Genomic DNA, 72089 nt, shown 5'->3' on the forward strand with positions numbered 1-72089 from the left:
GAATTCAGTAAAACAGAGTGATGGAATTCGAAAGGTTGTTTCTTTACTCGTCTGGCTATTCGCGAACATATCGTCGTCAATATACGAGCTAGCTAGGGAGTTATTAAATGGAAAGATCTGTATGACGAGATATAGATTATACGTACTATCTAATTGGCAACATCATGAGAAAACAAATGGGAGTATGTATGGCATTAAAGGGCAACAACACCGCCCCACGTAATGTCTACCTGAATAATCCATATCGACTAAGAACAACCTTCCCATATCTCCAAACATAACTCGTCGAGTTCAAGGAGAAGAAGAACTCGATCTTCTGATGATCGCTAGATCGACTGAATAATTAGCAGCGAGGTTTTCTGGGGGAATTTTCTCCGTGAAGGAATGATAGTCTTGGAGAAGAACGGTCTTATATTGTCTACACACAGAAGTGAGAACTTCATATATAATTAGGCAACATGTATGCGCTTTGCCATGGATTAAAAAATTACCTTAAATGATTTGTTGCATATATGCTATATTAAGAAATTATTATTTATTATATCCACTTATTTTTAAATGATTATAATATTTTAAGATAATGAATTTGGAATATTCATGAGTCCGTGAAGAATAAACTCTTCCTTAAAAATAACTTTCATTATTATCTTTAATTAATCTTACCATATAAATTCAAATATTTGAAATATCAGATATAGAAAATGATCTATAGAACATATATGGTAGTATATTTTAGTGCAAGCGACCCGCACTTCGTTGTGAGTCGGTTTTTTTTTTTCCAGTTACAAAAATTTTACAAATTAGTTGACAATGCAATTCTTATTACGATCTAAACATCTATATATATCTATAAAAATCTCTTTTTTTATAATGTACTCATGTACAAAAGACACAAAATGATGTCTATATTTCTATACAATCTTTTAGCGAGTTCTTTTTACATAAACTCGTTTAAATTTATGAAACGTTTTAGATATTATGTTAATATCATATTATCATCATTTAATCATTGTTTTTATTAAATTTTTCATTGACACTAAATTTGAATTAAGATTTTTCTATTCATTAAAGTTTAGTATAATTTTTCATGTCAATTCACTTAGTGTATTCTATATTTTATTTTTCACATAAGAGTTTATAATGAGAGAGAACTCTTATTATAAGAGACATGTTCAATTTAAAATTTTTAAGTTGATGGTGGAACTCATTTCTCTTATACGTCCATATTTTCGTCGTAATTTTTATATGTGAGATTTTGCTTAACTCGAGCATATATAATGGCAACAGAGTGAAATGTAATTTAATTTTAACTCCAGTTCGATGCTTTAGGAATGGGACTAATGGGACAACAGTAATTTTACCGGTCATGCAAGCCATTCAACGGCCTTTTGAAAGTTGAGGCGAGCTTTTCAGATGGTTCCTCAGTACGCCTGAGGAAAAACGGTGCTTCTTCTCCAACCTCTTCATCTCCAAGTCGGCAAAAACTGCTGTGAGCAACCTCTGTTCGATTCCCTCCTCTTCACCCGACATACTCACTGTATATTGTTCTCTTCCCATTGTCGATGTCCTCAAACAGTTGGTCTAGTAGCAGCCCCACTAGCTCAGCCGCGCCATCGATCGATCAACTCGTCTGCCCTCCTCCCTCTCTTCCGAAGCAACAGTTGCATCCCGTGAACCTCTACGCTGTACAGAGCAACTTGCCTGTTGCCCTCTCTTGATAAGCTTGTACTATTAATGGAGAAGCAACTCAATTAAACCCCAATGTTGTCTGTGGTTGCAGGTTGAAGACGCTGGGTGCTGGCTAGGGCTTGTGAGGCACTCAACAGAAGCGGTACTGTGTTTTGCAATCCTGCAAGTGCACGGGCCGTAACAACTACTGTAAAGTGAATAGAGTATCGTTTCTACGAGGAATTAGACCTAGAATTCTACTAGCGTTCGAATTGTCACTACCTAATCGAAGTCGAGCTAATTGAAAATCTGTTTTTGAAGTATAAAGCAAATAAATAAGAACCGAAATTAAATTGGTGGGACGACTCAGATTTACAATTCTTCCCGCACTTCACTAATTCGATTTACTCTCTCTTTCCCTAATTCGATCAAGTCCCAATCTACTAACCTCAATTTCGTAAGTATCTTCCTAATTGTTTAGGAAAATAACCCCTGTATTCCTACGAGAATTGTAATTAAGCTAAACTCATTAAGTTTCAACTTGAATTGGTTACCTAAGGTGTGTAAGTATATTCCTATCTTACCCACTAATCAACTCGATTCCTCGAGATTGAACTTAGGCTAATCTACCCCCATTCTAAACCTAAAATCCGTTTTCCAAATTCATTCAGATTAACAGATCATAACAACTATTGGTTAGACAAATACAAGCATTAAGTACTAGATAGAATAAATAGATCAAGATCAAGAGAAAATAAACAAACTAACTACCTGTAGGTTCAATTATAATCCTGGAATAGAGAATTAGCCCATCGGAATTAAAGAACTTTTAAAAGAATTCAACATAAACATCAAATTTCAAGAAGAAATTAACAAAGGATCAAAAGATATAGATATTGCCGTCAATCTCCAATCCTTCAACTTCTTCCTCAAGTTTGATCTTTGCCTCCTAATCTTGTCCACACCTTCTACAGCTTCTTCTCTTCAAATTTATATTTAACCCTTTCAAATTCCAAAAATCTCTCTTACATATAATTTCCTAATTAGACATTCAATTGCCAATCTCCAAAGATTTAAAGAGTATCTTTCTATGCCTAAAAATAATCTCAAGAGTCACTCTAGAGGTTTCCTCAGATTTGAATCCTTCAAACCCATGTAAAATTCTGAAACAAAGGAAGGTCGGGTCGGTTTGAATAGATCTGAAGGGCTGCAGCCCTCTAGTATTGCGGCGGGGGCTGTTCGGTTCAGTATTTTTCTGCGCACTGAATTTCATCGGATCATATCTTCTTCATCCAGACTCTGATTGACGAACCCTTCAAATTGCTGCACTCCTAATTCGATAAGCTTTCTATCCATATGCGATGCTTAACCTGTCCAGAAACATCAAAAACTTAGAGGCTGAAAAAGTTCACTTAATTAACTCAAGTTCATTAAAATCAAACCAAAACTATTCAAAACTACTAAAACCTATCAAAATTCATTTATATGAAAACTAAACTAAAAACATACTAAAATTAACAAAAACTCAATAAACTAGCCTCAATTATACCCATAGAAAGTGTCGAATAACTCTATTTTACAAGTACCGGGTTCAATCTTGTGGGAATCGTCTGGGCATTTCATAGGAACCTCGATTGCTGATCGGATTCACAGTAAGCGAAGTTGGCCAAACTTCTAAAATGATTGCTCATATGAGACCAATTGGGTGGCCCGAAGTGAGACTTGTGGTATTGTGCATGCACTATTTGTTCCGTGGCATTATTATTGTGCCTATGATTGAGCTCTATCAATGTTGCCCTTCTGTGGCTCCAATTTGTTATGTGCTGTGAATTTCTTCCATAATATGCCTATCTCGCCCAATGCTTATAGAAGCTGGTTGTCTGTGGTCTTAATTTGGAAGATCAGTTACGTGTTCTGCTGTGTCCTGCTGTTTCTTAACGATGCATGCTGTCCATTTGTATCGGATAGTTTCGCTTCAGCCATGAATTGCTAGATCATCCAGCTCGTTTGTGGTCTGATTCTTTCTGTACTTGTTGTTTCTTCGATCCTATTGGTGTTTAAAGGCATTGCCATTTGTTAATAAAAGGATTCAAGGGGCAGTGGTAAGTCAGAAAGGTTGACTGGCCCCCCACCAGTGGAGAAATTCTTCCTAGAGCGTCCGCTTGCAGGGGTTAGGATGAACATACAGCTCAAGCAGCGTGACTGGGAGGAGATTGATGCGGAGGTCCAATAGAAATTTGATATGACATTTGGCGTGAACCGGCTGAAGAAGAAGTATAACAGATTGAAGAGCAAGTAATCGGCTTTCAACGTCCTCATTCAGCATACTGATGTTGGATGGGATTCTGAGATAAACACTGTCATGGCCGGGGATCATGTACGGGAGGAATTATATCAGGTATGAAGATGCAATGTGGTCTTTGTTTTGAAATATGTGTGTTACTGACCCTCAAAATGATGAGATACAATCATATGATGATTAGACTTTTATTTTTTGTAGATTAACAAATCGATGTGCTCCAACTTCAAGAGATATGGGTGCCAGCACTAGGACTATCTCGCGGAGATTTTCGGGAAAACTAGTGCGACAGGTGCTTTTCGGGGTGCATAAACCGATTTGCCACCCACATCCTCCGAGGAATGACATACTGAACAAGGCTTGCGTGATCGTCATGCCGGCACCAGCAAAGCACCGTTCACTTTAGAGGAGGGGACATACTCTAGTAGCAGCCCTGGTGGTTCGCCCATGCTTGTGGAGCCCCCACTTAGGCTTGGTAAACATCGCAAGGGCAAGCACACCTCTACAAAGGACAAGCTGGACAACATCAACGACTAGATCGATGCCAGCTTGCGATAAAAAATAGAGCAGTCCAAATCGAAGACTAACAAGAAAATGACCAAGTCAGTTAATAGCCCTGAGAAGCCCGATCCAGACAGTACTGAAGCATGCATGACAGTATTGAACGAGATGCAGTCGAAGGGGGTGTGGATTGCAGCAATGAAATCTTTCGAGAGTCTGCACCTTTGAAAGGGGTTTATCATGATGCCAGATAGCGTGAGGCGTCTTTGGTTGGCGGAGAAAGCCGAGAAATGAATCGGCACTTATGCGATATTTTACGCACGCAAGGTAGGCTTCGACCTGGAAGACAAGTATAAACCGAGGAGGCGGTGGGAATGTTCCTTATGATTGTTTGCCATAGTATTTGGTATTCGATTGTTTCAAACCGTTTCGGCCACTCAACGGAAACAATGCATTGTTATTTCCGAAAGGTTCTACGAGACTTAAACACCATATCAAGACAATATATAAGATCATGATGTCTTGAAGGTCCGCGGCTCGAAATTATGGCGAACACGGACTGATTTCCCTACTTTGAGGTAATATGATCGCTGTTTATTTGCTTTTGATAAATCAATATATATTATCTATAGATATTTATAAAATTTCTTTAAACATTTTTTACTATGTAAACCGATTTTGCAACATTTGCCAGGATTGTATTGGAGCTATAGATGGAACCCACGTGGCGGTGGCACCCGTGGGGGATTTACAGGGACCAAATTGAGGACAAAAGAATATACCTACTCAAAATGTGATGGCCGTGTGTTCTCATGATCGATGTTCCCGTATTTGATGACTGGCTGGGAGGGATCCACTCATGACCTATTCATGGAGACAATCAACCTGCCGGAATTTGCTGCACCCCGAATGGTAGTTTCAATAATTCACTTTAATAGGTGAAATGAGCAGCTCAGTGGGTAAAGAAAACGAATTTCACCATTGAGTTATAGGCAAATATTATGTCGTCGATGCCGATTATCCGAATATTACGGGGTATTTAGCACCGTACAAGGTGGAGAACTATCATCGAAGTCATTTTCAGGGCCGTACCATTAGGTCTCGTAAAGAGCTTTTCCACAAGCGTCACTCTTAGGTTCGGAATATGATCGAGCAATGTTTTGGCGTCTTGAAGAACCTTTTTTTTTTTTTGGTAAAGTTGAAGAACATATTTGTCATATTAAAATTGATGCCTAATTACCCGGTGTATAAGCAAGAGGACAATATGCTATCATGTTTGTCCTTCACAATTTTATCAAGTCCGGGGATCAGTTAGACCGTTTTTTGAAGAGTATGAAGATGTTTGCTGTGACATCGAAGACGGATCGTCCGAAGAGCGACAAGTAATAGAAGTGGATGTAAATAGTCGCGAGATGGATTGACAATGTGATCACAAATTGAGAATGCGATGGCTTAGGACGGCAATGACTAATGTATGTAATCTATGTTCAACGTCTTATAAATGAATGCCCGTTTTATTTTTATCAAGGAATGGGTTTGCAATCCTGCAAACGAAACAAACGGGCTATGTAAATGTTTGTCTTAATCTTTTTCAAATTCTCTCACATACTTTTCTTAACTATTTTTGTCTTCATCTCTTCAAATCAAACTAAATCAAATTAAATCAAACTTAATTTCATTACCAAACGCTACATAAATATTTATTCTTGTTATCATATATGTTTCATTATTTTTATTTCATAGAGTGAGTTTTGAATGTGATTGATGAATTGACTATTATGTATAAAATTTAAACCTTTATTATGTAAATAATATTAAGTAAATGAGAACATGATGTACTTTAAGAAAATAAACATATGATCATTTTATAAATTTACGAAAAATAAATTAACAGCGAAATTAATTTTCATCATGAATCATCTTGTATGGGTGTATGGGTAAAAGAGAGAGAAAGTATTACATTTAACTAAAAAAACTATTGTATAATTAAAACTCATCCGGGAGCTCATTCCTTGGGGGACCCAAGGGAATGTTTGATTCCCGATTTCGAGAGAATCGTTTCCGGAGTTTAGGGGAATCGGATTATGCTTCCATTAAAACAAACATCCATAATCAGGATGAGTCATTTCGACTCTGGTTGCAACTCATTTTTTTTAATAACAAACATTACAATTAAATAAAAATCCCTAAATTTAGGAATTTTTTGGAAATTGAATCGGGAAGGATCCCGTCCGTGGTTGGCGATTTTAGGGTTATCTGATTCACGGTCTAGAGGAAATGTTATATGTACATATAGGACCCCCTGCCATTGGGTGGGGGGCGATCAAACAGAGTGGGGGAGAGAGGGAGCCATCTCGACACAGTGAGAGCTAAGGTTGTCCATTCGGTTCGAAAGAATCGAACCGAACTGAGCAAATTGAATTTTCTTTTTTGCTCAAAAATTCCAAATTGAAATCAAATCGAACATATCTCTAAGCTAAACCAAACGAACCTAATATGTCGGTTAGGTGCGGTTCGATTTCTGTTAAAATCTAAAAGACTCCCAGCCAGAGGGAAAGATATAGACAGTTGGCCAAAGGAAAACGAGAGATAAACCTACAGAAAGAAGATTGAGAGAGACAGACTCACATACAGGGTTAAGAGAAAAAGATGGAGACAGACAAAGACGAACCAGCCCACAAGGTCAGAAGTAGGGGTGTTCGGGTCCGAGTGTCTTGTTTTTTTCACGATACTCGGTCCCAGATTTGGAACCGGATCCTAGAATTGGAACCTATTCGAAACTTATATTATACCACAGGTTCCGGGTACCCTATTGGAATCTGTAAATTTTTTTCAAGCTAAGTAAAATTGAAAATTTCTCATCCATAATCAGTAATAATACAAAATAGAATGTCGACATAGATTTATATTAATCCACAATACATCTACAACAAAGAATAATATGTCTCATCAATCCATCCACAAAACTAAACATCCGTAATACGATTAGGCATCAACGACGACACACTGAGGTCGTCAAATCAAAGCTACCGACAATAAGGAAAACGAGACTTCCACCGAGAGAGAGAAACAAAGAGAGGAAGAGGGTAAAGTAAAAGAGAGAAATTATCACCGAAAAAAAAAAAGAAAGTAAAAGAGAGAAATATATTTGAATGTAACTGGGAGAAATTATTATCGGATCCGAGTATTGGTTCCGGTTCTGGGTACCCTATATGCAGGAACCGAAATCGGAACCTGTTTTCACCGGTTTCTTATTTTAATCTTCGGACATTACCCTACCTGGACTCTACCCTAACTGGTAGGTTCCGACTGGTTCCAAGTATACCCGGTATCCGTGTACGCCCTTAGTCACAAGAGTGAGAGAGAGAGAGACAGAGTTGGAGAGAGCTCGTAGCCAACGATGAGGCATGGGTTGGGAGGACACCGCGACCGGTGACAGCTGGGTCCGATGATTTAGCATCCTAAAGCGTCAAAAACAAGACAAGAGACATTGGGGTTAGCTAGGAGAAGGGAAGTGTGACAAGATCGAGAGGGACTGAGGGCTAGCAACGATCGACAACGACAGTAGTGCGGCCAGCGAATGGAAGGTGAGGCTCTGTTATATGTGAATTTCTTGGGGTTGACAGTGGGTTGGTCAAGAGCGAAGGTAGCAACAAAAAAGAGGATGAGGAGCTGAGGTGACTAAAGAAGAAGGGGTCTTGAAGGAAGCGGAGAGCAATAAGGATCAGAGGATGTATTGAACTAAAGAAGAGGGGGTCTTTAAGGAATGGAAACCCTAAGCCCCTTTTCTTTTTCTCTTTTTTTTAATGTGATCATTTTCGATTTTCGGTTCGGTTAGGTTTCCAAATCCTAACCAAAGTCGAACTGCATTTTTTATTTCGGTTTCAATTCGGTTTGTAATCAAACTGGATGGACTATTTCGGTTCGGTTTTTCGAGTCGAAACCGTTTGAACATAATAGTGGACATCCCCAATAAGAGCAGGAGAGAGAGAGAGAGAGAAGAGTTAGGAGGCCATCGTATGGCATTGAGTTCCAAAGTGTTCCCTAGCAAGGCGTGGATCATCTCGATCGGTCTCATCATTTTAATCGATGAAAAATCATTTTAAAGAAATATACTTTCTTCACAGTAAATTTAATTAAGGAGTGCTGTTATATTATCTTAACAATCACTCATAATTGCATGATTTGTAATTTACACAATACTAAAGGATTATTAATTCAATATATGTGAATGAAATTTTGAAGTATGAGGATTTTTAACACTACTAGAAATCGCAAAAATAGGCAGCATGGCACCGTGCGCCCACCTGCCCAGCACAGGGCACAAGAGCGCTCGCCAATAATACCCAAAATTAAATGGCCCCTGCAAGGATCAAACCAGCAACTGCCCACATCGCTTATTTGCCGCAGTCCATCGCCTTAACGATTGAGTTATCGCCATCACAACCTATCATTTTCTCCCATTTATTTGTTTATATGTTATGTATACTATTTATAATTATTTATTAAAACACTAACTTTTATATATTTAATTAATTTTTTTTACCTTAACACATTATATAACACAATCAACATCATATTCACATCAGTAATTTTGTAACAATCTATCATCACAACAAAAATAGTACACCATGCAATGAAACATGTCGTAAGGGAGTTGAAAATAAATTCAACAATATTTTATATTAAATTGTCAATATCTCATTACAACACTTTAACTTGTTCACACATTATCTAACATTCATTTAAAATATCCAAAATCACACTTACAAAAGTTTAGCAAATTCAACATGCATAAGTTCAAGAAGATAAGGAATAACATCGAGAAAACATAAATCCAAACTCACAAATATGCCCAACAAACATACACATCACAAGCTAATCATCAAACGAGGATTGCTTGTCGGACTTGTCATGACTCTCTTTCTCATCCTCATCCTCGTCAGAGTCCTCATCCTCATGTCTCCTATTCTTGGACCGAGATATACCTTTTTTCTTAGATTGATCTTTCTTGTTGCCCTTCCAGTGAAAGAATTTTTTTCTCTCTCCAACTTCATGGTAAGTTTGAGTATCAGTCCCTACATTATTTCCATCTCATTCTTCATTTGGACCATAGGGTATGATCTGTAATGTGCCATCCTAGAGGACCCTGCTTCACTGTAATTCAAGCAAGGAAGCCAATTGAGCACATAAGTGCGTCCCTTCTTGTTTGTCCCGACGACCTTTCGACAAATCTCCTTTTGGGTAGGATCACTCTGCGATGAGGTATCCGTTCCTTGAGAGGCGTCTTGAGTCACATTTTGCTAACAAAATAATCAATACCAAACCATTACTCATGACGTTATATGCAAAACTCCCAAAGCAGTATAAATAAATAATTTTTTTATATGTTAACTTACATATGTCTTTGTCGCATAAGAACTAGCACATTGCTTATCTCCTTTCCGTCTATGGTATTTTTCAAACATGTTGGTCACTGAAGGTTCTGAACCTCGTGGATTTTTTTACTAAGAACAGATCGATGACTTATCATGATTATTTTCATCATGACAAAAAAGAATAACCAAATTGAGTATTTAGGAGATGCACCTCTCGACAAGCATGAGCATTGTAGGATACACTTCTACTGCAGTGGACTGAAGCTCCAACATTGGACATTTGATTGGCCTTGTTTTGTTCACCTTCTTGAGCATAAATGTTTTTCGTCCATTCCACCTCCAACTCCTCCAAATGTGCTTCCCCAATGAACTTGGCCCTCGACTTACTCTGTCGGAGGTCGTAATACATTTGTTGTAGTCGGTTGACACGCTTATGCATGAATGCCTGCTTCATGCAACGCTCATATCGCTGATCGCAGTAAACCAAATTCTGCATATGGACAACCAATTAGTTATGAAATTAACAACGAAATAATTACGATTTAATATTCGAAGCAATCATACCTCCTACTCTTAAAATAAGAACTCTTTCCCCTCTTATGGGACAACCCTATGAAATTTGAGTTTCAACTTCTCTGGTTTACAAAAGCGATCCATGTACATTCTTGGAATAGATGTAACTTGGTGCCTTGAACATAATCAATCCATCTGCAAACAAGTTGATGTTATTCAAATTAAGAAAGATAATTGTCGAGGATATGTACACTTAATCTTTCAACAAAGTAAACATAAGACGTACCATCCTCTAAAGTTCGGTATAAGAAAGGGAAACCCATTGATCGTGCAGGGCTCGATAGGGTAAATGATTGTATCGTCTGGAGCAACAAACAGCAGACAACCTATCTACTGAAAAGGGGGTACTTGAGGATAACTAGGTCCCACTTGATGGTGCTTTAAATCCTTATGTACATATCCGTCTGGATGAGTATGAGGAACCTATAAACACATTTTCTCGTTTTCAAATGATATACTTAAAAAAAGCACTTATAGAGTAGACAATCAAATTTCATTTACCTATGGTTGACCATATAAACCAATCGGAGATCCGTAAACAAGTAATGGTTTGTTCGGTGATTAACTGTAGATCATCGATGATGGTTTGTTCGGTGATTGACTGTGGGTCACCGGAGATGGTTGGTTTAGTGATTGACTGTGGATCACGGGGGATGGTTGATTTGGTGATTGGTTGATCATCCTCGAGAATATGTGGTTCCGAAAGGCTGTTTCACCATCAAGGTTCTGCGATCCAGTACCCCTGTTTGGTACTTTTCCTCTTGCCACATTTGTCAGTCATCTGCATTAATAGAACATTCAGATGTTTTGATTAATTCATAATAAAATGAAGAATAGTTGTATATATGAGTATTTGTGAAGGAATGTATAATTAAATTACCTAATGTTCAAAATAATATAAATGAAATCAAGTTTTCACATGAACACATTCCAAATCTCCATATCGAGGCAAGTCATCTTCATCATCATTACTATATGAATCCTCATCATCATCCTCATTCTCTTCAATTTCGTTGTGGCAATCTTCTACCATATCTTCTTGTTGAGCATATGCCATAGGATTATTAATATCGACTAAGGAGTAAATAGGGCCACTGTCGGTTAGTGATCCAACATGTGACAGCTCTTCGTTTTGATAAGCAAGTTCCAAGGACTCTTGAACTTCAACTTTTTCCTTCGGCTTTTTTCTTAAGGTTTATTGCACCATATAGTCTACCGTTGACATATATTCTTAGATCTATCCCAATGTCGATTTTTTGCCAGAGATATCCTAACGTTGTGATTTTTGTTTTGGTGACATCAAACTAACAACGTTGGGATACCTTAGGCAAAAAATCGACATTGGGATAGATTTAAGAATATATGTCAACCTTAGGTTATATGGTGTAATATACCCTTCTTCTTTTTGGGAAAAGTACAAAAACCCCCTTGTGATTTAAGGTTGGGACAAATAGCATTATGTGCTTTTTCTAGGGACATATAACACCATGTGCTTTAATCCGTCAGACATAGGTGATAACACCATTAAATTTCTTTTCAATAGACCATTTTGCCCTCAATACATTTTTAAGCCATTTTTCAATTAATTTTTTTCTTTTTTTTTCCTAATATGAGAACCAACTTTAGGGTAGACATCAGGGAAAAACATGTCACTGAAAGGATAAAGGCTTATCCTTTGTTTGACCTTTTCCTTTAGGGTACAAAATCAAATTTCCTAAAACTTCCATTGATGGTTTGAATTCTGAAAGAACAATAGCTTCTCCTTTGTCTGAGCTCGTTAGCAAGCAAGCAAGGAGCCTTGAAGGGAGGGAGACTACGAGTACAATCCGTCGCCGGTCGTGATTGGCCGTTAATGGAGTTTAGGTCGATTGTCATTATTAAGCTCCAAAAGTGACCAAGCAGGAGCAGCTAGCACTGTTGAGGTATTTTCGCTTGCTTTCTTGTTCATTATCACTGTGAAGTTTTTCGAGCTGTGGGTTTGATGCTCTGTCTTTCAACTAGAATTGAGGTTTGAGGTCGATGGTAGAACAAAGAAATGAATGAAACCCTCCAATTTTGTGAAGTATTAAGAATTTGTGTTTGCTTGAGGAAAGGGGGCAAACGAATGGTTGTAAGGAAAATGGAAGATGAGGGACATGTTTAGTAGCTTATCACAATTATTGCTTCAGCTTAAACGGGAAAAGAAAGGCATTTCTTGTCGATAGAAGTAGCGCTCTGATTCCCGAAATTGTTTGAATTCTGAAAGGGCAAAATTAGGCTTTCCATTGTTTGAGCTCATCGGCTAGCAAGCTATTTTTAATCTCACATGGCAGTGGGCTCACAGTCACATGCTTCAACTTCCCTTTCTCTAAGAGACACCCCAATTATGAAAGAATTAGTGATAAACCTTAATCTATTGTAGAAGCATGAAAGAACTATGAATGATTCATGTATTTGCAGCACCAATCCTGCCAACTTTATGTAAAGAGTTGGCAAGAGCTGATTTTTCAACATTTGGAACCCCAACCAACATCATTGTTATTGTAGAACTAGAGTAGTCTATCTTCTTCAATTGTCACATATGAGCTTGTAAGAAATTAAGGAACTACACCATGAGGAATCGATTAACTTACTGATATGGAAATTATATTGAAAAAAATAAATTGTTGATATGGGATTCACATGCATTGAGAAATTAAAGAGTCTCAAATCTTAATGATCATGAAAATTCCTCCTAATATAGTCAAAAGTTTTAAGAGTCGTGGATATGGATCAAATCTAAACATGTTAAGTTGTGTATTATATTTTTATAGTGGAGGGGAAAGGAAAGAAACTGCGAGTAAACTGATTTGCATATTAATTGATTTGATTGTATTGAATTATTAAATGATTTATTCATTCATGTTACAAAGACCAAAATGTCAACTTCATTGAAAGAGAATTCTATTAAGGAGGAGCCTTCCGTGATTACTCAAGAGGAACTACACCCTGGTGTGATTACACAAGAACCTAATTGTAGCTACACAACAGAAGTTTCTAGGCAGGTTCCTGCATATGATAAGGATGATGGTGATGGTGGATATGGGGATTCCACTGATGAATCACGTGAGGATGAGGGGGATAATGAAGACTCCGTATGGGTTAATGTAGGAAATGAAGCGAAGATGATGATGTATTCGGGTTTGGTTAGTTGCTCGAACAATTGGACCAATTTTATGTTAAGAGCAATGAAGATATTGAAAGTGAAGACAACACAAATGACTTTGATGAGAATATGGACGAATTTCTCGAAGAAAGGATTTGTGATGATTTGCATAACTTAAGGGGATCAAATGGTGAAAGGGAAATGGATGGGCACCTAGAGTTTGTTGCATGTGTAGGTATCAAAGACCACAATTATTAGTTGGAATGAAATTTGCAAATGTTAAGGAGTTTAGGGCTGCACTAGGGGAATGGTGCATGACGATGAATTATGATTTTAAGTGGCAACATGATGAAGGTACAAGGTGTACTTCCATTTGCAAACATAGGTTAATTTGCAAGTTCAAAGTTCATGCTGTGAAGTTTGCTGATGAAAGTACTTTCCAGATAAGGACTTTCATACCTGAACATACATGCGGATGTGAGAACATTAATCACTTGGTGTTAGCCTTATACCTAGCTAAAAGATACCAATATGACTTCAAGGAGAATTCAAAGCTAGATGTTCATACATTTCAAACCAAAATATAAAGGGAGTTGGGTTGTGAAGTTAGTTTAAAGAAGATCTACACGGCTAAAGCTAACACAATAAAGAATGTTGAGGGAGACCAATTAGAGCAGTATTGCATAATAAGAAATTCTGGAGCAATAATTCTGGAGGAAGACAAGAAGTGTTGTTAAAATTTATGTAGATTCTCAACCTCTAACCATAATAGATGGAGTTCCAAAAAACTGCCCCCACGGTTCCAAAGGTAATATGACTTTATTTATTTGTCGTTTACGATGAATTTCTGATAACATTGCCAAGTAATTTCAATGTTTCATTTTCTTTGGCAGAATCTTTGTTTCCTTTAACGCCATGAAGTACGGCTTCATACATCGGTGTAAACCCTTTATTGGTATAGATGGCTGCCATCTAAAATCACATAATAGAGGACATTTACTTTCTGCTATAGTTAAGGACGGCAATGAGAACATTTTTCAAGTAGCCATGGCTGTAGTTGAGCAAGAAAATAGTGAGAGTTGGGTTTGGTTTCTTACAAAGTTATTAGATGCCATTTCAAGTGAAACTCTCGAGTTCGCTTTCATGTCTGACATGTAAAAGGTAACTACAATCATGTATTTACTTATTTCACATACTTTATACGACTGTAATGTGCTAACTTTACGAGATATTTTGAATGTTAGGGGCTGGTGCAGGCATTTGAGGAGCATTTTCCAAGACTAAACCATAGGTACTGTTTGAAGCACCTATCGGACAATTTTAAGAAGCAGTGGAAAGGAAAGCAGGAAATGGACATTGTATGGGAGGCAGCATCTACAACAACTATCAAATGTTTTGAAGTTGCAATGAAGAAAAGCTACAACTTGAACAAATGCTAGTAGCAAATAGGAAATGTGAAGAGAGTAAATGACCCCATTCGTGGCTATGCAAACCGAATCCCTCTCTTTGGTCCAAGTCTCATTTCAAATCTACTTGTAAGTGTGATTTGTTGGTGAATAATCTAGCTGAATCATTCAATGCTTACATTGTTAGAGCTAGACACACCTATTTTATCTATGTTTGAATGGATAAGGAGAATGCTAATGAGGAGATTTTATGTGAAAAAAACTAGGATGGAGCAATACAAAGGCCTAATAACCCTTAATATCTAATAGAAACTTGAGGAAAATAAGATAGAGAGTTGGAACAGAATAGTAGTACCTGCTGAGGAGAAAAAAATTTGAGATTGATTGTTACATAAACATGTTTTCTGTGAATTTACATGTCAAGATTTGTACATGTACGATGTAAGACATTATTGGTGTTCCATGTGATCATGCTATTGCTTGCATTTACAAAAATAGAAAGACTCAATAACACTATGTGCATTCTTATTACTCTAAAGAGACATATTTAAAGGAATATAGTCAGATTATTGTCCCATTACCAGATAAGAGTACTTGGAAGGGGAAAAACCAATGAGTAGACCCTCCAATTGTGTAAAAACCACATGGTAGGCCTAAAAAGGTCCAGAAAAAGATAGATAGTAAAGTAAAAAACCCTTACAAGTGTCTAGAGCCAACAGACCTATCAAGTGCGGCAATTGTAGAAGAACTGGGCATAATGTGACGAGTTGCAGAGCAACTATCACAAGAAAGACACCCTGGCAAAGAAGAGCGAGGCTGAAAACGGAAAAAGAAGCAAATCGGGCTGCTGGTAGGGGTTCAAGAACTCAGATACAAGCAGATGGTGCAAATTCACCTACAAATAACTCAACTCAAACAACTCAAAGCACCCGAAATGAAACCATAAAAAAGGTAAAAAAAAGTTTGTTTTATTCGATTTCACAAACACCACACGCTTCAAATTTCATACATGCTCGTGTTCTTATTGTTATAGATTCCAGTGCAAAGGAAAAGAATTGCATCTACCCAAGAACAAAGAAGAACTTCAAGGAAGTCAGCTCTAGTCGGAGAAGATAACACTGCAAAAAAGAGACAGAAGGCAACCCATCCAGCTTCGATATAAGGAGGAGCATCTTAGAGGAGATTAGTGTTGATTACACCTGACCTTAGAGGAGATTGGTTTATATACTTTTGTAAAGACATGTCCGTCACTAAGACCTTACTTTAATGGGTAGTAGGAAGCTTTTGATATTTAATGTGGTTTAACTGGTCCCCAAACAATTCCCATGTGATGTTGTGAACTTAAATAGTATTGACAAGTGATCATGTAAATAAAATATTATTTTATCTTCAACCTTGTCTACTTACATAAGTCTCACTTTCTTTCGATAGGAGGCATGAGTCTCTTTTTAAAGTTTATCTGATGCTAGATTTGAGTGATTATGTATGTATGTATGTATTTATTTACTATTTATTTTGGGATAGACCACACCTTTGTGGTTTGGGATTGGGATAAATCGTAGCATTGTGGTTTGAGATTGGAACACATCACACCACTATGGTTTGTGTTAGGACAAATCGCACACTACAAGGGTAATTTTGGAATTTAGAAATATTTTATTTAAAAAAAAGTTTCTAATGGAAAAACTAACGGTGGTACCCCTATGTCTGATGGAGTAAAGCACAGAGTGTTATATGTCCTTGGGAAAAGCACATGATGCTATTTGTCCCAACCTCAAACCATAATGGAGTTTTTTGTACTTTCTCCCCTGTTTTTTTAATAGTTCGTCATTGAGATCCACTTCTGTCTCAGCTCGAATATGGTACATAATAAACATGTCTTGCATGATGTGCAATAATGAAGGGATCATAATCTTGAATCTTGTGTTTGTGCCTAACTTTGGTGATCCCAGTCTCATGATCCATTCACGTTCCCATACCAAAAGTAGGATCGCACCATTCACAAAATAATAGGACTACCGTCTTGATAGTTAATCTATGATATTCCGACTCTATCACCTCCTTTAATATATCGTAATAATCATGTCATCCATCCCTCCGCACCGATATTCCACAATTCGTGGTCGTTCTATATTAGTCGAGTTAATCAGTTTTGAATTTGTAACCATTAATGAAATGCATCTGATATGTCTTTAAGCGCCTGTTGTGACCCCCAAGAACGCGTAGTGTTTCATTCCATGAGTTAGGTATACATAGGCTTGGGAATATGCAACATTGAATGTGAGTTTGATTTATTAACCATGTATTTACCACTTGCTCGAACCATTTGACAAAGTCATCATTAGTTTTCTCTCATACTTGATATTGAGTAACATTCAAACTAGTAGTGAATATATTACATTATCAAATAGGGTCAAAGTAGTTAGATTAAATCTATACATCATATGGATTACATTCAGAAAGTTTTGTCCCTGTAGATAAGGTTTTAAGGGATATTTACTCATAGTATGGCTTAACCTCGAGGTAATCAAGTAACACCATAAAGCTTGCGACTTAAAACTCTGCATCGTTCAAGTATCTCTTATCACTAGTTCCCGCATGACGTCTCAGTTGATTGAAATCTCATACGTTAGAGGCGAAGTGCTGGATGCCCCACCATCATTATTACTAGGGACTCGTATTCTTAGACTATAAACATCAGCTTGTAAATACTATGAGCATAAATTTACTATCTCCATGCTCAAATATTTCATGCATATTGACTCTTCAACACGAGCTTTTTGCCTAATAATCTGCTTTAGTTTGCAAAGATACCTCTCGAATGGATACATCAACTTGAATTGAATGGGCCTTTCGTTCTGTGCTTCATCTATCAAATGTACTAGCAAATGCTCCATGCAATCGAAAAACGCGAGGGAAAGATCCTCTCCAACTTGCACAAGATCATGGGTATATTCCGCTCCATCACGTCCAAGTCTTCGTGCCTTAAAGTCATGAAATACAAATCTTTGAAAAATTTACCGAGCTCTGACAGGGGTTTCCATATGTGATTGAGCAAGTCTCTAAATGCGATAGGCAATAATTGTTCCATGAATATGTAACAATCATGACTCTTTTACCCTTGAAAGGTACATTGATCGAGACCAACTGATCTTGCTACATTGGATGAATATCCATTTGGCATCTCAAGGTTACTCACCCATTCACAAATCTTTCGTTTCTGATAGTGTGAGAACGTATATTGGGTCTTGGGCATTTGAAGGCCTTTGCCTCTTCCTTCCATCAGATGTAATTCGAGGACTGTTACACCCCATTTTCAAGTTCATTCGAGCATTGATGTTGTCTTTTTATCATACTCTTAATGTCCATGATGGTATTGAAAATATTGTTGAAGACATTCTTCTAAATGTGCATGACATCTAAGTTATGTCGGATGAGGTGACCCCTTCCAGTATGGCAACTCTCAAAAGATGTTGTGCTTGTTGAATTGTGATTCTTCCCATAATCATCATCATTGACATGCCTTCCTTCTTTCGTTACTTTCTTCACGTTATAGCTAACTCACCCGAATATTTGTCGATCATCTACCATCAGGGGCAATTCTTCTCCCTCAATACTTCATATATGGATGGTTTTTCGGCAAGAATGTTCTCTGACAATCGAATCAACTATTCTTACAGCCATGTTTAAGTGTGAATACTTTGTTGTAACTCATACAGTGAGGACTTGCCAATTTTCCAGCAATCACCCAACCCCATAACATACCATAAGCCAAGAAATTATTTATAGTTCACATCAAAATAGCCCTCACGTTAAAGTTTTGACTTGTCGAAGCATCATAAGTAGTAATCCTAATATGTTACAACTCATTTAGCTCATTAATAAGTGGCAACAAATTAAAATCTATCATTGACTTTAGATTTTTTGGCCCAAGTATGATACATGTCAGAAATATATACTCCGACCTTATACACAATTCTAAAGGCAAGTTTTACATAACAATAATGACATGCCAACACGAGCAAGACTTCTTCCCTCTTTTGAAAGGAGCGAACCGGTCTAAACATAATCTGAGCCAACCATTACGAGGGTTAGATTTGAAATCTGAGTAAACATCGTCGAATTGCTTTCAAGATCTCCAATCAGATGGATGACACATTACATTTTCAGCGCGAAGATTCTCGTAATGCCATCTCATGTTGCCTGCTGAGATCGGATATGCATAAAGCCTTTTCAATCTCGAGATGAGAGGCAAGTAGTGAAATTGTTTCCTTGCCACTACCTTAATTTTGCTTTTAGCATCATAATGACATTTGTATATCTTATCACCATAGAATTTGCACCTATTACAACTAGCATTGTCCTTATAATACAACATACACCCTTTTGGACAATAATAAAAAGTTACGGTGCTCAATCCAAGACTTGACACTAAATTATCCGCCATCATTCATAGGAAAGCAACTGTGTATCATGGCCAGAAGCTCATTGATCGCACTTAGGCCACATTGTAATCACTTTCGACTCTCAGTAATCTAGCAGCAAACCTTAATGCGGAGTGATAGGTCTCTAGATTTGGCTCATCAACAACAAACATTAATACTCCGTTTGGTTTTGTAATCAAGTTTTTAAAATTTTAACTCTAATTTTAACTCTACTCATTATACAACAAAAATCAACAACACAATTATTACTTTTTCCCTTTTTAATACTAAATTCTCTCAACTATCCATTACTTTTTCTACAATTTAACAACATAAGCATTACTTTCTTTTAACTATTCATTACTTTTTCACACTTTTTCTCATAATTCAATAATACAATCATTACAACCCAATTAAAATTAAAACTCAATTCTACTTAACTCTAAAACCAAACACACCATAAAGATCCTAAATGCATTTTATACCCATAATCCTGCCTCACCCCATCATAGACCATGTTCCCATACTTATCCAATGGATTCCCATAAATCCCAATTGCATTCGAATTTGCTACCACTCCAGCAAAACTAGAAGTTGCATAAGGATCGACTTCCCCATTATTACTCCAATACTAATAGTTAGGCTTGATACCTTTCCGATACAAATGTTCATGAACCTCAGTGAGTGGTAAAAAACACCATTTGGTCTAACACTTTAAGCATGGACACTGAATTTTCCCCCTTACTCAATTTGGTAAACTGGAAGCATGCTCCGATAATGTTTTCCCCCCATCAATGAACTCTTGCCTAATACCTCAACGATTCAGATTATTCTTATTGTACATCCATTCTCAATGTGGAGGGATATTCATATAAACACATTGCTTAAAAAATACAAACAGTAGACATCACATCAATTAATCAATCAATCACATAGGCACAAACAATAACTAATATTCAGATCTCCTTATTACACCGCAGCAAACAATACAAACATAACCAAATCCATAATGTGAAGGCTCAACCACTTCTCCAAACGTCATTCTCCTTCCCCACAATTCTAAAATGGCAACTAACTAGGTTCATATACAATTAATTTAACTAAACTTAATGTTTCAATTAAAACTACACGTTAATTATATATAAGTAAACGTAATATTATACCTTCAATGCAACTTAGCAACAAGTGTAAGGGGATTATGGACCGTGCAAGAACCTATATAACATAAAATATTATAATTAGGCAATTTCACGCCTTGGACATATTATTTTTCGTCAAATTAATTCAGCAATTAAATTAATTATTTCTAATTTTCATCATACATTATAGTTATATATTTTTTTAATTAATTAATTATATGCCAAATTTTCATCAAATTTTTAATTACATTATTCTAATTTTCACAAAAGTAACAACTCATTAATTTTCATCAATTACAGTATTCTAATTACAATTTCTTATGTAAAAATTTTATTTTCATCAAGTAGAATATATTTACATTCTAATTTTTGTCACACGTTCTAATTACAATATTTGTTATGTAAATAATTCATTAATTTATTTTTTAAAAAATTATAAGCTCAACAAAATATTTAAAAAATTCAAATTTAACTTATAAATTAAAAAAACACAAATTCTAATTTGTAATTAAAAAGAGTAATTTATATATACAAATTAGTGGAAGGGGTGACGAGCTAAATGCCGAGGCCCGAGGGAGGGGGAAGGTGTTGGATAACCGAGCACGTGCGCAGCGGAAAGTTTAATTACGATAAAAATCAAATTTTTATCGCGTGCTCGTTCAATCAAAAACTTCAAGATCACATCTTGACATAAGAATCACCTTCTAAACGAATAGATAACATCACACAATGAATCCATAAGAAAAGTTACGAACTTTTCACTAACCTTATTGATTCGAGTCGATCAAATTAGCCGTCCAAGTGTCCGGCCTCTAGCTCGTCCACATGAGCACGTCTCCACCGAGATTAGACTCCTCTTGACCTGTACGCTTCGATCTAGGTCACCGATCTCGAACGGAATCCTCACGGAATGAAAGGATCTTTTCAAGGACGCCAAGGACAACACCGAAACGCCGAATCAGATCCGAGAAGAACTCCGATCAGCCTCGGGAGTTCACGGCAACAATTGTTCAGCCGTCTCTCCTCTTCCTCTCTTTCTAATATTAGGGCTTTCGATCAATTAACCTCTTCCTCTCTTTCTAATATTAGGGCTTTCGATCAATTAACCTCTTCCTCTCTTTCTAATATTAGGGTTTTCGATCAATTAACCTCTTCCTCTCTTTCTAATATTAGGGTTTTCGATCAATTAACCTCTAGGGTTAACCGTAAGAACATATCTATATATATTCTTACCCTAGGGACTAAAATGCAATTATTAATTAATCCGAATTAATTAATAAATCACAAATGAGTCCTCACAATTTAAGTCATCCAATGACTTACCCTTATAGTTAGAAAGAAAGATTAAATAAGTCCTTGACACGAGTTTCTATCAATAGACAATCTATTTACAGAAACTTTCCAAATAAGGAAACTATCGTATTTCCTTAATATATTTATCCTTGATATTGAACTCGGCTTCAGGATGTGCTAGCACCCTTACAACCACATTGCAAGCTTCGTTCGATAATTAATTTCTAATTAACATCCTTAATTAGAATTAATTCTTTTTTCGGTTTAGACACGCTCAATGTGTGTGACTAACTAGGTTCATCATCAAATGGCAATGGTATTATAGTATCAACTCATTTGATACTACCAGAAACTCTTTCTGTTACCGAAAGCATAATTCCCAAAATGCCCTTGGTTCCCAAAGTTCACGAGTGACACCTAGCAGCATATCGTGACAATCCAAAAGATGACGAATGTATAATTGGAACATTCTGATGAACCTCTGATCGTATATACCATGCACTGAATCCTTTCACTACAAGATCCCAATCTAGCCAGAGTTACGGTAAATGCCAAACTCTAAAGCCGATCATATGGACTCTCTAATTTCATTCTTAGATCTGTAGCACTTGAACATAAACTCTTTTCTATTCAAGTCTATCTACCCGGCCGAGGATTTCTCGATCCAAAATAAAACTCATATCCATAGGACATTTTTCCTGTTTACTCAGGTTAGTGAATCCCGTCTTGATCAGACACCTAACTCCAAGTATAACTAATTAGGACCACTATCTGCCGAATACTCACGCTAAGCACAAATACATTAGCAGTAGCAAATCCTAATTACCTATACTTGAGATAGCGTTCCATCTCAGGTCTAAGGACTATATGCACTAATACGATCCAGATAACATTCATTGACATTAGTAAATTACCGTATGAATGTTATCTGCACGTCATTCGACTACTTATCATATAAGTATCCACATATCTGTCATGATAACAGTTATCAAATAGCATGAGACTCACTACTCCATCTTCATTAGTATCTGTATACTAATCATGGAAACAGACAGAGGTAACGATCTATCTGGAGAAATAATGTCCAATTAAGTCTCCTACGATCGTGAACAGTTTAAAGATATTCTTACCGAATTACTTCGTCACTCATATTCTTAACTCTTAAGAATGAAGCATTCAAAATATCTTAAGGACTTTATTCTAATAAACATAGACAATATACGAATAATAGAATAAACATTATTGCCATAAAAGGAATTATTCAAATACATAAATCAAGCTCTAGGGCATATCACTAACAATCTCCCACTTGCACTAGAGCCACTCAGTACCGTATCTAAGACCCATCTTCTCAAGATGTTTCTCTAGCTGCTGCTGCGTCATGGCCTTCGTGAGTGGATCAGCGACATTATCTGCTGAAGCTACTTTCTGCACAGCTATATCGCCTCTCCCGATAATCTCCCTGATAATATGATATCTCCTCTCAATGTGTTTGGACTTCTGATGTGACCTCGGTTCCTTTGCCTGAGCAATCGCTCCAGTATTATCACAGTACAGCTCTACTGGTGACGATATGGAGTGAACAATACCGAGTTCAGTCACAAACTTCCGAATCCAAACTGCCTCCTTCGCTGCATCAGATGCAGCAATATACTCAGCCTCTGTAGTGGAATCTGCAGTCGTCTCTTGCTTAGAACTCTTCCAGCTAACTGCACCTCCATTACAGGTGAATATATAACCGGAGATAGACTTTCTATCATCCACATCTGATTGAAAATCAGAATCTGTAAACCCGTCTAGTCTCAACTCACCTCCTCCATATACCAGAACCATATCCTTAGTTCTTCTCAAGTACTTAAGGATGTTCTTGACAGCAGTCCAATGATCAAGTCCTGGGTTGGATTGATACCTGCTAGTCATACTAACAGCATACGCAATATCCGGCCTTGTACACAGCATAGCATACATCAGGCTACCTATAACCGAAGCATAAGGCACCTGTGCCATCTTCTCTCTCTCCTCGGGAGTCTTGGGAGACATCGCTTTAGAGAGATGGATACCGTGTCTCACAGGGAGCAATCCTCTTCTAGAATCTTGCATGTTGAACCTCTTCAACACCTTATCCAGATATAGAGCTTGGGATAGACCTATCAATCTTTTCGGTCTATCTCTATAGATCCGAATACCTAGTATATAGTTCGCTTCGCCCAAATCCTTCATGGAGAAAGTATTAGACAACCAGACCTTTACAGAAGTGAGCATACCAATATCATTACCTATCAGCAGAATGTCATCCACGTATAATACAAGAAAGGCAATCATGCTCCCACTAGCCTTCTTATACACACATGGTTCATCTTCGTTCTTGATGAAGCCAAAAGACTTTACGGCCTCATCAAAACGCCGATTCCAGCTCCTCGAAACCTGCTTAAGACCATAAATGGATCTCTTAAGCTTGCACACCTTGGACTTATCCTTGGATTCAAAACCCTTGGGTTGGTCCATGAATATGTCTTCCTCAATGTATCCGTTGAGGAATGCGGTCTTGACATCCATTTGCCAAACCTCATAATCATAGTGCGCAGCAATTGCTAGCATTATTCTGATAGACTTTAGCATGGATACAGGCAAGAAAGTCTCCTCATAGTCGACTCCCAGCTTCTGGCGATAACCCTTCGCCACTAGCCTAGCTTTATAGGTCTCTACCTTTCCATCAGCACCAATCTTCCTCTTGAAAATCCATTTGTTCCTTATAGGTACTATACCTTCAAGAGGGTCAACAAGATCCCAGACTTGGTTCTTGCTCATGGAGTCCATCTCGGACTTCATGGCCTCTAGCCATTTAGAAGAATCTATATCTGATATAGCTTCCTCATAAGTGGTAGGATCATCCCTATGATCATTATCTCCATGAACGAATAACTCTTGTACGTTCTCATGGAGATTAAGGTATCTTGCGGGAGTATGAGTTACCCTACCAGACCTTCGAGATTCTGTGACATTCTCAATCTGAATAGATGTCTCAACTGGTTTATCAATGTCCATCGAAATGGGCATCTGATCGGTTTGTGGTACTGATGACGCCTCATCAAGTACTATCTGCCTTCCTATGCCACCTTCTTGGACAAACTGTTTCTCCAAAAAGATCGCATCTCTACTAATAACAACCCTTTGCTCAGTAGGGAAATAAAAATAGTATCCAAGGCTGTCACTTGGATAACCAACAAACCTGCTTTTCTCGGACCGGGTTTTCAACTTATCGGTCTTCTGTTTCTTAATGAATGCAGGACAACCCCAAATCTTAACGTGCTTAAGACTAGGTGTCCTACCATTCCATATCTCATATGGAGTGGTAGAGACCGACTTGCTTGGAATTCTGTTAAGCAAGTAACACGCGGTTTGCAACGCATATCCCCACATCGAAATGGGGAGATCTGTATAGCTCATCATCGACCGAACCATGTCCAACAGGGTACGGTTCCTCCTTTCAGAAACTCCATTCAATTGTGGTGTTCCTAGTGGAGTGAATTGAGAAACAATACTGTGTTCCTTTAGGAAATCACCAAACTCAGTACTCATGTACTCTCCTCCTCGATCTGATCGAAGAGTCTTGATGCTCTTCCCTTTCTGTTTTTCTACTTCAGCTTTGAATTCCTTGAACTTTTCAAAGGATTCGTGTTTATACTTCATAAGATAAACATACCCAAAACGAGAATAATCATCGGTAAAGGTAATGAAGTAGGAATAACCACCCCGAGCCATTTCACTAAATGGACCACACACATCGCTATGTATGAGTTCTAAAACTTCCTTAGCCCTCTCCATTTGTCCCACAAATGGAGTCCTAGTCATCTTGCCTTGAAGACAAGACTCGCAAGTTGAATTGGGTTCAGAACCCAATGGAACTATAAGTCCCATCTTTTCCAACTTACGTATCCTATCATCTGCAACATGCCCTAGTCTAAGGTGCCAAAGTTGCTTTAAACTTGGAATAGATTCGGATACGGTGTTAATTTCAATCGTGTTCGGAATCGTTTTATTTCTAGCTCTAAGATAATAAAGGCCATTGTGTAAATAACCAACGCCAATAACTTTATTACCATAATAAATGTTGCAAACATCATGTCTGAAATCAAACAAGTATCCACTCCTAGTCAAACTAGAAACAAAAATAATGTTCCGATAGGCATTTGGTAAAACTAAAACACGATCTAGAAATAAAACATGTCCATCCAAATGTAACGAAGTCGACCCCACAGCTTTGGCCGCAACACTTGCTCCATTGCCGATCTTTAGGCAGACCTCATTCCTTCCGAGGACCCTACTGCTTGCTAGCCCCTGCATAGAGGTACAAACGTGTGAGCTTGCACCAGTATCAAGAACCCCAGCTGTAGATGAGCTATATGAACCATTGGAACTAACATAACAAGAGATAGACATACTTCTAAAGGTTTCTTTCCCTTATTTGCCTTCAACGAGGCGAGGTACTGCTGACAGTTCCTCTTCCAATGTCCATTCTTGCCGCAGTGGAAACAAGTTCCCTTATCCGCAACAACCTTTGCCTTGCCCTTATTCTTGGACACCCCTGCTGACTGTTGAGGAACAGAGCCTTTCTTGGACTTCTTATTCTTCTTCCCAGTCTTACTGGAAGAAGTACCAGCCACAAGAACGACTTCCTTATCCTTCCTTTTATTGTTCATAGCATTATGTGCAGTGACCAACATGTTTAGCAGCTCAGACAACGAACATGATAACTTGTTCATGTGAAAGTTCACAATGAACCCTGAGAAAGAATCTGGGAGAGACTGAAGAACTAAATCCACATGGAGTTCTTTTTCCATCTGGAACTCAAGCTTCTCAAGCTGTTCAATCAGCCTGATCATCTTCTGCACATGAGCTGCGACTTCAGTTCCCTCCTGCATTCTCTCACGGAACAATTCCTTCGATATCTCATATCGTGCGGTCCTGCTATTCTCCCCATATAGCTCCTGAGATTCTTCAAGATCTCACGAGAACTCTTCATGTTCTCATGCTGCTTCTGCAACTCATTGCTCATGGAAGCAAGCATATAGCAGCGGACCTTCGTGTCATCAACAGACCACTGATCATATGCGTCCTGCTGATCACTCGTAGCATCCCCGCCAGGAGTTCAATTTCTTGAGTCTCCAAGATATATCCCAGAGCCTCCATGTTTAGGACACTGTTCAGGTTACGGAGCCAGTCCGAAAAATTAGGCCCAGTGAGCCTATTATCATTCAGTATGCACGAGAGAGGATTCATAGATTTCATACTTATCATGACTGCAGAAAATAACAAGATTAAATTAATCAATTTATGTATATATTTAACCATAATGATCATGGACTTTCAATCAAAATGGTCTCCCACTATCTTTTCGAATCCTACACTTCCAAAATAGGCAACGGAAATCCTAATCGGGAAAGATTCCTAGCGGGTGATTGAATTCTCATAGAATATTAATTCCCTCAGGTACCCGCCATTATTGGAAAACAAGCATTCTACAAGTGAACAACTCCTTGTTCAGTACATCTCTATGTACGGCTCAATCAATTCGGCTCCTAGTACTCTGGACCTCAGGTGCCTGCCGTTATTGGTCCATTATACATAGTTAAGTCTAACCCACCAAACCCTAGATATCAGCTACCTCATGTGCCTGCCGTTATTGGCAACTAACAATCTAAAACATTACATGTTTTAACATTCATGCAAAAAGATCTCTTAGTCTGTCTCATGCCCCCGTGTGTCCATGACCAACAACGAAACAAATTAAAACTCTCTGGAGAATGCTTTGGTGGAGAGCCATGACAGAGGTTCGCAACCTCATGCCATTCTCAACTTAATATTTTAATTTGGAAGATTTTATTTAAGGTGACCTAATTACTATTCGGTTTCACTTTGCACATTATCCGTATTCACACATCACATGCATAAATATGTACTCGGAATCGATAAAAACATGATCATGGATTTACTATTAGCCTAATCCTAGAGCCACAAGAATTAAGCAAAAATTTCCAAAAGTCCATAATCACACACCATGCTCGAAATTTATATAAGAAACTAATAGCAAAAAAAAGGAAATAAATTTCGTGCTAATTTTGTAACTCTTTACAAAATATCCAAATATCACATATTAGGAAATTTTCAATTTTTTTAAAATTATACAAGATATCATATATCCAGTGTATCTTCAAAATTCCTTTTTGATATCAAATATCAAATTTCTGATCTCATTAGAATAGGATATCAAATATCCAATTTCCATAAAATCAAATTTTACGAAAACAATTTTGGTAATTAATTGTTTCGGAAATCTAATTTCCAAAATTATCGAAAATTGCCCATTGTTCGACCGAGAAGAACAACCATCCTTGTCCAACAATTAGCAGCAAACCAAGAGAACAATTACAGCAAAAAATAAAAATAAAAATGTTCAACAGCCATCCAATTCACCCGAGAAGACCCTGAGAGTCCAGTAGCCACTAAGCAAGCAATAATTGCCAGGAATAGCCGCCAAAACCACTACTTTGCCCAGCTCTGACCGAGGACTTTCCTCAGCCATTGAGCAGTGGCTGTGATTCAAACAAAACAATTAATCCAATTGTATTGTCTAGGGCCGGTAACGAAAAACAATTTCTCGTTCCCAATTCGATATCGATTTATCAAACAATTCAATAAATCACAATCAACCACCAAAATTTGAGCACAAAATATGTATCTAAACGATTAGAAGGATGTCTCTGATACCACTTTTGGATTACCGAGCACGTCTCCACCGAGATTAGACTCCTCTCGACCTGTACACTCCGATCAATTAACCTCTTCCTCTCTTTCTAATATTAGGGTTTTCGATCAATTAGCCTCTAGGGTTAACCGTAAGAACATATCTATATATATTCTTACCCTAGAGACTAAAATGCAATTATTAATTAATCCGAATTAATTAATAAATCACAAATGAGTCCTCACAATTTAAGTCATCCAATGACTTACCCTTATAGTTAGAAAGAAAGATTAAGTAAGTACTTGACACGAGTTTCTATCAATAGCCAATCTATTTACAGAAACTTTCCAAATAAGGAAACTATCGTATTTCCTTAATATATTTATCCTTGATATTGAACTCGGCTTCAGGATGTGCTAGCACCCTTACAACCACATTGCAAGCCTTGTTCGATAATTAATTTCTAATTAACATCCTTAATTCGAATTAATTCTTTTCTCGGTTTAGACACGCTCAATGTGTGTGACTAACTAGGTTCATCATCAAATGGCAATGGTATTATAGTATCAACTCATTTGATACTACCAGAAACTCTTTCTGTTACCGAAAGCATAATTCCCAAAATGTCATTGGTTCCCAAAGTTCACGAGTGACACCTAGCAGCATATCGTGACAATCCAAAAGATGACGAATGTATAATTGGAACATTCTGATGAACCTCTGATCGTATATACCATGCACTGAATCCTTTCACTACAAGATCACAATCTAGCCAGAGTTACGGTAAATGCCAAACTCTAAAGCCGATCATATGGACTCTCTAATTTCATTCTTAGATCTGTAGCACTTGAACATAAACTCTTTTCTATTCAAGTCTATCTACCCGGCCGAGGATTTCTCGATCCAAAATAAAACTCATATCCATAGGACATTTTTCCTGTTTACTCAGGTTAGTGAATCCCGTCTTGATCAGACACCTAACTCCAAGTATAACTAACTAGGACCACTATCTGCCGAATACTCACGCTAAGCACAAATACATTAGCAGTAGCAAATCCTAATTACCTATACTTGAGATAGCGTTCCATCTCAGGTCTAAGGACTATATGCACTAATACGATCCAGATAACATTCATTGACATTAGTAAATTACCGTATGAATGTTATCTGCACGTCACGTTCGACTACTTATCATATAAGTATCTACATATCTGTCATGATAACAGTTATCAAATAGCATGAGACTCACTACTCCATCTTCATTAGTATCTGTATACTAATCATGGAAACAACAGAGGTAACGATCTATTTGGAGAAATAATGTCCAGTTAAGTCTCCTACGATCGTGAACAGTTTAAAGATATTCTTACCGAATTACTTCGTCACTCATATTCTTAACTCTTAAGAATGAAGCATTCAAAATATCTTAAGGACTTTATTCTAATAAACATAGACAATATACGAATAATAGAGTAAACATTATTGCCATAAAAGGAATTATTCAAATACATAAATCAAGCTCTAGGGCATATCACTAACAGAAGGTAGATCTGGGTGGCTGCGGGGGCACTCGCCGGCGAAGCTCTAAGGGAGTAGCCAGCTGTGGTGGGGCGAGTGGCCGAAGCTAGCTCAGGCAGATCTGCAGGGGGCATTGATAGGAGCTAGAGGCGCGGGTGAACGCACAGGGGGCCGGCGGGCTAAGCTCTCGGCATGATTGTGTAGGCAACTTGGGTGTTTCTTTTGGGGGGGGGGGGGGGGGGGGAGGGGGGGGGAGTAGGGAGAGGGGCGCCACTGTGCAAATCGATTCGTTGTGTGAAGGGCAGCCAGTGAGCTGCTGTCTGAGTCATCAATCGGGACATGTACCGCGGGTTCAAAACTAGCACCTGCTGGTTGGGATGCTAGGATGGACCCGCCGCCCGCGCGCGCCAATTGGTGGACGTCGTCTGGAACGCCGAAGTGTGTATAGAGAGCGAGAAAGAGATCACAGGGAGCTAGAGAGAAAGAGCACTTCCTGCTAATGATTGGTCAAACGGTCCATTTTTTTTAAAGTTAGCGATGGAATTCCGGCGGAACAGACCCCGTCGAAAAACGTGTTCGAGGGAAGTTTTCGTACTAATCCGTTCTGTCAAAAATACCCGTCGAAACAAGCATGGTCTTTAGTGGTGTAAGCAACAATAATTAGGAGGCTTTTTAGCATTTTTCATTGACAAACCATTAAATGTTTAGGATAAAATCGAACAAAAGAAAGCGGTAGTGAAAAAGCAGATACAAAATCATATATGTATAACATACTATCGTTAGTTGAAGCAATTTAACGTTTGTTTTTCTTATATCATGTTCGAGTCTTGAGAATTAAAAAAATTCTTGATTGGAAGAATTTTATTCCTTAGTAAGCTGACCGTACTTGAATTGAATTAATTAGGGTCTATTGAACTTTTGAATACGTATGTACACATCGAAAAAGAATTTTATCTATATATATATACATAAAAAACCATATATATATATATATGGAACTGTACTTTTGGATTTTCAGGCCCAAAATCATTAAATATATATATATATATATATTTAATCATCTTGACCATATCACGGTGTAATAGGAGTTTGCTTTTGAATTTTCAGGCCCAAAGAGAAGGGGCAAAAAAAAAAAAGGACTTGCTGAGGATATTATATATAACACAGAATCGAATATTTGATCCAAAATATTCCACAATTAGCTTTGATATCGCCTTTATGAATTACTAAAAAATAAATACCAAAAATTATTGTAATTTTTGGTTTGGATCTTTCTCCTCTTCTTCAACCCATTGTCCTTCCACTTAATTGAGGGAGTGTGGACTCATCCACAACGGTACTCATGCATGCCTTATAAGCAAAATATTTTGAAAACACGAGGTAATGTCGAAAAATAAAATCAAGCGGTAAAATCAAATAGAACATGGTTATGGTAAGAGATAATTAATCAACATTAGGCGAAATATAAGTCTCGATATAAGCTATGCTAGAAGGAAGGCCATGATACAGACTAATAGGGTAAAGCTCAATGGTCTTCAAGGTTGATATGCCCTCGGTCGGCTCATATACGATCATGAAGCTGTTGCCCCATTTTAAGCAAATAATATGATTCCCATCTTCTTTCGCATTGAGATACACAGTCGGTCGAGTTCTGGGATAATTAATGACGGGGAAGATGTCATTGGAAGACAGCACAGCCTAATCCAACACGAAGCCCTCCCAATATGATCATTGTATGAAGCTTTCATGACCCAGATCAACAGAGTTGCCGGAAAAATCGTAGACGCTACGAGGAATCCTCCTCTCAAGCCATCCAAATCCGCAGATTCTAGGCTCCAATCGGTCCAATCAGTACACGGCAGTGCAAACAAGTCTTTGTGGAACTTCTCAGCTGCGAGATGAAAGCAGAGGAGCGTATCGCGGACTGTACGATCTTCGCATAACCAATGAATAGAGTCGTTCAAATACTTCCCAACAGGTTTATTGTGTGCAATACGTAATGACTTTGCTGCCGGGTTTTTTCTTCCGGACGTCCCAACTTAAATCTGCTTACATGCCGGTGGAGCTGCCCGAAAGACAGTACTCATACTACCTCTTATCTTTTTGTAATCGTCACCTTGAGCAAAAAAATTATAATCTTGTCCTAGAAAATCAAATCCCATTTGTCCAGTGTTCCATTACTCATGTAAAGGTCTCGACGCCAATAAAATAAAATAAAAAAACTAAATCTTCATAATCAAAAGGAATGATTTTCATGAGAAAATAAAAATAAGCTCATCTAAATTTATAAAATGTTATTTAAAATTTTTAGAATCTATATTAATTGTGACTTTTTTTATTATTTTTAATGATTTGTTTCTAGAAAATGCATACAAGTGATGAGTTCGTTTTTTTTCAAATAATAGATTTACTCATTTGTGCTCATGTAGTCATGATTTTTAGTTTATTTTATTTTGTTGGATCTTTTAAATTGTGAAAACACAATTCAAATAACATTCATAAATTTCAATTCTAATAATATGCACAATTACATTAGCTATTTTATTCTTATATGAAAGATTAATATTATATAAAATGTCCTTAAGAAAAAGACCTAAGTAAATGGAGAAAAAAAGCATTCAGTATATTATATTCTCCGAATAATTCATTTGAAATTTTTATTCTCTCTTAGAATAATTGGCCAAGGAGCGAGAATATTGTTTCATAAGAAGCACTTATTTTCTTAAATCACTTTTTGGTTTTTGAAGTAAAGAAATTACTTTTGTGTATATATATATATATATATTTGGTTGTATTTTTATTTTTTGCACGTGAAAATTTTTAACCAATTAAAATGGGATATTATGCTAAAAAGATATTTAGGACTTTCAGGAATAAAATCATTTCCTTATCATTCATAATACGAAAATGTAACACTTATTTTAAGTTATATTATGGGTAAGGGGATATATAGAAAAGTGAGAGTTTTTCATATGGGAAGTTCAACCCAATGATTAAGAAAGGAAGAGATGAGAAATATAAGAGTGATTTAAGGAGCTAATCCATATTTAATTAGAGTAATTAATATACTATTAAGGGCATTCTTGTACCATGGATGACAAAGAGAGTGGATTAGCCATTATAGTGGAAATAGTCCTAACTTTTATTTTTAGGTATAACAAATATATTATTTTAGATTTGGATTTCCTCATTAAAAAAGTAAATAAATGAATAAAAATATATGCCACAGATACATTATAGGATAATTGATTCGATAATTTTATATTTTCCGTACAATCGTAGTATATTGCTGCCCGTACTTTGCGTCATCTTTCCACTTCGAATATTGGCTTTATATCTCTATGCTTTGCTGATAGTGAAAATTTTTTATTGTAATATTCAAGACTTTTTAGAAAGATATTGGTTATTTTTATAAAACTATCAAGATGTTCTCTTACTCTTCAACATTTGTTCCTTTTTGTTTTTCGATATAAGGAAGAGTAAGAATAAATATTAGGGTGAAATATTTAAAAAGAATCTTCAACTTTCAGTCGGGCAAAAACAAAAAACTTTTATAGATTTGGTTAAAAAAAATTCTTGCAACTAAGAATTGGGATTGAGATTAAATTAGCACGAACACACACCACAAATAACGCATTTGGTATTTCAAATAATAAAGATAAGAAAGTTCTGAATTCGATTTTCATCAGTATGATGAGGCCGTTTGATTGGATGTAATCTTCGGATTTTTCCGAGAATATTCGAAAATTACGACCTATTTTATGTCGTTTGGATGTAAAGTGATTTCCTGCAATAATCTTACTATCCAGATTTTAGGGGTGTGGTTGGAAAAGTTTTTACGGTCGAAACATTTAGTACTGTCGGATTACAACCATCGGTCTCACATCTTATCTCTATAAAAAGAAATCATATACTATATTATCACCCAAATGCATTCCCACAATCCAATATATTTACTAAACCCAACAATCTTACTTTTAGAGTTTTTTTTTTGTTATAATGAAAGGAAAATCCTAAATAACTAATAAATGGACACAAATAGTCCCACTAGCTATCAAACTTGCGATCTCTAAGTCAACAAATAAGAATATGTTTTACTACTTTATACTCTCTTTTAGTTATTTTTTGACCTTTAATCCACATAAAATGATTCAATTATTGAATTTTTCTTATAATCTTCCTATTCACCGTAATGCAACAATTATGAACCAAGTAGCCCTATGTCCTATAATTTTAGGGGAAAATGAGACCAGTGATCCTAAAAGTTTGCATTTTTTGACATTGAGTTCTAAAAGTTTCACTTCGAAAAATCAATTCCTAAAATACTTGAAAAAGTGTCAGCTGTGGTCCTATTCGTCACTGCCATTGACGAAACTGGCAACAAGGAGAACGACGCGTCCAGGTGGTCATTAAATGTTGACCTGACACGAATGGCCCGACTGCACCCAAGAGGAAGCCCTGACTTTTGAAGACTCGGCTTCTGGATTTTAGCCCAACCCGACCAGCGTTCGTCCTTATCCTCCTCCTTTCATCTGTCTGTCTCGTCTTCCTCTGCTTCTTTCATTTCTCCTCTCTCTCTCTCTCTCTCTCTCTCTCTATATTCCTCCCACTCTCTCACATTATTCAATGTGATTCTTCCACTCCCTCTCTCAGGCACCGCCACCTCTGTTGTTTCAGTGCTGGAGGAGACGAAAGCTCCTCAACCGGTTGCTCGTGGCTCCGGTCGGAGGCTCGGAACCTGCCGAAGATCCGCGACCAGTGCCATCGCTTGATCGGGCGGTCCCATAGGAATACCGAACACGGTTCACCAGAGTTCATGTACGATTTTTTGAGTTACGCATTGAATTTAGAGGACAATTGGAACAAGGAAGATCAGGACAAGGAGTCTCCGTGTCGCAATTTTCGGGGTCGATTGTCGGCGATACCGGACAGGCGGAACCTGGCAATGCGTGCGGCGGCACCTGGTCTGTTGTAATCCTCTGTGAATGAAATGACTGATTAGGATTTGTATGTAATGTAATGTAAATATCGCCATTTGGGGTACTGCATTTTTGATGGGTTGTCTCCATCAGTATATAATTTTTCAAGCAAATTAGGGCACCTAAATGCATATATTTGTATTGTTTTATTTATGATCAATGAAGCCTAAAGTCATTTTGATCGTGCGGGATGCGGTTTTCTTTCTGAGCTTTCGGGTTTCCATCGAACAACACTTTCAATCGATTTCAAGAAAGGGGAGAGTTTCAATCGAAGAGCTCAATTTTCGGATTTTAGGGTTCTTGGTAGGGCCGAGTTTCAATTGGACACTTTCAATCGAGCTACTCGATTTCATTAGGGGATTAGGTTCAGGAAAGGGAGAGTTTCAATCAAAGAAGAAGATTACAAGAAAGGAGAGCTTCTTCCGGTGTCCTTCTCCTTCGTGAACTACGAAAATGTACCTCGTCTTCGTTCCCTTCCTCTCGTGCTGCACCCCTTCTTCCTCTACGTGTCTGCACATCCTCTTTCGTTTTCCAGTTCCAAGCTTCCTCTTTAGGAGCTTCAGTTCAGTTTTCCAGTTCCGAGCTTCAGTTCAGTTTTCCATGAGGCCACTCGAGTTCGGGTTAAAAGGTTGACCGGTCGGGTTGGTACTCGGGTCGATCCATGAGGCCACAGGTTGAAAGGATGGCCACTTGAGTTGCTCCATGAGCAAGTCGGGTTGAAATTCGTCGGATTTCATATCAAGTCCAATAGCAACGTGCCACGTCATCATATTAATGGCCAACTGGATAAATTTGACGCCGTTAAGTCCACGTAGGCATCACGGTAACGGACAATTACATTTAAGACCAATGTTGATACTTTTTCAAACCTTATAGGACTTAATTACTCAAAGTAAAACTTTTTAGCGTAATTTTTCCATAATTTTACTATTTTATCAATACCTTTCTAAGACAATCAACCTCATTCTCCATCAAATCGAAAAAGGAAAAAAAATTGTTTAAATCTAAATGTGACAACTAATATGGTTAGAAAATGGAAATGAAGTTTGTTTTTAAATATTTTTTTTAATCGGTAATGAGGAGAAAATGAAGCCGATATATAATTTGACGCACTTGAAATGAATGATGAACCTCCCAAGTCCCAAAGTTTTCCCAATCCGGAGCCGTCCAAGTGTCCCCAAACCTCCATAGCCAAATGTGCAGAGACGACCTCAGGGTCAGACCCAAACCCCAAACCCGAAACGAGAAGACGACGAAATGCCACTCTCGCTCCCACTCCCACTCATCCGCCTATTAGCAGTAGCAGATCATCCCCTCTCAGTCTCCTCTGCCCGCTTCTTCTGGCCGGCTCCGCCGAACCCTAGCGAAGGTCGCCATGGCGAGGCAGCACTCCTCCGCCGCCTCGTGGGTCCCGCTTCAGAGGCGGTGGCTGCTCGCGATCATCTTCATGCTCTCCGTCACCACCCTCGTCGCCTTCTTCTCTAGATCCGGCATCGATCCCTGCGACCGAACAACAACGGTGGAGCACCTCGTCCAGAAGCGAGCCCAGAAGAGCCCTGCTCCGCCCGCCGTCGCCGTCACCGGGAGGGCCGAGCCGAGTCCGCTCAGCTTCATGAAGTCCAAGCTCGTGCTGCTTGTCTCCCACGAGCTCTCTCTCTCCGGTGAGCTCCTTTGGAACACCCACCACCGGCGCTTGCTAGCTCTCACCTGTATTCGTCAGTTTAGATTCACTAGCTGTTCAGTACGCCGTGTCAAACGTTTGGCATTACCATTGTCTTCGATCGATGTGGATTACATTCGCGACCTCATTGATGATTGAATGATAATGGATGAATGGACTTGGTTCAAGTATGAATAGTCTGACGTAGAAGGTGGGAGATGGACTTTTATCTTTCTTTATTTTCGCGCAAATGTGATACGGTATAATTAGTAAGACTTTTCTTTTCGCGGTGTTAATTTTTCTTGTGCTTAACAAATCGAATATCGAAGAATGTGAAACCGGGGAAACCAGAAACATGGGCATGCTGCAGATTATGAGCTGTATATGATGAAAGTAAAGTAATTTTGAGATGAAAACGAAGGGAAAGTTTAGCCACCAAATGGGCTACACAATCTAAAAAACGGATTTTTTTTTTTAAGTTCCTTCCACGTATTTCTTGGCCTTTTTGCTTGGCTTTAGAACATTCTATAAATTCATTCATATCTTGTCCAGATAAATTATATGGTCATTTAAGGCCGTCAGTCATGCTGACATCGAGTTTGCTAATTTCCTGCTTTATAGAAATATGCTCGTACGGAGTATGGATGGATAGACTGCATTGAATATGGTTGTGGTTGTACGATCTATTTCAAAAAGATGCAGGGAGAAAGCTTGTGTTACTTCTACGTTATTTGAGCTAGTGTTATGTCATCTTGTTGCATCATGATGGACTATTGAGGTTATGTGATGACTGTTATGACTCTGGTAATTACATTAGATTCCTGGTTGTTGGACTCTCTCAAAGAGTTCTACTGCCATGCACTATTTGAAGTTCGTCTGGCATGCTTTTGCCATTGCCTTCACGGAAAAATGTTCTTTGGCCGCCAAATTTCAAGTCAGTAGAAAATAATCTGTAACGAGTATGACACCCACTTGGTTTTAATTTGTTGGATTTTGCTTCTAATAAAGAGATGGCTGCGCGGAAGAAGTATTATATTTCTGGGGCTTGTTTAGATTTGGAAGGTGTTGAACACAAAAAAAAAAATATCTGGGGCTTTGGTTTCAGCTGCTACAATTGTTTAAACTCATTGAAGGTCAATGGTTCTGTTTTTGTCTTATTGTGTCTGAACCATCTTTTACATTTTTCTGTTATGCTTGCAATTAATTTATTTCTTTTGTGATTTCATGTTTGCTTTCTAACTTGATGTTTGTCTTTTCAGGCGGACCATTGTTGCTGATGGAGCTCGCGTTTCTGTTAAGGGGTGTTGGGACTGAAGTTTACTGGATGACCATACAAAAGCCCCTGGAAGAGGATGGGGTGATATACAATCTGGAGCAGAAAATGTTGGATCGAGGAGTTCAGGTAATAAGAAACTTCTAGGTGTTATATGCTTATGCAACTGTTGTTATAGTGTAGCTGTTATTGTTAAAGTTTTCCTTTGTTTCTTCTCTGGAGCTTGGATTCCTTAGCGTGCCATTTCTTCAGATATTATTGCTTACATATTTCTCCTCGTCGCTGTCATCAAATTTCTAGTAAAATGTACAGCTCGTAGGGCTGGCAGGAGCAATTCACTGAAACCCATAAGCAGAACTAAGGCAGAAATTACGCAACTGTAGTATTGGGATGTCAAGGAGATGGCATCTGTAACCTGAAACCTTGTTCTCTAAGGACTTTGAGCATTGTCAATCTCGTAGGTCCTATGAGATGAATTTTGACATCTGGTCATTAATTGTTATGTTCTTGCAAATTTAATGGAGAGCATCATTGTTTAAGATGAAATGAACCAAACTTATTTTTGTCTGTCTTATATGGCATATAGTTTCACTGTAATTGATAAGTGAGGAGTACCTTATTGGTGCTAATCAATTCTGCATGAGGAGATGCTCTTTCCTTGAAAGCATAGTTTGATCAATTTTTCTTTTAGTATGTTAATTATGGTCAATATTATATGTTCAGGTACTTTCAGCAAAGGGTCAAGGAGCTCTAGATACTACTCTAAAATCTGATCTAGTTGTTTTGAACACTGCTGTTGCTGGGAAATGGCTTGATGCTGTTCTGAAGGAAAATGTTCCCCGCGTCCTCCCAAAGGTTCTATGGTGGATTCATGAAATGAGGGGGCACTATTTTAAGTCAGATTACGTAAAGCACCTTCCCTTGGTTGCTGGAGCTATGATTGATTCACATGTAACGGCAGAGTACTGGAATAATAGGACCCGGGAGCGTATGAGGTAGGATTGAATAACATCCAATTCATGCTCTTCCTGAGCATGTTCGCCATCTATCATATATTTATTTATATAGTATGAATAGATTGAACCAAAATAACTAAAGAAAGAAATAGATTGTTCATATGTGCATTGCAATTTTTTGAAAAGTTTTTCATAATTTCAATTCCCTCTTGTACTTTTCAGATTTATATTATTAATAAGACTTTTCGTGCTTCTAGGAAAATTGTATATATTTCATTATTGAAATAATTAAAATGTGTACTCCTGAAAACACTTATTTAGTAATTAATTTAGTTAAAACAGTCCTCAATCATTTTATGAAACTTCAGTTTATGTTGAGTTGAGGTTTCTAATGGGCATGACAGGTTGATATGGCAAAACCAAGCATTGCTGCATGAATAAGTGTATACGTATTTCTTGCTGCATATGTTTCTAACTTGCCCTTTTCCCTTTAGCACTTTTCATTCATGATGAAGCTTTTCCCCTTTTACAAAAAAGAAAAAAAGAAAAAAAAAGGAACCTTTCCCCCTACTGTGATAAAAACTATAGACCAAGCTTTGCGTCCTTTGCTAGGATTAAGATGCCCGAGACATATGTTGTTCACCTTGGAAATAGCAAGGAACTTATGGAGGTTGCTGAAGACAGCGTTGCAAAAAGGGTTCTGCGTGAGCATGTCCGGGAATCTCTAGGAGTGCGGAACGAAGATTTACTCTTTGCCATCATAAACAGTAAGGATTTTCTTGACTGAATGTGCATATTTGAAGTTTATCCACAAGAATTCCTGATTAAACGATATAGAGGACACAACATTAAAATAATTTCTCATTATAAGTTAATAATTCCTAGATTTTCTATTTTCAGATTTCGATGTTTGGCATTACAAAGTGGTCTTTGTGCTGTCAATCCTTGTTAGGTAGAAGGAAGAACTACCACTTTTCCTCTTTCTTTGAGTTCAGTGGTGGACAGGAAAAAATCGTCAATTACTGGAAGAATATCCACATCTTTGGTTTCCAACAAGTTCGAGCACATTTTCTTGGAACTTTATGCACCATAGTATTTGCTGCCACATATTTTTGAAAGGCAGTATATAGAGTCCTTATCGATAGGGTACATAGTGCGATGATGTCTGTGATTAGCGAATAGTAACTTGTAGTTTGAGGATTTCCCAAAAAAGAAAACTAACTCATATGTTGAATGAAGAATGAAGAATGATAAGATGAATGGTGAATGAACTAATTTGAGTGCTGGCAAGAATAAAGAGTTTATACTTTTTGCCATTGCAGCATTTTGAAGGAAACATACACCTTAGTTAGCAGTTTCATTTTTCACAGATCTTAGTTTCACCAAGTGGGCCACAGCTACACTAGGGAGAACATTCTGTCCAATGCTGTGGAAAATAATGTTTCTTGAATTTTTTTCTAGTTAAAATTGCGCTGGCAAGTAAAATTAGTAAATTACTTGTTTGAATTGCAGGTGTTTCACGGGGGAAAGGGCAGGATCTATTTCTACATGCATTCTATGAGAGCTTGCAGCTAATCCAAGAGAAGAAGTTGCAAGTGCCTCCTATTCATGCAATAGTTGTGGGAAGTGACATGTCTGCCCAGACCAAGTTTGAGACAGAATTGCGTAATTTTGTCACATCGAAGAAGATTCAGGACCGGGTTCACTTCGTAAATAAGACCTTGACTGTAGCCCCTTTCCTTGCTGCCATTGATGTCCTCGTTCAGAATTCTCAGGTCCTTCCCCTGGGTTTGAGTTTCCAATTTTCTATTGACAACATCATGTGAACTGCTAGGATGACCAATTTCTGCCCTTCAGATTCGATCACTTTTGTCTTTAGTCTTACTGATACTCTTGGTTTCTGCCAATTTTAGGCACGGGGAGAATGCTTTGGGAGGATAACTATCGAGGCAATGGCCTTTCAGTTGCCAGTCCTGGTAATAAAACTAATTTGTCCCTCGCTCAATTATCCTGTATTGATGAAATCATAAAGACCTTATTGATCATTACCCTTAATCACGCTCATTGTCCTCAAACTGGAGAAGATATCGAACTGGCCAGGTGATTCTTTGATTGATCCATGTGGGTCTGATGGTTCCAATCTGTCTTAAAACTGCACTGGACCAATCGGCAACCAGACCCCAGCTGGTTCAGTTCAGTGAGAGACCAGTGGCTGGTTGTTGGTCAGAACTGGCCAGTTTTGTGCATGAACTGTTTTCAGTTTACATTTGTTTAATTTACATTTTAGAACTTTTGTAACATACAATTAAATAAATTTGTACTTTGAAATATTAGTGCGGGCTGGACCCATGAATCTGTGAACCTATTAGCCCATTTAATGTCCAAGTCGGGTAAGAAAGCTATGGGTCCAACTCGTCTTAATATGTCCAAGAAATATAAAAGATTGGCAATTGACTGGGTAGTTCCAGAAGGAAAGGGCCAATTTAGAAGTGTTTACTGGGTTAGATGTGTTTACTGGTGAAGTAGTCAGTTTATAACAGTTCATATGCAGATCATCTCTGTTGGCAAACTATGTGACATCGTCCCGTCTTCTATCATCTTCTCTACCATTTCAGGGAACCGCAGCTGGAGGCACCACTGAGATTGTTGTGAATGGGACAACAGGCCTCCTACACCAAGTCGGGAAAGAAGGCGTGACTCCACTTGCGAATAATATCGTCAAATTAGCAACTCACGTTGAGAGGAGGCTCACCATGGGGAAGAGAGGCTATCAGAGGGTGAAGGAGAGGTTCCTCGAGCACCACATGGCCCGCCGCATCTCCGCTGTCCTCAAGGAAGTGCTCAGGAAGTCTAAATCCCGAGCTCACAGCAATATGCTCTAGGAGAAGGAGGTTGAGAAATGGTAAAAACAGAAGGCAAGATGTCATTTTTTCGATATTTGAGACTCGATTTATTCAGTGATGTCTAGATTGTCTAGAAATTTTAGGAAGGCAGGCTCGTAAAAAGTTGGTCCCACTAGATTGTCTAGAAATTTTAGGTGGATTGATGTAGTCCTCTCATTCTGCTCTACGCTTAGCTATGTACAGGATATGTTTGTCGAAAAGAGCTGTAAAGGAAAAGCATAGTTCCAGATAAGGCAGCAAATGCTTTTGCATAGATAGAAATCCGATGATATAAGTTTTCAGTCACAGAGCAACATGCTTCGTTTTGCTTTGATGGAGTATGAAACTGTAATGAGCAGATTCCAAACTCATTTTCACTGCTCGGCATTATTATCGAATTTTGATATGACGTCTATCGATATTAGTCCACTGTAATACATTACGAGAAAGGATCATTTAAGAGTTTGCTCAGTACATCATACTCAGCTGAAAACTCATGAAAACTGCCCGATGTAAACGAAAAATAAAATGAAAGTGGACTAAAGTAAAACATCATCCAAATGTGTAAGCTTCGAACTATGTTATTTTTCGTCCTGAGCCGTCTTCTTGATCTTTTTGGGTTCTTTGTTTGAGGCACTAGAAGAGGGGGAGAGAATTTTCGTGAAAATAAACTCCGATTTCGATTTATTCAATGACCCAACCCAAAAAAATAATAAATAAAATAAAGAGTTAGGTATGATTTTGGTCCCTGAAAAATAACAAAATCTTAAGTTTGGTCCCTCAAAACTTTTTGCCATTGTTTTCGTCCCATAGTCTCCATTCTGTCTGTTATTTTAGCCCTGCTGTCATCTTGCACGTGTTAACAGTGACGAAAAATCTCACGTGACAACTGAGCTGGACATAACTCCGTTAACCACCCCCCAAAACTACCTTGAACCGCGTTGCTCTCTTCGTCGCATGCATGCTCGCCCTAACATCGAACCAATTCAGCCATTACCGCCAAAAGTCACACACATACATTGTCATTTAGGGTTTTAGGAGAAACAGAGGACCCCAAATATTGTAATCGTTGTACAATTTGATTTCGATTTGTTGAAATTGGGCAGAGAAAGATCCGTTAATCGCACATTGAAGAGGCGAAAATTTCAATTGTGCCAGCAGTATACTCGATCGAAACAATTTGGGAGTGATTCTGTCTCATTCCTTGGCATCGGTTGCATTATCTCAATTGCATGCTCTCTCTCTCTCTAGAATAGATTTGATATCTCTCTGTCTCTCCCCCCAAGCTTCTTCTGCGGCTACTGTTGCTGCTGAGAAATCTCAGCTTCCCCCCACATGGCTCCAATCTTCAGCTTCCTTCTCCCATCACGGCAGCCATAGCCGCCATCGTTCACTGAAACCACTCACTCCCTCTATTGACTCAATCACCGTCGTGTCGTTCCACTTCCGCCGCTAGCAGATCGCGGTGATGCTACCGCGCTATAGAAATTAACTAGTCTTTTGGTGGGGGAATGTGTTAGAGTTGCTAAGCTCCGGATTTTGTGGAGGAAGATAAAAGAGTGGAGAGTGGGTGAGTGGCCGAGGAGGAAGGAGGAGGAAAATGATGTCGAATGGAATAAACCTGGTGATGACAGTGATAGGGTTCGCGGTGAGCACGATGCTCATCTTGTTCATCTGCACACGCCTCATCTGCGCGAGGATTCAACTCTTTGCCTCCTGCCGTTCTTCTTCCTTCAAAGAAGCCTCGAACCTAGGGTTTCAAATTTGGGGTGCCGAATTTGATCTTCCTCTACTCACCGTATATTTAGGGAGAACGACATCCTTTCGCATATTTTTTTAGCGGGTGAACGACGTTGTTCTCTCGATCGCAATAAAAAAATTCACATTTTGACGGGGTTAAATCCAGCTCATCCGTCACATGAGATTTTCGTTCACTCTTGACATGAGCAAAAAGACGGTATGACTAAAACATCAAACGGAATGAATATTGAGGGACGAAAATAACGGCAAAAATTTTCGAGGGACCAAACCCAAGGTTTTGATATCTTTCAAGGACCAAAATCATATCCGATTCTAAAATGAAAACCTGTCTGATCCATCCATTTGACCCTCCGACCGACTAGTCTGATGAAATCGATTGATAGAGAACAACGATAATTATTATATATTATTATTATTTTATTATAAAAAATTATTATAAATTCTTCTTAGGGAGCGTACAGGCTAGTTCTATTCTAACTGCTAGTTCTATTCTCTCTCTCTCTCTGCTCTGCCCCTTAGATTCTAACGTCTAGTTTGAAGAAACAAAATGCACCCTCGGATTCTCTCTCCTCTGCCTGCTTTCACTTTCGCTGCTCCTCTCTCTCTCTCTCTCTGTGCGCGCGGAAAGGCAGTGATTTTCAAGCGGCAGATCAGGGCATTCACTGCTTTCCTTTCTTCGAGAGGTTCCGACATTGCAGTCGACGGAAGCTATAGATTTTGAAGCTCTCGAATCGTAGAGGAGGAGGAGGAGGAGGAGGAGGGAAGATGTCGAAGGTCCCTCCTGAGCATCTTCAAGAAGCAAACTTCCCCCAAAGGTTCTGACTTGACTTTGCCCTCTTCGTCAAGTCAACCGATTAGGGTGTAGTTGCCCTCCTAAGCTCCGGTTTTTCTCTGTCGAATAACATTTTTTTGGGGTCATCTCGATTTCTCTCGTAAGATTTTCTCCAGACGACCAATGGCTATACCTCCCTCCCCCCCCTCGAATTTAAACTACCCCTTTTGCGTTAGTCGATCTTTGTCGATTGAGCGATGGTAAATCGTATGTGCTCTTCGGATGTTATCGCTCAGTGTTAAGAAGTTCGGGCGGTTTGCAGTTGAAGAAATTAACATTTGCTTTGCCCAACAGATGCCCTCAGGACGAGCAAGAAGGAAGTGGCGGTTGCTGCTACACGAGGTAGGATTGATTTGTTGAGGTTGCTGTAATAGTAGCAACATAACTAATGTATGCTGAAATTGTTTTCCTTTCCGTGATTGATCTGTTGAATGGGGTTCATCTCTTATGTGTTTTTAAAGTATTTCTCTAATGCGCTGCCTCTCCTCTTTCATCTGAATTGTTTACTAATTCAAAGGATAATTCGACAGAAAATGTTCTGTTTTTTGCCTTTTTGGAGGGGAAAAAATGAAAAGAAGAGAAAAAAAAAAAAAAGGAACAGGTATGCAAATTGTGGTTTACACTTAACATTTGGTTCCTCTTGATCCATGTTCGTATCACATCTATGGTTCTGGTGTGTTTATGGTTTTGATTGCTAAAAGTAACAGAAAAGAGAAAAGTGTACGACATAGATATATTATATTATGGTTTTATATTTTTTTCTGAATGTATATGTGTATATTTATATATGCATGCTGTCAAGGTTTCCATAGTTCTATGAATTGTGGGAGTTTGTCATTTAGCCGCTGGGCCTCATTTTGTAAAGGTGGTCCAGATTTATTAAGTTGTAAAGCCACTAGGCCTTCATTTGGCCAATCAGGCTTCATTTTGTAGAGAGTCGGCCCAAATTTATTTAAGCACTATTTTTGCATGCATTTTATGAGAGCTCATCGTGCCTCCTGGTTCTTGGAGGAGGAAAAGGGGGCTCGTAGGGCCTTTTGTTGCTCGGAGGGTGTGATGGGCTTGTCTGTGGAAGAAAGGGAGTTTGGTGTTGGTGGGCTGGAGCTACGGGTTTAACTGCCCCATTGTTCGAATTTCTTCAGGGTCACAGATTTGGTCCGACGTGGGCATGACACTCATATCCCATTTAACGTTCATCGGAGGCGAAAGAGGGACAACTCTGGCAACGGAGGTCTTCCTATTCTTGGAAGCGGCCCCGTTGGCCTTGGGGACGAAGTTCTCTCTGACAATCCTGAACTCAGAGTCCCACTTCCTAGAGAGCTTGTTAGCTCTCTGGTCGTTGGGTCTCACGTCCTTCTAATTCTTTGCCCTCTTATGGTTATATTTAAATTTCTTGTTGCACGTCATTATCTTATTGGCCAGTTGTGTCGGAACAACCTCGAGACGGTGGTGGACCAGAGGGCTTTTCGTCGGAGGAGTCGGCTGCCAAACTAAGCCCCAGAGTATCAGGAAGTGCTAGGATAGACTCCACTTCGATGTTTTTCTGGCACAACTAGTGAACATGATTAGGACGTGGAAGATGAAATTCAAAGATAAGTGCGAAGAATGGGAAGACTGTGAGGCCCAACGACCGGAAGAGGACTTACGAGCTCTCCGGGAAGCTCTGCAACTCGGAGGAGGGGATTATCGGAGAGAACTCTGTCCCCAAGGCCAATGGGACTGCTTGCAAGAAGAGGAAGACCTCCACTGTTGTCCCTCTTAACCATCCGATGATGGTTAAAGGTGATATGGGTGTTATGGCCATGTTAGATTGAATCTATGACCCGAAGAAATTCGAAGGAATGGGATTGTTAAAACCGTAGCTCGAGCGCGCCATGAGAGGTACATTGAACCTCTTCCACGGACAAGCCCATCACACTCTCCGAGCGACAAAAGGCATTATGGGGCCCTTTTTTCCTCATTCGAGAACTAGGAGGCTCGATGAGTCCCCCCAGCGCCCGGGAGGCGCATCGAAACTCCCAAAGATTTGTCAAGCCTCCCAAGGACGGGATGCTCGACAGGCCCCTACCTTGATCGCAATTCAGTTGGCCTTGGACTCAGTTGATGACAGTTCAGAGAGGATCAGGTATATTCCTAGCTGCTCCTGTAATAATATCAACGTCTTACACACAAAAAAAGTAAGTTCACTTGTTCCAGTATAGAGGTTTTGACTCTCTTTCGAAGGGAATTCATCGAGGGGGTTCTTCGGGCAACACTCCCCAGGCCCTGGCTAACCTGTTGGGCCTCCAGGCAGTGGCATGAAACATGAGAGATTGGTGGTGAAAACTAACGCGAGAAGATTTCCGAGGAGACGAGAGGAGCGAAGCAGACAACGCAGTTTCCGAGAAAGATTATTTCTGGTGGGAGAGATTATGCACAGGGAGTCTTTGTTTTCGCATCGCATGTTTTTCGAAAAGAGCTGTAAAGGAAAAGCATAGATCCAGAACAGTCAGCAAATGCTTTTGCATAGATAGAAATCCCCGATGGTATAAGTTTTCAGTCATAGAGCTAACATGTTTCGTTTTGCTTTGATGGAGTGAGAAACTGTAATGAGCAGATTCCAAACTCTTTTTACCCTGCTCGGCATTATTGTCGAATTTGATATGTCGTCGATCGATATTAGTCCCCCGTTAATACATTACGACAAAGGATCAGTTAAGAGTTTGCTCGAATACATCATATGGATTGACGCCGACTTCTTAATTCTAAATATATGGATATGAAAAAGAACACCAATCAATCTTAGTTTTAAAACTGGAATTTTCACTTCCTTTCGCTAAGGCAACTGAGACAAACCAACCTCAGACTTAACAGCAGACGTGTATAATGAACAGTACCAGGTTTAACTAATTCACATGAAACTTCAATAGATCTCTAAAGCCAAAAACTAAACATGAGTGGAGATAGAAATAATCTCCTCCCATCAAAATGAAACATGAAGCAGTGTAAGCGTTATGGATGAAAATCCGACCCCCAGTAGCGGCTGTGCAACATTTAGAGCAAAAAGCATCCCATTACACCTGACCTGAGAACAAGTGGAAAACTGCAACAACGGCGTCGAAGGCTGGATGCTCATTAGATATATCCCAATACAAGTTCCCCCGAATTTCGCCCTCTCTCCTTATGCTCGAGGTTTGGACACCCAGTGCATGCATCCCGAACCAACAACGATGGGTTCTGTCAGAATTACTAATCTGGACTTTTGCACTCCGATGCAATACTCCAACTACCAACTGTTCTGCAGCAGTGGTGGTGTCCATCTTCGGTTCTCTGATCCTCGTATGAGCCAACTTGCTTGAAGAGAACTCAAGGGAGTTTAGGCTTAGAAGTAGGATCTTCACTTGCTGGTCCTCTGCCCTGCTGCTGCTTAAGATTGGGTTTCGTGAACCAAGTTGTGTACAGAAACTGCTTGTGCGGGCCCACGTGGTTGCATATCTGCCTCAGCTTCTGCCTCTCCCTCATCCATCGGAGTACTATCTTCATGTGTCTTTTGCTCGTCAACCCTCTCAACCCAACTTCCTGGAATCTCCCATGGATAATTGATCAGTAGCTCGGAGTAACACAATAATCAGGACTGAAGTGAACCACTTGCAAGAGCAACAAAAATAATAGAAGGGGTAGCTGAAACGACAAAAGTTGCTCGTCCAAGCAAATATCAGTTTCATTTCAGGGTAAACAGAACCGAGACATCGCCTTATCATCCATTCTGTATGCTGGAGTGCAAATGTGACCACATTTCATGACATATTATGATCTGCACTGTAGAGGATGACATCCAATCCAATACCTTGTTCATATTGCCCAACATGGGTCACCAATGGTGCTCCACAAGGATAAAGGTCTGTGCTAATTACCAAGGTGTTCATATTTGAGCCTGCACTACAACAGCACACAGAGTGGTTCATCTTTGAAAGTTTTGTGGTCATTTGCAAGTCGGACTTTCATGGGATCATATTAATAAGAGCTAAATATCTCATGATAGAGAAACAAAGTAAATCGTCTATTGACCATCTCAAATGGACCAAAAGAACCATTTTTCTTGGTCAAGCTGCAGGACTAGCAATTCTGACACGAACGGAGCATAAATATGCACGAAATCATTGTTGTTTTCTTCCCTAGAATTCACCTATCCCGCAGTTTGCAGGTTGAAATTACATGGACGAGGTTCAAAGATGCGATAAACCCGACAGGGCAATGGCTGTCTATACCCCGCATTTTCGATCATCCTAACATGTTCCCCACACCTTTCACTGGATACAGAAAACCCAAACCTCCAATTCATCGGGCATCCGAGACTTCACATTTTTTCCATTTCAATCATGCTTAAGCCCTTAACATCCAAACCGTCAATAGCTCAAACTCAAAGAGACACTACCAATTGAGAAGATATTCACTGCTCAAACTGTAAAAGTAAAATCTCCAGCATAGAGCAGCATCAATGGTCAGCTATAAACAAAGCAAATCGTTTATGACCATCTCAAACAGACCAAGAAAATCATTTTTCTCGATCAAGCCACAGGACTAGCAATTCCGACACGACCTGCGAAACCGTTGTTGTTTTCTTCCCTAGAATTCTCCTATCCTGCATTTTTGCAGGTTGAAGAAAGACAGAAACTCCACAGACCGGACTCGCAATGCGATAAACCCGACAGGGCAATGGCTGTTGTTACCCCGCATTCTCAATCGTCCCGACATGTTCTCTACACCTTTATCTGGAAACAAAAATAACCGGACATCCAATTCACCGGGCATCCGGGATTTCGTATTTTTCGAATTCAATCATGTTTAAGCCCTTAACATCCAGACAGTATTCTCAAACTCAAAGAGACACGACCGATTGAGAAGACAGACACTGCTCAAATTTAAAAAGTAAAACCCCCAGCTAGGAGCAGCATCAATGGTCGGATAAGGACGGGAAGAAGGGGGGAAGAAAACCATAATAACCATACCTTGACGCGGTCCCAGGTGTCGGAGATGGTGAGAGGGCCGTGCTCCTTCAGTATGTCGAAGATGACCCTGGTAATCGTCTGCGTCTGCTCCGGCGGCGTTCTCAGCTCGATCGGCTTCATCTTGGGCTTCGGCTTCTTTGCGAACATCCTGATTGCTGTCCCAAACATCCTCACAATTGCTTCCCTTAACGATTCAGACAATCTCAGTATGAACTCGCGATTGGAGCTTTCCAGGTTGTTGCTGGCAGCAGTGAAGGGAGAACATGAAGATGCAATTTTGCTACGTGGGGTTGACCTTCAAAGTCGAAGGAGTTGAGGGCGGAGGAGTTGCCGCCGAAGACCTCGCTTGTGACCGAGGTGGCGGCGGCGTAGAGGAGTTGAGGGCGGAGGAGGGAGACGGTTGAGAGAGAGAGAGAGAGCAATTTTTTATTATTTTCTTTTGGGTGAAATATGAGCAAATTTGATTGCTTAGAATGTTTAAAGGGTAACTAAATAAATAAAATCAACTTTGGTCACATTTTTCACTTTTAGTATGAGCTTTTCCTTTTTCAAATAAAATTATAGATTTTAATTTTCTTCTCACGTTTATCATCCGTCCGATTTTTTTGTCCAATTTGTTGACGTGGCCAAGAAATGCCAAGTGACTGACGAGAAATCTGTCAATGCGTTAAAATATTTGTTAAAAATTTAAAAATTGTTCTACTAAAGAATTAGTGATCAATTAATAATATAAAGAAAATAAAGTTTAAGAATATCATCATATATTATATGAATAATAAAATCTTCTCCTAAATTTTGAAAAATATTATGTTATATCGATATCTTGTTAGAATATATTTATTCAATTTTAAGAGTTCAAAAGTTCATGAACTATTAATGTTATGTTCATGATTTTTATTAAGAATTAGTATAAAAAAGGAAGATACCAAAGAATTTCAAAAAAAAAAATCCATTGAATGGTCCATGTGCCCTTAAAATTTCGTAATTCTTTAAAAAAATATTATAAAGAACTAAACATCTATAAAACTATAGATTTACTTATAAATCTAAAAAATATCGAGGAAATTTTAGTAATTTGGTTATTTTTAGGCCATTAAGCCGGAGATTCTACATAGAAGAGGGGCACAACGCATAGATGTTGAATGAATTAAAAAATCTTTATTTAAAATTCATGAGTAGTTGAACAATATCATAAAAATAAGAAATAAAGTTTATCAAATATTATTATGTAAATAATAAAATCTTCTTATAGAACTTCAAAAATATTATGTCGAATTGATATTTTATCGGAGAATATTTACTCAATCTTGAAAATTAAAAAGAATTCTTCATTTATTTTAAATATTATTAACTAATAGCGCCTCATGAGAAATTTAGAAAAATATTATGTTTTATCCTAATCTAATCATCATAAAATAATTTTAAAAATTTTAAAAGTGGTTTTTATTATATTATTTTTTTCCCACAAGAAGCATTCTCTTTTATTGGTTTCAACTATATTCGCAATACTCCCCTATCAACTTAACCGTCGGGCAAAGACGGTAGAGAGATGGGGGAGTATCATGACCGCTCCTACAGTCAGGGGATGGTCTCCGCTCCGATGCCGTGGATTCCACGCGCCGCCGGCGTCCTCCCTCAAGTTCATCCCCAAGCAGCGCTTTCGGCACCTGCCCGAGCAGAGAAGCCCCGCACCGGCATTGTGGTCGCTGCCGCTTTCGGACTTGGAGTCCTACTTCGTCTCCCTCTTGAATGCCTCCGCGACTCTCCCCCGCCTCCGGCAACTCCACGGCCTCATCTACCGCTCCGGCCTCCACCAGTCCTGCTTCGTCCTCACCAAGCTGATACGCTCTCTCACCGCCCTTGATGTCCCGGTCGAGTCCTACCCCAAACTCATCTTCCGCCAAGCCAAATGGCGCAACCCTTTCCTCTACACCGCCCTCATCAGAGGCTATTCCCTCCGAGGGAATCTCGCGGACTGCGTCGACTTGTACGGTAGTATGAGAAGAGATGGAATTTCCCCTGTTACCTTTACGTTCACGGCCATCTTCAAGGCCTGCGGGGAGAATCTCGACTTGCGTTTAGGGGAACAGATGCACTGTCAGATGGCTCTGTTTGGTGGGTTTGGGTCTGACTTGTACGTGGGCAACACCCTGATAGATATGTACGTGAAATGCGGGGTTTTGGGCTCTGCCCGCAAGATGTTCGACCTAATGCCTGAACGAGACTTGATTTCTTGGACAACTCTGATAGTGGCTTATTCGAAGAGCCAGGACATGGCCTCTGCGAGGCGCCTATTTGACTGTATGCCCGAGAAGGACGCCATTGCATGGACCGCGATGGTTACCGGCTTTGTCCAGAATTCCAAGCCGGGGGAGGCCTTAAAGTTATTCGACAGGATGCAAACCGCCCGTGTGAGCCTTGATGAGTACACATTAGCAGGTGTTATCTCCGCCTGTGCTCAGTTGGGGGCGTCGAAGTATGCGAAGTGGGTGAGTGAGATTGCGGAGGAGAACATGCTCAGCCCGACAAGTAACGTGGTCGTGGGGTCCGCGCTGATTGATATGTACGCAAAATGTGGGCAAGTGGACGACGCGTATAAAGTCTTTGAGGCTATGAAGGAGAGGAATGTGTACAGCTACAGCTCGATGATCGTGGGTTTTGCTATTAATGGGCAGCCAAAAGCAGCAATAAGTTTATTCCACGAAATGTTGAAGAGTACAGACATCAGACCTAATGATGTGACCTTTATCGGGGTCCTTACAGCTTGTAGCCATGGGGGAATGGTGGATCAGGGCCGCCAAATATTCGCGTCGATGGAGAAAACTTATGGGATCCTACCCAATGCGGACCATTATGCCTGCATGGTCGATCTACTTGGCAGGGCAGGAAAATTAACAGAAGCCCTCGAGCTTATTAGGAAAATGCCTGTGGAACCCCATGGCGGAGTGTGGGGTGCCCTGCTTGGTGCTTGTAAGGTGCACACAGACCCCGACATTGCTGAGATTGCTGCTGCCCAACTCTTCATTTTCGAACCTGACGCAGTTGGGAATTATATATTACTTTCTAATATCTATGCATCATCGGGAAGGTGGGATGATGTTTTACGAGTGAGGAAGCTGATGAGGGGGAAAAAGCTTAGGAAGAATCCGGGGTGTAGCTGGTTTGAAGCAAAGAAGGGGGAGATTCACGAGTTTTTTGCTGGCGACACGAAGCACCCTCGGTCAGATGAAATTAAACAGGTCTTGGATGAACTCGTTGGGAGGTTAGAGGCTAGTGGATATGAGCCAATTTTGAATTCGGTGGCTTATGATGTAAGCGACAAGGACAAGAGAAGAATACTGCTTGGCCACAGTGAAAAGCTTGCACTTGCATTCGGGATATTGAGTTCCACCTCAGGGTCTACGATCAGAATAGTGAAGAACCTGAGGATTTGCGAGGACTGCCATTCGTTTATGTGCGGTGCATCTCAGGTTACAGGGAGGGATATTGTCATCAGGGACAACATGAGGTTCCACCATTTCCGTGATGGCGCTTGCTCATGCAGGAATTTCTGGTGAGCACAATATTGCCTCAATTTGTTGTTGTGAGATGATCTGTATAGAGGGCGACCGAAGTCATTATACCTTATTCCAGATTCCGACAACACAAGCTCCAAGCTTTCTACCTTCTCCGGCTGAAAAATAGTACAGACATTGATGGTTGTCTTCGCTCATTATCTCGAAGCCACATTTGGTACATCATTTATATCAACTCGAAAAGTCTATCAGGGCATCTCTTTGGGCATCTGAAATGCAAATTAATGAGAGGTGTTTGGCTTCGATGATCTTCCTCTGTTTGTGCAGTTCTCTGTTAATGTCCTGCTGAACGTCCCCTCCGTCACTCTACTGGTTTTCGCTCTTTCGATAGATATTCAAATCATACTTTCACATTATGGTTTGTCTTCTTGTTTGATAATGATAAAATGCAGAAAACAACATGCCATGGATCGTGACTTATGTTACGGGCATCATATCGGGAAGCCATAAATTGGCATTTTCATGATCTATTTGTACATCTTTTTTTTTTAAATGTCAGCATCCATATTTGGTCCATCGGCGCTCGAGTATCATCAAGGAGGACCCAAATACGTTCCGGAAGTCACTCCTGATCATTGCTCGGTGCATTCACTATTTTTTTTTTAAATGGGGGCATTTTTTAATTTAACTCCAATTTTGATTTTTCAGGAAAAAAAAAAAAAGAAAAGAGAAAATCGCCCTATGGGACATCTCTAGCCTTTACGTGCGTGCGTCAATTTTGATTTTCAAAATTACGGATGACACTCGGATTGAAAAATAATTTCCTGCATAATATGGATCATCAAATTTTTCTAAACATAGTGATGGTCTTGGTTTATTTTTTGAATATCCGATTGAAAAGATGAAAAATTCGAAAATAATCGAGTAATTATAATCGACGTGTGTCGGTAGTTTGATATCGATTTTTATCAAGATTCGATCTCCATCAATGCAAATTGGAATTTTGATAGAGCCAATTAGTTTTTGAATCTCTCAATTTCGAATTCATTCCGAAAATGTCAACGGATCCGAGAAATTAAATTTCAATCGATGAACGCCCGTACAAGCAAATGAAGAAAAAAAAGAAAAAAAAATTGTGGTCGGAGGGTCGGCCACAAGTAGCCCATGTGGCCGACCCTCCCGACCTCTCTCCTTTTCTTTTCATTTTTTCTTTTCTTCTTTCTTCTTCCTCCTCTGCAAGTCCATGCAAATTGTTCTGCCCCCGCCTACTTCTTAGCCCGGCACTTACTTCGCCATCCTCGACAGCAGCTCATCCCCTGCTATCTCCTCTTCTTCATGCCTCCATCAAAATCACCATCATCTCGGCTTTTCTCTCCAGCTCTCTCTCTCTCTCAGCAGCAGCAAACAGCAACATCACCTCACCATCCATCCTCTGCTTCACGCCGCAATGACCATGACCACCCTCTCCTTCTGACCATTCCTCTCTTCTTCTGCTCCTTCTCTTTCTGTCAGGAGGCAGACAGAACAACAGCCATCAAACTCTCTCTCTCTCTCTCGGTCACCATCCTCGGCAGCACCACAGAATAGATAGACAGCCTTCCATCACTCTCTCCCCCTTTCTCTTACTCTCTTGGTTCCTCCATGGAGTTGTAACAGTAGCACACATACACACCATCATCTCACTATCAACACTCCATCACTCGACAGCTCCGCCACTTCTCCTTTGCCTTCATCACCTCCCGTTTGCTCTACCTCCATCATCTTCCTGGCCATTGCCCCATCACAGCCATCACCATTGTCACCACCTCCCTTCATCGTTCTCCTCTCCAGCTTGATCACTTTGACCACTCTCACTCTTCGTTTCTCCCTCGATCACAATTGCTCTCTCCCCCTTCCTCACCTTCGGTTGCAATGGCAGCACAGACACCACAACCTTCCTTCCCTCTCTCGGGACCTCCTTCAACAGATAACAGAGCAGCTGCAGCACATACTCTTCCTCTCTCAGCTCTGCTCATCACCATCACTGTGACATCCTTTCTCTGGCCGCTGTTGCTGCTGCTACCGCAGCCCCTCCTCGAGCTCCCCAGCATTTCCCTGAGTTGAGCTAAGTCTCAATCTCTCTCTTTGCATTTCATCTCTTTGCCTCTGCCTACCACTGTTCTGCCGTTCTTTTCTTTCCTTCTCTGATGCGGCTGAAGTTGTGGTAAGTCGATACCTTGGGAAAAACAGGTTTTGATGACCCTGTCTCGAGTGAAATGATCTTCGGAGCACAACTCACTGCCTTTGGCTATGAAAAGACAAGATTTAGACCGAATTCCATTGTTTAGAGCCTCAAACGGACATTTTTATGTTATTTGGATATTTTTGCAATTTTAGGAAAAATTTATATTTTTCGTATAATTAAACATTTTAATTCCTATTTAATCTTTTAAAACCCTAGTTGAACGTTTTTGTCTTTGATCAATTAATAAAAATTGGAGCTTCCGTGCTCTTTATCCATTCTCGGATTTGATTCGAATTGGATATCAATTTCCTAGGTTTTCGAAGAATTAATAGGATATTGAAGGTCGTAGTTCCGGTATTCTGCGGAATCAACGGATCTGTGACGGATTGTTTGCATGTACGCTGCGTCATTCTATAGGTCCGAGTTCTCGACAACGAACCTCCTTGTGCTCCTTCCTTTGATACTGTGCTACTGCCCTCTTCCGAGCTCCATCAAGCAGCCGCTACTGCCGTGGGCCGCCCCTCTTCCACCTGATGTAGCGTCCTTCTTCCTCAGCCCGTGTTGTTGCTGCTGTGCCACTGCTCTGCTCTTTGTCGTGCTGTTGCTGCTGTGATCTCCATGCCATGCTGATGCTGTTGCATTCTTCCTATACGTTTTTTTTTTTTTTGCAAGCAACCAATGCCATGGCTCCTCCTCGAGCTTCTCGCTGCTCCTAACTTGTTGCACTGCCTGCAGCTACTATTCTTGCCGCTGTGTTGAGCCGAGATAGCCCATAATCAGTTCAGCTCGAAGGATCTTTGAAGCTTTGCGAGCTTCTCTCGACATTAGCTTGAGAGAGGTATTCATTTCAGATCTTAGCGGTATGATTAGGGCTCTTTTATTTTGTTTGATTCGATGTTTTAGTGGATGATAAAGTTCATGTTGTCAGCCAAATAGCGTGAATCGATCATGATATAAACTTGACTCTTTTGAACCGGCATTTCATGATGGAAACCAACTCGAACATGAATTTGAATATTTGAAGAGTCAGATTTAAAATCGGTTGTTTGAAATGGGAATAAACCTGCATGAATTGAATTTCATGTTTATTCGACTTAAGAATTAAAATTGACTAAGTACATTAAATCGGCTTAATTTATCGCTTGAGCTCAAAACCAGCAAATTAAATTGTTGATGCGATTGTGTTCCCATGTTTGTCTGTTTTGGAGTGTTTGATTGCATTTTTGATTAAGACCTCACACGAACCGAACTAATCATGTAAAGTTGGTTTAAAATCCGATTTAATTCCGGGACAAGCTGAGATTAGAATTTCATTCGGATGGTCCGTCAATGATCGATTTGGTGTGTTTGATTTTAGAGTTAAGTAGAATTGAGTTTTGATTTTAATTGGGTTGTAATGATTGTGTTGTTGAATTATGAGAAAAAGTGTGAAAAAGAAATAAATTGTTAAGAGAAAGTAATGATTGTATTATTAAATTGTGGAAAAAATAATGAATAGTTGAGAGAATTTAGTATTAAAAATTGAATTGAATGGTTAAAAAATGAAGAAAAAAGGGAAAAATAATAATAGTATTGTTGATTTTATTGTATAGTAAGTAGAGTTAAAGTTAGAGTTAAAATTTAAAAAATTTAATTGCAAAATCAAACAGTGCTAACGACTCAAAATCCATAAAACCAAAAAAATTCGGCAATTTACTTAAATTAATTAACCTCACACACAAGGTAATTGGGACGAACTACTCGGCTAATTAAATCACTCGATGTTTAAATAAATTTTACAAGCCGGCTAATAACCTGTTAACATGTTAGAGAAAATCACGTTTCTAACAATTAAAATCAACCAAACCATGATTTTAATTCATCAAACACTCCTTTTGCTAAATAATTAATGACAAAAGGGCCTATGCAACAACCATTGCACTCCCAAATGAAAACTAAGTGATCTCACACCAATGCCTAGATCCATTTATTGACTCCGCGCATTGCACAAATTTTATAAAGAAAATTCTATTTTGAGAAGTTACATATTAAGAAAATAATTGATATCCATTTACAATTTATATTAGTATATAAAAAAAGTTGTGTTTATACTATATAAATTTTAATGCGGTAAATTTCAAACTTACGCTAAATGATGTAATTCAAAAGCTCATGAGCAAGTAATTCATGAAAAATAAAGAATAGATATATAATCCCAATTATCAATTTAATCTTTAAGAAAATTAGAATCCTAAGAATGTAGATTTGTTTGGTTTCATGAAATGATTTTAGAATCATGATTTTGATTTTAACTCTACCCACTAAACAACAAAAACACACGTTTCCCAAGTCAAATTTGTAATACCATCTCATTTGTCTTTTTTCACAATCAAAATCAAAATCAAAATCAAAGTTACTTTAACTCTGAAACCAAACGTCCCCTAAAATTCCTAGATTTAGTTAATGAAACAATGATAATCATAAAATTTAGGGAAAATAACACCATACGTCATTTTTTTTTGTTTTTCACGCTACAGCATAAAATGAAATAATTTCACCATATGCCAATAACTTTTTTTTCATCCCACGTCATACCGTCTATTTTTTTTACCCTACAAGACGGTTCTTTGACTGTGGACTTTTTTGGATCAGTTTTGCAAGAATAGAAATTTGAAAGACATAAAATAAATAAAATAATATAATATAAAAAAATTGAATGGGCATCGAAGAAGAGAGTGGGGGCGCCCCTGCCGACCATCGGCCCACAATCGAAGTCGCCGATCGGCCCAGACCATACCGGGACCTTGATTTTGGGGTCGATGGCCGGTGCGGGCAGCCCTGACCCCTAATTTGTAGGGTGTAAGTCAAATCGAACCATCCCGAGAATCGAACAAATCTAACATAACCTGACATGAAAATCCGAACCTCGAAAAACTATTTTCAAATTCAAGCGATTTGAAATCCCCTTATTGGTTATCGGGTCAGCCATCGAACCGACCTGACGATCCCTGTGGGGATCCGAACCAATCTCAAATTCTATTTAAAAAAAAAACCTAAATCAACAAACCGTAATGATGATCTATTGATTTCATTTAGTTCACTTAAGTACTCCTCCACCTCGTCTTTCCTTTCCTCACTCCTCAGCTCGAGCTCACTACTCAGTCCCCGTCTATCTACCTTCATTCACTTCATCATTCGGCCTCGTCTACTAGTTCTCCCACACTTACTTCATCATTCACCTCTGCCGTGGTTTGCAGCGAGCTTGAGCTCCTGATCCTCCATGTATGCTTGTCCTCCGTAGTGATTAGTGAGCTCCTCCTCTGCTCATCCTCCATCTGTCCCCTCCGTTGATAGTGTTATGGCTCTGCAGTCTGCCCGCCATGCTGCTGCTACTCGTGCTCCATAGTGCACTGTCTGCCCTCCCTATGCTCTTCTTTTTTTCCCCTTTTCTGATGGAATCCAGCCAAATCAAGTCATAGGTGCCTAATTTTGCAAAACAAGTGGGGTTCTATCACTACTGCTGCTGCCTACAAGATGCCTCGGGTCTTCGATACTATTGACAATGAGGTTCGAGGCTTCGGGGCTTTGCCCAACACCCCCTTCCCTTCCACTTCAGCTATCTCCAACCACTTCACCCTGCAGCCTCAGTCAGTCCCTCTCCTGTTTCCTAGCATGCGAACGGTTCATGAAATGACCTTCAATTTGACTTCGCAGTTGGGCCTGCATTGTGCTCCTCCTCTTGCACTGGTGAGGGAGATGTTCCAGTCCCTGCCGTTGAGTGGTGATGGAGGAGAACACGATGTAGCCGGTGAAGGGAGAGAAGAAGGGTTGGTTCAGGTTCAGAACGGGGGAGCTTCAAAGCTCAAAGGGGGAAGGAATGGAACGAAGCAACAACCAACCAATGAGATGGAGAGGCAGAGCCATATGAAAGAGAGGTTCAATGATCTGAGGATGAAGATTCCCAACTTCCCCAAGGTATGGACCTCCATACTTACTCACCAAATTCAGTAGTCGTTCCTCGTTTTCATAATTAGGAGCTGAGATTTCTCGGAGCTATAGCATTGATTGATTAGTTGCTGAGCCTGCGGGAAATGGAACCAAATTTTTGAATCTGAATGTGCCTAATTTTGCAAAATTCCAATTTTATATTAATTATATCTTGTGACAATTTTGCCCTCTTCAAATTAATATGTGATCAGCATGTGACTTGTTTTAGCTGGAATTTTGATCGGAATTTGGTTTGGGAGTCACATCGCTTATTTTTGGATTAGGTGAGGGAGCATTATGCTAAATTTCATGGGTCGGGGGCAAACCTAATTTCACCTCATAAGTCGGGAGGCAAAGTGCATTTAACCCTTATGTAAATTAATTAACCTTAATTCTTTCCATGTCTTAGAATTATCTAGGAAAGTAGATGTGTTATTTTAGGAAGCCCCATAGCGGTCCATTGTATATATACAGAAGCAAGTCACAATTGAATGATGAGATGCATTTCCTATTATCCAGCAAAATAGATAGCCTTTGACCCTATGTAAGTTATTTGAATGTTTTTTTAAAATAATTTTGGGTCAGTTGGGGACTCGACCTCGTAGTGGTGGGGTTATTTTGTATCTTTTGGGTAGAGTTTCCTTGACCAAACTGGAAAATTAGATACCCCAACTCAAAAATTGCAAAACCCGACCCAACCCGATTTATTAGGGCTTAGTCAAGTTTTTATATTGTATAGATTTTAAATTGCTCGTGAATTAACCCCCGACCTAATACTTTTTCCAATAGCTCTTTCACAATCTTGTACATTTTTGTCTTATACTTGTTGCTTCCAGGCAATATTATGAAAACCCGATTTTAATTTTTAAAACATATATAAAATGACACATCCCTGTCTATATATTTTACATGAATATATCAACCACACATTACATAAGAGCGAAAAATTGCTGTTATGAGCCGAGAAGTTTGGAACAATCCAACTTAATTTCATTGATGCTTGTTAAAATAATAAATAGACCGCGAGCCTTTACATGAAAAGGAAACAAATTATTCCTACATAACCAATATCTATGATTACTATATATGTTACAATGTGCCTATTATACATGGATACAATTTGAACTATCCTTAATACTCCCCCCTCAAGTTGGAGCATGTGGATTACGAATACCAAACTTGGAAAGAATAAAATAAAAGCAATCTCGACCCAACGCCTTCGTGAATATATCTGCCAATTGAAGTTGCGTGGGCAAATGGTCGGTAGTCACAAGTCTTGTCTTGATGTGCTCACGAACAAAATGATAATCAATCTCAATGTGCTTTGTCCGCTCGTGAAAAATATGATTAGCTGCAATGAGTAGTGCAGCTTGATTATCCCAAAAGAGAGAAGACTTCGTAACCAGACGATCTCGCTGACAGCTGCCGTCATTGCTCGATACTCTGCTTCAGCAGACGAATGAGAGACTGTCTTTTGTTTCTCCATCTTCTATGAAACCGGGCACCCTCCTAGAGAAATAAAATATCCCGTGATAGATGACGAGTCAAGGGGCAGCTCACCCAGTCTGAATCACAAAAAGCTTCAAGCTCGAGACATGTAGGCCGTAGAAAGATTCCTTGACTAGGAGATTGCTTCAAGTAACGAAGGACCCGCATAACATCATCACAATGATCCTGGTGAGGCTCCTCCATAAACTGAGCTAAGATGTGTAGAGAATAGTTGATTTATGGCCTTGTAATGGTCAAATAGATAAGCCTCCCAATCTGCCGTCTGTACTTGCCAGGATCTGATAGTAAGTCATTAGAACTCATGGAAAGTCGATGACGCTGCTCCATGGGGAAAGATGACGGTCGCGAGTCAACATACCACATTCGGTCAAGATATCGAATACATATTTCCATTGTCTGAGGAAAATACTAGAATTCATTCTAGTGACTTCAATACCAAGAAAATACTTTAGAGGCTCCAAGTCCTTAATGCAGAAACATTTATCCAGATATCCCTTAAAAGAATCACAGTTGCTAGAGCTGTTGCCTACTATGATCAGATCATCGACATAAACCCACACCCCAAGAAAAATGTTACCTTGATGAAGGGTAAAAAATGAATGATCTGCACCTGATTGAGTGAACCCATACTACCGAAGAGCATCAACGAATTTTAAGAACCAATTCTTTGATGCCTGACAAAGTCCATATAGAGATTTGCGAAGTCTGCATACATCGCCACTCTTCGAAGCAGAGAAACCCGGAGGTAATTCCATGTGTACTTCCTCTTCTAAGTCTTTGTGCAAAAAGGCATTATTCACGTCCATCTGATGAATGATCCACCCTCTCGCCACTACAACCGTCAATAGACATCTCACAGTTACCAACTTGGCCACTAGTACAAAAGTGTTTAATTTCATGACTCAACTGTATGGGATGATGTCCACATTGTTACCATTTACTCAAACAACGTACTAAAGTTTCAATTTAGGGGAAGTGTAGTCAAATACAAGTGAAATTCTCATTTGGTCAGGAGTAAATTTAGTAACATGGTAATGCTTGACATGACTGCAGTTGAGAGAGCATTATATCCAGATTCCAGCTCGCCATATTAACTCAATCCTGAATATTATCAAGAACGTGTATTTTGGTAACTTTTGCCTAGACACTCGGTCTCTTTAACCATCAACCATTACCCTGGTCTATCTTATATAAACTAAAAGGAGGTGAGAGAGTTTGCAATCAAAGGATAATCACTATCTTTGAAGAGTTTCTTTGAAGAACCAGTGCCTACTCGATAACAGCTCCGAATAGGTAAAAATCCTCCACAACTGTCTTGATTTTTTTTTTGTCTTTTCACCTTTTCTTTTCATTTTATGTGCTACGTTTTTCTTTGCATGACCATCATTATTTTGATAGGAAGAATTCCATACAAATTGGGCTATCACATATACAAAGATATAGAGAAAAAAGAAAAACTAAAAGCTAAGTAGGGCGCCAATTTGCATGAGTTCATGACACCTAGTTTTCAACTAAATGAAAACTTAAAGGAGGATTAGTCAACAGTGGTTTAAAGGATACACTGGACAATTAAATAAATGTCTCACATAATTAATTAAACACCCGGCCAAACAATATTCCAAAAGCAAAATTATCTTTTCTTAAGTAGGATTTTTTTTCCCATGTTTGACCAACAACTTCGCATGGCGATTAGTCATATGTATGGTAAAACTACGTTTTTTTTTTTCCATTTGAATTTCTTTATTGTATATTCGAATTCATTAAGTGCTTTGTAAGTTGTTCTATCACCTCCTTTATTGCACTCGCTTTCATTTTACACTTAAGTAGGACAAAAGCTTCTCTTCCTCTAACTACGCATAATAAGAATCCATACTGATTATCCACTGGATATATCCATAGACTCACTAAAATCTAATGATTTTCTACACACATTTTAAAAATGTTTGGATAACACTAGTGCTTCACAAGACGTATTCATTATTGAACCAAATATTTCTTTAGATCCCCAAAATTTGGAGTTGTAGCCAAGTGTAGGCTTCGATTTCACTGTAGCCATAAACATCTGGTAAAAAAGGGCTATGATACATTTTAGAATTAATTTTCGGTGAAAATATTTCTTGTGTTAGAAGGAAAAATTCACCGATATGATAATGATCTCTAAAATGGTAAGTTCTACTGAATACAAGTCCGTTTTATCTAATTTATATTTTGATATATTCTTTTTTTAATTAATTTTTCTACTCTTCTTTTAGGTTTTCTTACAAGAGGAATGGAAAATACCAACACTAAAAGCACTACTGTCCCTGAAAATATTGCTAGTCATGACCAAACTTCGGTCGCCCGTCCAATAGACCCCGATGTTCAATTATTAACTTTCAACCTCCAATCTTGCACCCTCAATTCAAGTACCACCCTCTCCTTGAGCCGCAATCATGGCCTTCAGGTGTGAGCCTCCTCCCTAGAGTCTCTTCGAGAAGTTACAGAGTGTCTGCTAGACATGGATCAGGAGGTGGCACGGGTGGTTATGGAATCCAAGGAGGATATATGGAAAAGTAAAGAGATGTCCGAAATTGTGGAGAGCTACTTTGAGAATTGCGTGAGGTGCATGAATCACACAAAGCTTAGACCATTTAAGATCATCCAGGCACTTGAAAGTACCCAGGACACCGAGGTTTTTATGATCACGGACATGAAACTAAGGAAAGCAGGTACATACATTTCATCATTTAGTTTTTAATCAAAATAAAACAGTATGCAAACCGTAATCTCATGCAAACAAAAATTTACATCTATCTCACAATATTTTTCTCGGCTATTGAAAAGAAATATATACTCAAGAACCTTGGAAGACCTGAAAAAGTTGAAGGAAGACGGGATCCCATTCATAGAAGAGTTCTTTGAAATTCTACGAACTGTTTACATAAGCCACACTATCTACAAGAATATTAGACTGTTGCTTCAAAATATTTTGTCAAAATCTGGTTGGTATTTGTCACCAAATATTACTCGTGACAATTTTTTTTTGTCATAGCTTTCGTTAGAATAAGCTCGTCTAAATAAGTTTGTCATGACAAAATATTACTTTATCGCAATATCATATCTCATATTGTAACAAATTTAAATTTTCTAGTTATAAATCATTTTATCATGACAAAATGAAATGTCACAATATTAAATGATTTCGACGAAATAAATGCCGTTTGTCATGAAAAATCGATCTTTAATTTTCGAATGAAACATCTCGTGATAAAATACATGATGAAATATTCGTCAAAATAAAAAAATAAAAAAAAAATAAAAATTCATAATTAGGAATAATTAATAATTTTTTGAGAATATTAATTTCCTAAAAATTTATAAAATTAAATTCTTCTTTTCACTTATTCTTCGTCATAATTGACGAATTCTTTCATCATAATTATTTTATCTATAATTGACATGGCTAATTTAGAGAATGTTACATTTTATCCGATATTGTAATCATAGGCCAAGGCACAAAATTAGTGAAAAACGAGCAGTACAAACATTTTCAACCAAAATAAAGAGCACCAAATAGATATTAACCTATATTAAAATGTCAAAGAATTCTAAATTACAAGTCTAAGAAGAGAACTACTTCTAATTGAACTTAGAAATTAAAAGAAAACATCCTAGAATATAGCGGTGATCTTTCTAGAAACCACTTAGGTGATGAGTCATGCACCTCCCATTGTCCAAAAGCACTTTCATCTAAAAAATACAAAATAGAAAATTCAATCAGCATGTTGTAATTTTAAAATAATACAAATGTGATGGCTATGATACCACAAATCATAAAAATTAGATTGTTATGTGATGACTATCGTGTCAGAACTCATAAAAATTAGATTGTAATGCTCTAGGATCACCTTAAGATCTTACTATAGCCCTTATCCATAAATAAGGCATCTAAACTATAAGACTACATCATCAAAATGTAAGATAAAATTTAAAGTCTCCATAGAAAAATAAAAATATGAATAGTTATCTTTGAACAAAATGCTACTTTAGAGTGCTCAAGAGGCTATGATGGAACCGCTATAAAATAAAAAAGTAATTGCATAGAAATCAACAATAAAAGGGTTAGAGAATATCTGGAAGAATGTCAAGACAAATTATGAGTTCCATCTTATGGAAAAATCCAAGCTTATCCTTTTTTATCTGTGACCCAATTCAATTTATTAGACAAACAAAACAACTTCCTTCCATATTCAGTTGATGGCCATTGAATAACTAAAATCTAACCAACATAGCCAATAGACAGACAAAAAAAGAAAAACAACAAGTTGAAGTTTTTTATTTACCGTCAAGGATTTGAGTGAGAGGAGACTGTGGCTTCAAGTCGACCGAGCAAATCTCGAATTTGGGCTTCCAGATTGGCATGTGATGACTGCAATATTCCTATCTGAGTTTGTTGACTTTCTATTTGAGCTTGTTGACTTCCAATCTTCTGCTCCAACACTTGATGAGATTCTCTCTCAAATTCATTACCTTTTGCATGGAAACGAGCAGTTGATCTTGGCCTAGCATGACGCCTCGCACCATAGCCAAGTCCACAAGTATACCCAGATTTTGGCTTCACAACTTCTTGAAATATCTCGCTTCCAATTAATGGAATGTCATTCTCTGTTGGTTGTGCATGCAAAGCCTTCATTTGCTCCTGTGAAGGAAAAAATATTTTATCATTCAAAGTATCACTATTACTAACAATAAAAATAATAGGTTCAGCTTCTATGAGCAAATAAATATCTCTAATAAGCTTTTTAACGCATTTCCATGTAAAAGTGAAATACATAGTTCTCTTGAGCTTTTGGATGGATCCGTGTGCTAGTAGCCCTCTTGTGATGGATATCATAATACACACCAACTTCTTTAGGCACCGGTCGAGGGAGAGATTTCCTACATATAATTATAAATGAGGTGATATATCATTCATTGATTAAATTTAGTATAAAAATTTTTGAAGTCATCCTCAATCTTACCACTTCATGCATACACTGACAATATGATTTTGAACCTGATGTATAAGTCACCTCAAGCTTTGACCGATTGGCAGTATTTTCCTTGCTAGCATGCTATATAAAAAAATACATTTACTTGCATAAAGAGCATACATATTGTAAACAAAGGGGCAGAAAAAACAAAAACACATACAAACTAGATAAAAAAAACACCGTAAATTCGTCACTCTCAAAATGCTCACACAGTGGACTACAATCTCCTTCTTCCACATCAATAGGAGGATTTTGACGTGCTTCCTCAATGGTCGAAAACTTTCTATAGAGCTTGCGACAATTGTGCTTGAATTGCCTATAACGATCTACCATTGCTGCATCTACCGCTTCTCTTGCATGTGGCTCAGACAGAGAAATTTGAAGTTCACTCTACAGAGCCAAAGTAAAAAAGTATAATAAGAAAATAAATATGCTTGGTTTACCACATTTCAATATCAAATTTGTAGCTAAAGTCATCCTAGATACATGCAATACATAATATATCTTAAATCTCTTACCTGTAGACGAGCAAACAATGGTTCTATCATCTCATTTTTCTCTTCCAATAAAATACTCGAAGGAGAGTTAGTAACCGAGTGATTATGCCTAACTCCATCTTAAATATTTTCTCGGCTGGGCTTTTTGGATTTGTAGTTATCTTCAGAAATGATAACTCCATCAATTTTGCTACCCTCCTTAAGTCGTTTCGTGACCTGAAAACCCCTACCTAAACCATGACCTCTCTTTTTGGTAGCAGAAGTAGTACCTATGAATAATATAAGAAAGTTGAGATATACACGATGAACAAGTAGTTAGAATATGAAACAAGGGTAAATATGAAAAAGAATAAACATTCTGTTACTGAATCAGCTGGTGTAGGGCCAACTAGACTACCAATTTGACTAGCAGGTCCCACTTGAGGTATCATGCTTTGAGGAGCTGTTGGTAAACCGGGATGGAATTGGGATTGAGTAGAACTAACTTGAATAGTGGCTGAAGTATTTTTCCTTTGATGATGTGGCACTATAATTTTGGGTTCGTAGCTCTCTATCTAACCATAAGCTTGAGTAGCTTGATCACATGTCATGCCGAGCTCGAGTTAGAATTTCAAAGCTCCATCGAGTGTGAGCTCGAGTTCAAGCTAAACATTTCCAAATTTAGTTGAGTTAGCTTATACTCGATGATAACTCGGACTCGACCATGTGGAGCTCGAGTCAAGCTTTTATTGAGCAAGACGAGCCTGACCAGGAGTAGTCGAATGTTTCAGCTCACGAGCTTAGTCGAATTTCTACATAAAATTATATTTACATCATTTTATTAGTGGCCCAGGTTCATACTCGGCTTTTCTCGCAAGTTAATCAATGACTAAACAATTCAAGCCTAAGTAGCTCAATTGCATTTCATGCCAAGCTCAAGCTAGAGTCTCGAAGCTCTGACCAGCTTCAACTAAAGTTCAAATTCAACATTTCTAAATTGAGTCAAGTCGAGCTTGCCTATAATCGAGCTCAACTTGGCTCAATTATACCCCTAGCTTATTTTCATAATTTTATACATAGAAGCAGAGTGGATATCTTGACGTATGAATCGGGAACCAAATCCAACTTGTACCAAATGACCTGAATTACGATGCCTAGTCCTTATCTATCAAAAACAAAATTAGTCGGAATAGCTCATTCTCATTAATCGTGATACATCTAGTATATATACAAATTACATGTCGAAACAATAAGAAAGAAAACCCTCAAAATAAGGAAACACCAAAAATGAGAAAAATACTAAAGAACTTTGCATAACATGTACGGAATAGTTAAAGAAAATGCACACCTAATTTACAAAGATAATATCTCTAATAATACCTGTAATTATTGCCTGAACATGATCAACTCTCCACCATGCTGTAGATAATGCTTGCTCGTCAACTCTTTTTGCCCAGTAACAAAACTCAACAAAGGGGTCTTGGGAAAAACTTTGTTGCTTGTTTAGTTTTTTTAAAAAATTTAACTCAACTCAACTTAACTCCATTTTAACTTTACTTATCTTCAATTCAACAACACAATTATTACTTTTTCTTTTTTTCTTTAATTTTTTTAACCATTCAATTTAATTTTTAATACTAAATACTCTTAACTATTTACTATCTTTTCCACAATTCAACAACACAATCATTACTTTCTCTCAACTATTTATTACTTTTTCTACAATTCAACAACACAATCATTAATTTCTCTTAACTATATATTACTTTTTCATACTTCTTTCTCATAATTCAACAACGCAATCATTATAAACTAATTAAAATCAAAACTCAACTCAACTCAACTCAACTCTAAAACCAAACACAACTTTCCCACCTTAAATTCTCATTTGGTCTAATAGATGAAAAATATAGTTCATCTTCACAGTGTCGTGCTTGCTCGTCAAAAGCATGTCATTATCTGGATTTCACATCAGACAAGATAGGCTTAGTGAGTAATTTACAGAGAAAAATTTACAAAATGCATCCCAAAGGTAAAACACCCAAAATATTGATTGGACATTTAAATATTCAGACAGTAAGCTCGAAGGGTAAAGATGCATTAAAAGAACAATTTCATTGCTAGGTGATCTAAGGTTGTTATATTTATATCGTAGCAGCAAAATGCTTGATATTGAACATAGTACTGCAATATGAGAAGTTCATATCTATGGAGAACAATATAGAATCAAATAAGCAAGACTTTCATACGAGAATATAATACGAGGAATTGCTATTATGAGGAACCAGAGGAAACTATCCAAAGTGCGCTTATTTTGATTTCATTTCATATTCATTTTCATAGTAGGAGCTAGCATTAGCAGACCTATTGCTCTGATCCCTCCATCATTAAAGCAAACATGCATCCTCTTCCAGTTCCAGATTTGGAGATGGAGAATTGTAGCCTTATCCACAAAGAATTGTGCAAAAACATCAAATGTTAGCTGCTAAATATTTTATAGAGGAGTGTACAACTAAAAGCATTACTAACCTCGGAAAATCTATGACTCCTCATCCAAATTGTCATCATCATCATCAATATAGTCATCTTCATTAGAATCATCGAGGTATTCATCGAAGGTATCATATTCTCAATCAACAAATTCATTCTCAACATTGTCGTCCCTAACTTGTGAAAGTAATGTAATGGAATCAATATCTGTAGGCATTACATCATCCCAATGTAGTGGTTCGTCAATTTTATCATCGATGTCAATTTCACTGATGTCATATGACTGATCTTGCTGATATGGCTCCTAATTAGTATCCAATTCTTCGCTATCATATCTCAAATCTCTCTCGGGAACATCATAAAGATTTCAAGAATGTGCCTTCTGTACAATTCTCCAACTATCTCCATGTTTAATGTCATTAACATAAAAAACTTGTTCAACCTGAGTTGCAAGAACAAATGGATCACTCATGTACCATGTTCTACTAGTGTTAACGCTAATTAAACATCCATCCGACCAAAATCCGCTTCACTTGTCCCCCACATTCCACCATTTGCATCCCAATATAAAAACACGATTCATAGTACTATACTGCAGCTCGATTATATCCTCTATCACACCATAAAAATCAATTTCTTCTGAATTATGCTCTCCCTTAACCACGATACCATTATTTTGTATTTGAAGGGTCTTATCATAATCTATAATCTGAAATCTGACTCTATTCACAATCAAACCACTATACTTAGCGATTCATTCATTAGGGCCCATTCCAAGTACATACAGTCTATTAGAGAATCCAATTGAACTGTTCAGCCGCAAATTTATAACCTAGCATACACATATAATTTTTCAAGAATTTAGTTGGATAATAGACAACATTAATTGGAAATAAATAAACTAACACTTACTTGAGTTTTAACCAACTTATAAATTTCTCTTAATTCTTTGCTCCACATTTGCAGGAGATTCTCTCTCAAGCTCCTCTTCGTGTAAACTACAAAGTCCCAAAGATTCATTATGCACAAAAGAGATCTACATAGTACTACTATAAAAAGATATGTGCATTATATATTAATATACTTACTTTCGGTAAGCATCAATGTCACTACAATTATGGAGAATATACCATTGTATTTTATCTATCTCAGATTTGGACAAAACTTTATATTTAGCTGCTCCTAATGGTCTCGTCTTTTGTCTAAAAATCAGAATCCACTCGATTCATTTGTTTTGTTCGCATCATAATTTTTGTCCTCTCGATTAAATTGTGTTTCAATACCACGAAAAATACATGGAATAAAAATTAAGGTATTCGTTGGCAATATACGCTTCAGCAATCGAGCCTTCTGGCGAGCTTTGTTGCAAACAAAATTCTTTAACGTCTGCAATAACCTATATACATTAAACAATTAATATATCTTAAGAAAGGCACATATTATAATTAAAAGAAAAGAAATGGACATAATAAAAGTATATAAACTATCTCTCAACAAAATACATCCAACAATATTGAATCGGCCCACCTAATTCAACTTCACACGGTAAGTGGATAGCTAGGTGAACCATAATTACGAAAAAGGACAGTGGATAAATCATCTCAAGTTTGCACAATATTAAAACGATATTATGCTTCAACAGTTCCAATTTTTCCCTATTCACGACTTTAAAGCATAGTTCCTTGAAAAAATTGCTCAACTCCGACAATGCGACATGTACATCCTTTCATAAGAATCCATATGATGCAGCAGGAAACAGTCATTGTAAGAATATGTGATAATGATGACTTTTCATACCGGAAACCTTAGCAGCATCATGGCCACAACATGAGAAAATTTAGACCCATATCCATCAGATAACTTAACTAGTCGTAGCCATTCGCAGAGGTTTCGCCGCTCTTGTAGTGTGAGTGTATAACATGCATGTGGAACCCATAGCCTCTCACTATCTCGTTGTAAATGCAACTCCTTCCATATACTCAATTCCTCTAAATCCAAATGGGTCTTGATGTTGTCCTTAGTTTTCTTCTCAATATTCATCAAAGTGGACAAGATATTTTCGCATATATTTTTTTGTATATGCATGACATCCAAATTGTGTCGCAGCTTTAATGTTTTCCAATAAGGAAATTCAAAAAATATACATCTTTTTGTTCAATTCAGTTCACCATCTAAATGTTTCCTCTCTCGTTGATTAGGTGGCTTTCCAAATCTTACATTCTTAACTTGCCTCAATTGTCTTAACACAACATCTCCAGATAATTCTTTAAGTTTTGACCAGTACTCTAACTTACCATTAAAATTTTTACTTTTTCTCCTTGAATGTTGCGAATCTAAGAACCTACGATGACTCATATAACATTGTTTCTGTCCATTTTTTAGTGTAAATGAACTAGTGTCCTTATTGCATATTGGACAAGCTAACTTCCCTTTCGTACTCCACCTAGATAACATTCCATAAGTCGAAAAATAATTTACGGTCCATAATAATACAGCTTGCAACCGAAATTTCTCGTCCTTATATGAATCATATGTCTCTACACCCTCTAACCATGACTCTTTCAACTCATCAATCAATGGGCATAAATATATATCAATTTCATTGCCAAGAAAATCCTTACCGGGTATGAGCAAGCTTAACATGATAAATGGCTCATTCATGCATTTCCAAGGAGGCAAGTTATATGGAATTAAAAACACCGGCCACATTGTAGGTTGTACTTATGTTACCAAAAGGATTGAACCCATCGCTTGCAAGGCCTACTCGAACATTTGGAGAATCTCAAGCAAACCAATCATGTTCCTTATCAAGCTCTTGTCATGCTATAGCATTAGTTGGACATCTTATTACACCATCTTGAACACGCTTCTCTTTATGACATCTAATATCCTCTGATGTTTCCTTAAACATAAATAAACGTTGAAGTTTGACCTTGATAGGAAAGTATCCCAGCACCTTGTGGGGAATCTTCTTACGTTTAAGAGCACTATATTTCCACAAGGAGCTTGACAATTTGGATTTGGACACCTGTCAAGATTTTCATGTTCTTTCCAAAACAATGCGCAATCATTTTGGCATGCATTGATCTTTATATAACCAAGACCGAAATCACGCAATAATTTTTTCACATCATAGTACGATTTTGGAAGTGTTTCACCTGCTGGAAGGGCACTTTTGAACAATGTCAGCATTATATCAAATGCTTTATTGCTGCAATTCCCCTTTGATTTGGCATGAACCATTTTTAGAAGGAATGATAACTTAGAATATTTCAAGCAACTAGGATATAACTCTTGGTTAGCATCATTTAGAAGTCTAGCAAATTTCTCCACTTCATCTTCATTACCCGATGTATTTTGGTCAGTGAAAATCTGTCTAAAAGATTCTGCAAATGTACCTCTTTGTAAATCCTCTAGCAGCTATGGAATATCATTATATATATTGTCACCTTGATCATCAAAAATATGTTGATTATGAGTTTCCTCACAAGCGAGATT

The 72089-nt window shown here is 38.3% G+C and overlaps 5 protein-coding genes across 6 annotated transcripts; 3 read left to right on the forward strand and 2 right to left on the reverse strand.

Moving 5' to 3' along the window:
- Positions 1–23119: 23119 nt before the first annotated feature.
- LOC116212094 (secreted RxLR effector protein 161-like) lies at positions 23120–23812 on the reverse strand. Its single transcript, XM_031546676.1, has one exon. It carries the CDS (start codon positions 23810–23812, stop codon positions 23120–23122), a length of 693 nt encoding a protein of 230 aa, XP_031402536.1.
- Positions 23813–36168: 12356 nt separating this feature from the next.
- Positions 36169–42197, forward strand: LOC116211337. Its single transcript, XM_031545667.1, has 7 exons — positions 36169–36708; positions 37967–38109; positions 38704–38975; positions 39549–39703; positions 40449–40711; positions 40850–40912; positions 41552–42197. Exons 1-7 carry the CDS (start codon positions 36423–36425, stop codon positions 41816–41818), a joined length of 1449 nt encoding a protein of 482 aa, XP_031401527.1. The 5' UTR covers positions 36169–36422; the 3' UTR covers positions 41819–42197.
- Positions 42198–44043: 1846 nt separating this feature from the next.
- Positions 44044–47091, forward strand: LOC116211093. Of its 2 annotated transcripts, XR_004157614.1 has the most exons (4): positions 44044–44394; positions 44706–44753; positions 45554–46536; positions 46635–47091. XR_004157614.1 is itself a non-coding variant. In XM_031545305.1 (3 exons), the coding sequence occupies exons 1-3, from the start codon at positions 44345–44347 to the stop codon at positions 45903–45905; spliced, it is 450 nt and encodes a 149-aa protein (XP_031401165.1). In that variant the 5' UTR covers positions 44044–44344; the 3' UTR covers positions 45906–47091. The 2 variants fall into 2 exon arrangements, 1 of the variants encoding a protein (XP_031401165.1); XM_031545305.1 differs by having other exon boundaries at positions 45554–47091.
- Positions 47092–47251: 160 nt separating this feature from the next.
- LOC116211095 lies at positions 47252–49857 on the reverse strand. Its single transcript, XM_031545306.1, has 2 exons — positions 49400–49857; positions 47252–47969 (listed from the first exon to the last, which is right to left on the reverse strand). The coding sequence occupies exons 1-2, from the start codon at positions 49565–49567 to the stop codon at positions 47757–47759; spliced, it is 381 nt and encodes a 126-aa protein (XP_031401166.1). The 5' UTR covers positions 49568–49857; the 3' UTR covers positions 47252–47756.
- A 1036-nt stretch (positions 49858–50893) lies between these two features.
- Positions 50894–53442, forward strand: LOC116211677 (pentatricopeptide repeat-containing protein At5g44230). The gene has a single exon (XM_031546151.1). The coding sequence runs from the start codon at positions 50962–50964 to the stop codon at positions 52954–52956; it is 1995 nt and encodes a 664-aa protein (XP_031402011.1). The 5' UTR covers positions 50894–50961; the 3' UTR covers positions 52957–53442.
- The last annotated feature ends 18647 nt before the right edge of the window (positions 53443–72089 follow it).

Source organism: Punica granatum, chromosome 6 (assembly GCF_007655135.1).
Source record: "Punica granatum isolate Tunisia-2019 chromosome 6, ASM765513v2, whole genome shotgun sequence".
NCBI classification, from domain to species: domain Eukaryota; kingdom Viridiplantae; phylum Streptophyta; class Magnoliopsida; order Myrtales; family Lythraceae; genus Punica; species Punica granatum.

Bases quoted from the DNA above. Each gene is read 5' to 3' on its own strand.
- LOC116212094 (XM_031546676.1), bottom strand. From the start codon at position 23,812: ATGGCACAGGTGCCTTATGCTTCGGTTATAGGTAGCCTGATGTATGCT.
- LOC116211337 (XM_031545667.1), top strand. From the start codon at position 36,423: ATGGCGAGGCAGCACTCCTCCGCCGCCTCGTGGGTCCCGCTTCAGAGG. The intron at 39,704-40,448 runs GTAAGGATTTTC...TTTGAATTGCAG, and splicing joins ACTCTTTGCCATCATAAACA to GTGTTTCACGGGGGAAAGGG. The intron at 40,712-40,849 runs GTCCTTCCCCTG...TGCCAATTTTAG, and splicing joins TCCTCGTTCAGAATTCTCAG to GCACGGGGAGAATGCTTTGG.
- LOC116211093 (XM_031545305.1), top strand. From the start codon at position 44,345: ATGTCGAAGGTCCCTCCTGAGCATCTTCAAGAAGCAAACTTCCCCCAA. The intron at 44,395-44,705 runs GTTCTGACTTGA...TTTGCCCAACAG, and splicing joins GAAGCAAACTTCCCCCAAAG to ATGCCCTCAGGACGAGCAAG. The intron at 44,754-45,553 runs GTAGGATTGATT...GAATTTCTTCAG, and splicing joins GGCGGTTGCTGCTACACGAG to GGTCACAGATTTGGTCCGAC.
- LOC116211095 (XM_031545306.1), bottom strand. From the start codon at position 49,567: ATGTTTGGGACAGCAATCAGGATGTTCGCAAAGAAGCCGAAGCCCAAG. The intron at 47,970-49,399 runs GTATGGTTATTA...GGGAGATTCCAG, and splicing joins ACACCTGGGACCGCGTCAAG to GAAGTTGGGTTGAGAGGGTT.
- LOC116211677 (XM_031546151.1), top strand. From the start codon at position 50,962: ATGACCGCTCCTACAGTCAGGGGATGGTCTCCGCTCCGATGCCGTGGA.